Source organism: Ovis canadensis, chromosome 21 (assembly GCF_042477335.2).
Source record: "Ovis canadensis isolate MfBH-ARS-UI-01 breed Bighorn chromosome 21, ARS-UI_OviCan_v2, whole genome shotgun sequence".
Classification (NCBI taxonomy): domain Eukaryota; kingdom Metazoa; phylum Chordata; class Mammalia; order Artiodactyla; family Bovidae; genus Ovis; species Ovis canadensis.
The window spans coordinates 20977647-21049735 of NC_091265.1; the positions used below are offsets into that span (position 1 = coordinate 20977647).

At 39.6% G+C, this 72089-nt stretch overlaps 1 protein-coding gene across 2 annotated transcripts; it reads right to left on the reverse strand.

The window, feature by feature from the left end:
- Nucleotides 1-7541: 7541 nt before the first annotated feature.
- On the reverse strand, nt 7542-58014 carry NAALAD2 (N-acetylated alpha-linked acidic dipeptidase 2). 2 transcript variants are annotated; one of them, XM_069566426.1, is made up of 20 exons: nt 57726-58014; nt 56580-56691; nt 48369-48555; nt 46758-46859; nt 45734-45859; nt 41674-41860; nt 36924-37017; nt 35670-35768; nt 30622-30707; nt 30072-30191; nt 29885-29967; nt 25065-25128; nt 23575-23642; nt 22878-22969; nt 21156-21246; nt 18801-19065; nt 16335-16416; nt 15056-15148; nt 8300-8500; nt 7542-8193 (listed from the first exon to the last, which is right to left on the reverse strand). In XM_069566426.1, exons 1-19 carry the CDS (start codon nt 57805-57807, stop codon nt 8311-8313), a joined length of 2223 nt encoding a protein of 740 aa, XP_069422527.1. In that variant the 5' UTR covers nt 57808-58014; the 3' UTR covers nt 7542-8193; nt 8300-8310. The 2 variants fall into 2 exon arrangements, with proteins under 2 accessions (XP_069422527.1, XP_069422526.1); XM_069566425.1 differs by having other exon boundaries at nt 7542-8500.
- Between the last annotated feature and the right edge of the window lie 14075 nt (nt 58015-72089).

Sequence of the window (72089 nt, forward strand, 5' to 3'; positions counted from 1 at the left end):
GAATAGTCAGGACTGATTTCCTTTAGGATGGACTGGTTGCATCTCCTTTCAGCCCAACGGACTCTCAAGTCTCTTCTCCAACACCACAGTTCAAAAGCATCAATTCTTCAATGCTCAGCTTTCCTTATAGTCCAACTCTCACATCCATACATAACTACTGGAAAAACCATAGCCTTGACTAGATAGAGCTTTGTTGGCAAAGTAATGCCTCTGCTTTTCAATATGCTATCTAGGTTGGTCATAACTTTCCTTTGAAGGATTAAGTGTCTTTTAATTTCATGGCTCCAATCACCATCTGCAGTGATTTTGGAGACCCCAAAAATAAAGTCTGACACTGTTTCCCCATCTATTTGCCATGAAGTGATGGTACCAGATACCATGATCTTAGTTTTCTGAATGTTGAGCTTTTAGCCAACTTTTTCACTCTCTTTTACTTTCATCAAGAGGCTCTTTAATTCTTCACTTTCTGCCACAAAAGTGGTGTCATCTACATATCTGAGGTTATTGATATTTCTCCCAGCAATCTTGATTCCAGCTTGTTCTTCACCCAGCCCAGCATTTCTCATTATGTACTTTGCATATAATTAAATAAGCAGGGTGACAATATACAGCCTTGACGTCCTCCTTTTCCTATTTGGAACCAGTCTGTTGTTCCATGTCCAGTTCTAACTGCTGCTTCCTGACCTGCATACAGATTTCTCAAGAGGCAGGTCAGGCGGTCTGGCATTCCCATCTCTTTCAGCATTTTCCACAGTTTATTGTAATCATCACAATTTTGATGATCGTATTGTAGTATACTGTAGCATGCATTATATCTCGAGATTTTTTTTTGTTACTATTTATTGTAAATTTGTACCCTAAGCAACAGTTTTGTCCACTGCTTAACTTGTTGAGTTAATCACTTTATTGTTTCTGCAAGTTTGACTTTTAAACTTTGAAACATAAGTGATAACATATAGTACTCATCTTTTTCTGTCTGACATCTCAGCATAATGTGCCTAGGCCATCCATGTTCTCACAAATGGCAGTATGCCCTCCTTTGTGGCTGAATAATATTCCATTATATATGTATTAAATAGCATGTTTTCTTTATTCATTCACTGATGGACACTAAGTTTTTCCCTTATCTTGGCTATTATAATCTGGCCGTAACTTCTGGAGTACACATATCTTTTCAAGTTATTGGTTGCAGTTTCTTCCCAGAAGTGGAACTGCTGTGTCATGTTAGTGCTTCCTTTCATTTTGGGGGGAACCTTCATACTGTATAGGGGCTTCCCTGGAGGCTCAGAGGTTAAAGCATCTGCCTGCAATGCAGGAGACCGGGGTTCAATCCCTGGGTTGGGAAGATCCCCTGGAGAAGGAAATGGCAACCCACTCCAATATTCTTGCCTGGAGAATCCCATGGACAGAGGAGCGTGCTAGGCTACAGTCCATGGGGTTGCAAAGAGTCAGACACGACTGAGCAACTTCACTTTCAGTTTTCCATACTGTATACCAAGGATTCCCTTTTCTCCACATTCTCACCAGCACTTGTTATTTCTTGTTTTTGTTTTTGTTTTTTTTTTAATAGCCATTTTAACAGATATGAGATAGTTTAATTTGCATTTGATGATTATTTGTATTGAGCATCGTTTCATGTACCTGTTGGCCATCTGTATGTCTTTGGGAAAATGTCTATGTAGGTCTTCAGCCCACTTTTATTTTTTTTTTAAGTTTATTAATTTTTTAATTGGTGGATAGTTGCTTTACAAATTTGTGTTGGTTTCTACTCTACAATAACACAAATCAGTCATAATTATATACATATTAATATACATATATACAGAAATACACACATATATCTCTTCCCTCCTGAACCTCCCCTCCCTCCCCCATCCCACCCCTCTAGGTCATCACAGAATACTAGGCTGGGCTCCCATGTTATTTAGCAACTTCCCACTATCTGTTTTATACATGATAGTGTATATATGTGCTTTCTTATGGGATCCTGCCCATTTTTAAGTCAGATTATTTGCATTTTTGTTCCTTAGTTATGTGAATTCTCTCTATATTTTGGATACTAACCCCTTATCATAAACTGATTTACAAAAAGTTTCTCTCATTCTGTAGGGTGCCTTTTCATTTGGTTTTTATTATTCTTTTCTGTGTAAAATCTTTTAAATTTGATGGAGTCCTATTTGTAGATTGTTGCTTTTGTTGTCACATCCAAAAAACTCATTGCTAACACCGCTGTTAAGGAATTTCCTCCCTATGTTTTCTTCTAAGAATTTTAAACTATCAGAACTTATGTTTAGATCTTTGACATATTTCAAGTTACAAGTGGTGTAAGATAATGGTTCATTCTCATCATCTTTTCATTTATGGTTTCCTTTGCTGTGCAGTAGCTTTTAAGTTTAATCCATTTCTTTATTTTAGTTTTTATTTTCATTACTCTAGGTTGTGGACTGATAAGGATCTTGCTGTGATTTATGTCAGTGTAATGCCTATATTTTCCTAAGAATCTTATGATATCCAGCCTTACATTTGGGTCTTTAATGCAGAGTTTTGAGTTTATTTTTGAGTAAATTTGAGTTTATTTTTGTGTATGACATTAGAGTGTTCTAATTGCATTCTTTTACATGTAGCTGTCCAGTTTTCCCAGCACCATTTATTTATTGAAGAGACTGTCTTTTCTCCATTGTATATGCTTGCCTCCCTTGTCATAGATTAATTGACCATAAGTACGGAGGTTTATTTCTGGGGTTTCTATGCTGTTCCACTGACACAGGTTTTGTCTGTTTTTCTGATACCACCATACTATTTGGGTTACTGTAGCTTTGTAATATAGCCTGAAGTCAGGGGATGGAGTTCTTCCTGCTCTGTTCTTCTTTCTCAGATTGTTTTGACTATTCAGGTTCTTATGTGTCCATACAAACTTTCAAATGATCTGTTCTAGCCAGAGCAGGAAACCCTGGTTATAAAGGATGGTGAAAGTGGGCCTCCTTGCCTTGTTTCCCTGATCTTAGAGGAATGCCTTTCAGCTTTTCTTCACTGAGTATCTGTTAACTTTATTATCTATCTTTATTGAGTATCTGAGTATCTATTGCCTTTATTATGTTGAGGTATATACCTTTATACCCAGTCTGCCTAGGGAGTTTTAATCATTAAAGGATGTTATATTTTATCAAATGCTTTTCTGCATCTATGTAGTTTTTATCTTTTATTAATGTTATGTATTAACATTTATTGATTTGCATGTTGAACCATCTTTGCATACAAGGAATAAATCCCATCTGATCATGATGTATAACCCCTTTGTGTCTTCTTGAATTGTTTGCTAAGATTTCGTTGAATGTTTTGTAGCTAAACTCCTTAGGGATATTGCTCTATTGTTTTCTTTAAGTGTTCTTATCTAGCTTTAGAATCAGGGTAATTAGAGGCCTCAAAAAATGAATTTGGAAGTATTTCCTCCTCTTCACTTTTTGAAAGACTTTGAGAAAGACTGATATTTTCTTTTGAATGTTTTGTAGAATTTGCTAATGAAGCCATCCAGTCCTGGGGTTGTGTTGGGAGGTTTTTGATTACTGATTTAACCTCTTTGCTTGTTACTGGTCTGTTCACATTTTCTACTTTGTCCTGATGCAGTCTTGGTAGTTTGCATTTATAGTGTATCCATTTCTTCTAGGCTATCTTGTGGGCATATAATTGTTCATAATAGTCTCATATGGTCTTTAATATTTCTGTAGTGTCTTCCTTTTCATTTCTGAGTTTTTTTTTTTCTAGTCTGGTTAAAGGTTTTGTTGGTTTTGTTTATCTATCAAAAAGTCAGCTCTAATTTTGTTAATTCTATTTTTCCCCCCTCTGATATCTATTTCATGTATTTCCACTTTGATCTTGATTATTTCCTTCCTTCCTCCTGATAACTTTTTCTAGACCCTTGAGGTATAAAGTTAGGGTTTGTTTTTTTTTTGAGATTTAATTATTATATGAACTTATTTGCTATAGTCTGTCCTCTTAGAACTACTTTTCTTGCATCCCATAAGACTTGATAGGTTATATTTCCATTTTCATTTGTTGTGAGATAATTTTTTCCCCCCAACTCACTGGTTGTTTAGTAGAAATGTCTTATTTTCCATGTATGTGTAGATTTTCCAGCTTTCCTCTTGTTGATTTCTAGTTTCACACCATTGCTATCCAAAGAGACAGTTGTCATGATTTCACTGTTTGTTGAGATGTGTTTTTGCTTTCATTTATTTTCATATCATTTATGATCTATCCTAGATAATGTTCTGTGTGCACTTGAGAGGTATATTCTGCTGCTCATTTCAAATGATATATATGTCTATTAAGGTCCTTTGTTACAGGTATGGTTAAATTTCAGTATTTGTTATTGAATTTATGTGGATTATCAGTGGTCACTTATCAGTGGGCTATCAAAAGCCTCTAGTACTATTGCGCTATCTATCTCTCCTTTTTGATCTGTTAGAACTTGCTTAACAAATTTCAGTGTGCCAATGTGGGGTTTATATTTATGACTGCTGTATCTTCCGGATGTTTTGACCTTTTTATCATTATACAGTGACCTTTTGTCTTTTATCATTTTTGGCATCAAGTCTGTTTTGTCTGGCTGTACCGGCTTTCTTTTGCTTTCCAATTGCATGGAAATCTCTTACACTCAAATCTTTACCCTGAGCCTCTGTGTATCTTTAGAGCTGAAAAAAGTTAAGTCTTTGTAATCCATCTAGCCACTCTGTGCCTTTGACTAAAATTCTGAATTTATTATATGTAGAGTGATTATTGCTATGTAAGTACTCCTTACTGCCATCTTTTTTCACTCTCTCTGTCTACCTTTGTAAGATAGTGATTTTTCCATGGTGATTTGATCAGTCTGCCCCCGTTTTTATGTTTGGTGACTACTCTAAAGTTTTTCCATATATTTTTGCAAGTATGAACATCTCATAGATAAAATCATCCTACAGAAAAAAGACTTAAAAAGTAGTTCAAATGAACATTTTGTGTGTTGAACATGTGGTTGGACACATTCACTATCTAATGTCCTTAGTTTATTACATTGTATGCAAATAATTGTTGTTCTGTTGGAATAATCAATTGTTGATTAAAAATCATAGAAACAAAATAACTTACCACTTTAGTAAACACTAAGTTGCAAAGGTTATTATTTTTCTCTAAGCTCAGAGTTCTAACCACATGTGATGCTTCAGCAATATGTCTTCCTTCTAGAAAGCTACCAGTAGGCAAAACATAAAAGACTTATAAACTTTTCTATTTTGTCCCCTTTAGAAATGATGTAATAGAAGTTGGATGGAACCTTAACAATCCTCACTCTTGAAGAAACTGATGCCGCCTAATACATAGAGATTTACTCACTTGGGACAGTAGAAAAGAGTGACTTCTGGGTCATAAGCAAATATTGTCCCTACAATCCAGTGCTTTAAGTCAAAAATGAAAATACAATTACTCCTGTGTCCTAAAATAAGTTTTACGCTAAGGAACTAAAAAGCCTCTTAATGAAAGTGAAAGTGGAGAGTGAAAAAGTTGGATTAAAGCTCAACATTCAGAAAATGAAGATCGTGGCATCTGGTCCCATCACTTCATGGGAAATAGATGGGGAAACAGTGGAAACAGTGTCCGACTTTATTTTGGGGGGCTCCAAAATCACTGCAGATGGTGACTGCTGCCATGAAAGTAAAAGACACTTACTTCTTGGGAAAAAAGTTATGACCAACCTAGATAGCATATTCAAAAGCAGAGACATTACTCTGCCAACAAAAGTCTGTCTAGTCAAGGCTATGGTTTTTCCTGTGGTCATGTATGGATGTGAGAGTTGGACTGTGAAGAAAGCTGAACACCAAAGAATTGATGCTTTTGAACTGTGGTGTTGGAGAAGACTCTTGAGAGTCCCTTGGACTGCAAGGAGATCCAACCAGTCCATTCTAAAGGAGATCAGTCCTAGGTGTTCTTTGGAAGGAATGATGCTGAAGCTGAAACTCCAGTACTTTGGCCACCTCATGCGAAGAGTTGACTCATTGGAAAAGACTCTGATGCTGGGAGGGATTGAGGGCAAGAGAAGGGGACGACAGAGGATAAGTTGGCTGGATGGTATCACTGACTCAATGGATGTGAGTCTGAGTGAACTCCTGGAGATGGTGATGGACAGGGAGGCCTGGCGTGCTGCGATTCATGGGGTTGCACAGTTGGACATGACTAAGCCACTGAACTGAACTGAACATAACAGTAGACAATTATATCCCTATGTTTGCTAAAACAATCTTTACAAAGGTCTAATATGATTTATAAATTTTTTATTTCATAAGTACTATCTTTTATTGCCCTTTAAAGCTTCTGATTGTAGTCAGTGTGCCTGCCTCCCTATGAGGGTTCATCTGATTTTGTTTCTCTTTTTGGCAAAATAATTGAACAGCCAAGCTTTAGGAAGCTTTCATCTTAGATTACCCACAATTCCAAATCATTAGGCCCTTCATGAAAGTTTGTACAAGCTGGTATGATTCTGTTCAACAGGACTGAGTATGAAGATTTGTGGCAACTACAGCAGACCTGTGGACAACACAGGTTTCAACTGCACAGACCTGTTTACCTGATTTTTTTCACTAAATACATACAACAGTACTTCACGAATGCATGAAGTTGGTTGAATGCATGCATGCAGAAGCAAGGATATGGAGTGACCAACTGGCAAGTTATACATGGATTTCCAATTGCACAGAGTCAGCACCCCTAACCCTCATGTTCTTCAAGGGTCAACTATTTTCACCTGTCAGACATATTATCCAGTAGGGTTGAAGCTATCAAAAGCATAGCTATTACACTTTTCTTTACCATTTGTACTCCATAATGATTTCACAGGTGAGGCAGCAGGAGGAAGGCAGGGAGTGTGTAAATTTAGCCACAAACTCTCCATTCACAGAAGGATTTTTAAAGCTTAAAAATGTATATATTTATATATGTGTATATACATATATATCAGTATTACATGCATATTTGTATAATTTTATTTTTAAATGTCAAAATAAAGAGAAAGCAAGCTAGGAGACAATTCAATCACTTTGCTTTTAGGAAAAAAATTGATGTATTCTGCTAAATTTTAAGGTATTTATTAGAGAAAGGTAGAATTTCAATATTTTTTTCAATAACTGACTTACTAAAAATTATGAGAAAACATGGAAAACTAAGCTATTCCAATTTGCTTGTCAGATTTTGTTTCTTGGTAATAACATTTATTAAGGTATCACTGTTATACATTTTAAGTGGACAATTTGATGAGGTTTGACAAATGTGTATACCTGTGTAAACATCATCCAGATCATGATAGAGAAAATTCCCATAATGCCAGAAACTTCCCTCTGTGCCACAAACTTCCCTGACCCTTACTTGACCCATGCAATCATTGATCTAATTTCTAATACCATTTTGAAACTAATACCACTTTGCTTCTTCGTGTATTAAGAAGAATCTTATACTAAGCATTCTTTTGCATCTGGCTTCTTGCCCTCAACAAAGTCTGCCAATAATGTTACATGGACTGGCAATTCTTTCATTTTATTGCTGAGTCCATACAACAGTTTATTCATTCATCTATTGATGGACATTTACATTCAGTTCAGTTCAGTCGCTCTGTCATGCCCGACTCTGCGACCCCGTGAACTGCAGCACGTCTCATCCTCTGTCGTCCCCTTCTCCTTCTGCATTCAATCTTTCCTTAGTTATTTGCACATTAAGCTGCAATGAACATGTCAAGAGTCTTGGTGATCACGTTTTTACTTTTCCTTAGTAAATACCTGGAAGTAGAATTTGAGCTATAAGTATATATTTAACTTTATAAAAAAGTGCCAGATTGTTTTCTGAAGTGGTTGAACTGTTTTACATTCTAGCCAACAATGTATGAAGAGTTTAAGTTCCTTGCCATATTGTATTTTGGAGAATTTTCATTTACTTCATCTCTTTCTCCATATGCATGCATGTCCGTGCTCAGTCATGTCCTTGGACTGTAGCCAGCCAGGCTTCCCTGTCCACGGTACTTTCCAGGCAGGAATACTGGAGTGGGTTGCCATTTCTTACTCCATTCTACTACAAATGATGAAGTTCTTTGGTTTGTTTTATTGGATTAGCACTTTGACGATGAAGTTTTAAATTTTTAGAGCCAAAAATCTCTTGACCGATGAACAAGCTGGAAGTCTAAAGTCAAAACATGACATGAAAAGCAAAATTCTAGCATACTCTGGCTTCATGTGTTATCAGAAAGATAGATTTTATCCTCAGACTTTTAATGGCAGCCAGTTACCTGAGACTTTACTATAAGAATTCTTTTAGAGTCCCTGCCGCTGCTTGGATTGTAAAGGCTGCAATAGAAATGTGTTTCTTCACTTCTTTCCAGGCTGAACGAGGATCTGCTTTATTTTCAATATCAAACATAGCATCAAAGATGCCAGGAAATGATTCACCAGCATATTTGTTGTGGCTGCTTGGAGCAAAGATGATGTGCCTAGAAGAAAAAAACACAGAGAACAGGCTGAGCTAAAGAGTACTCATGCATTACATTTCACATGCTTTTCCTTTCTCTTTTGTGGTGTCTTTGTTAGATCACATTCATAATGAAATATTGTGTCTCCTCCTGATATCTACTTTTGTTACTCCAAAGTAAAACCTTATGTTGTCGGTTTGAGACACTTAGGCAATGGTATAATTTTAAGCAAAGAAAGGAGTTGATAAGATGTGTCTAGCAAATCATATCATGTTATCAACCCAAGCAGCTGGAAATAAGCAGATATTTTCCTGTAAGTTACAGGCATTAGTTGTCTAACTGCCTAGACATCCACAGACATCCATAAAGCATGGATAATTTATGGATATTTTAAAATGAGATTAAAAATTAATTACATTTGTGTTGCCTTTTTTAAAGATTCCACAAGAATGACAGTTATTCCCAATACTCTGCAGAATTAAAAAGCAACAAGCAAAGTAGCTTATATTTCAAAAATATCATAATTAGTAAGGATAACGAAGCCCATTCCACAAAGGTAAAGCAGCTATATATGGGCTTCCCACAGACACACTTATTTCCAATCTAGAAGGAAAGTCTGCACCTGATTTCCTGCTTCATGTCATAAGTAGCTCAGGAGATTAAGAAACTTCTCTCTCCACTGTGTGGAATTCTACCTTGCAGAAAGGGACATATTGGATTAATCACTCTTATCAGGAATTAGGCCTGGACTTCCCTGGTGGTCCAGTAATTAAGGAAATCCACCTGTCAACGCAGGGGACATGGGTTCAAGCCCTGGTCCAGGAAGACGCCACACGCTGCGGGACAACCAAGCCCGTGTGCCACAACTGCTGAGCCCACACTCACTCTTGAGCTTGCACAGCCCAGAGGCCATGCTCTACAATGAGAGAGGCCACCGCAATAAGCCCAGGCACCACGACCAGAGTGGCCCCCCTTGCCACAACCAGAGAAAGACTGCTCTCAGCAATGATGACCCAGCACAGACAAAGTAAATTAAAGGCAGCTGCGGGCGGCCGGGGGCAGTGCTTCAGATCCCTTCTTAAAAAAAAAAAAAAAAAAGGAATTAGGCCTAACAGTCAAACCCTAGAGCTGCTTCCGAATGTAAAGCTACTATATGACAAAATATAGAACTCTCTGTAAGATTTAATGATCAAAGATATTTATAATGACATCATTTAGATTTCCCAGAGTATAACAGGATTTATTGCTTTGGCTCTTGAAATTTAGTATGGCCTTAAGTGGATCGTCCTTAATGAAACAGGTATACATGCTGAACTGTTTATAAACATTAATAGTCTGACCTATATATAAGCTGAGATACTAGAGATACAGGTCACAGGTATTCCTTAGTACATATGCCATCTTCTGGAGAACCGTAGAGGGGGAGTATTGTACAATATTATTGATTCAAGAATTAAGAAAACCTGGTAAAATTGTAGATGAGGTGTTTCCTTAATTTTTCTTCTTATCATCAGTGTTTAGAAACACCATAGGTTCCTGTACATGGATTTTGTGTCCTATAACTTTACAGACGTCATTTATTCTAATATTGGGTTGGCCAAAAGGTACATTTAAGTTTCTCCATAGACCTTTCAGAAAAACCTGAATTAACTTTTTGGCCAACCCAACAGTTTATTTGTGGAATCATTAGGATTTTCTTCTGCAATAGTGACAGTTCCTTCTTCCTGATTTGGATGTCTTTGTTTATTTTTCCAAACTGCTATGGCCAGGACTTCCAATACCGCGTTGAATAAAAATGGTGAGAGTGGGCATACTTGCCTTGTTCCTGATCTTCAAGGAAATGCCTTGGGCTTCTCACCATTGATCATAAAGGCAGCTGTGGTTTTGTCATATATGGGCTATGTTATATTGACACATATTGCCTCTGTATCCAGTTTGTTGAGACTTTTTTTTTTTTTTTTAAGCAGCCTTGCCATGGCACGTGGAATCTAAGCTCCCTGATGAGAGACTGAACACATGCCCCCTCTAGAGGGAGCGTCAAGTTTTAACCACTGGACCACCAGGGGAGTTCCACTGTTCCTGTTAACACCTTTCTTGACATGTTAATTACAGCTTGTCTTAGGGTGGGGATCTTTTGAGTTCATCTTATTCGCACTCTGGGTTTCCAGATCTGGATGTCTGTTTCCTTCCCCAGGTTAGGGACATTTTCAGTTCCTTCTGGAACCTCTATAAGACACACACTGCTCCACCTGATGTTGTCCCAGAGTTGTCCCTTCAACTGTCATCACTTTTTAAAAACCCTTCTTACTTTTTGTTGCTCTGTGAGTTCCACTGCCTGTGTTCCAAGTCACTGATGCTTCTGCTTCGTCTAGTCTGCTAGTGGATCCGTCCAGTGCATTTCTCAATTGCATTAACGTATTCTTTCTTTTAACTCCATGCCTTCTATTTGGTGCATGTGTGCCAAGTCACTTCAGTCATGTCCAGCTCTTCATGACACTATGGACTGTAGACTGCCAGGCCCCTCTGTCCATGGAATTCTCCAGGCAAGAATCCTGGACTGGGTTACCGTGCCCTCCTCCAAGGGATCTTCCTGACCCAGAGACTGAACCCACATCTCTTGCATCTCCTGCACTGGCAGGCAGGTTCTTGACCACTGGCACCACCTGGGAAGCCTAAAAACCTGTGCCTTGGGATGAAGCTCTAAGACAAGCCAACAGGCCTCTTTTACAGAAAGATGGGCTGTGTTTCTGTCTGCCACCTGTGCAGTGACTGCAGGCGGTAGCCTCCCATGCACTGACTCTGAGATCATCATAACCCTGTGGGACCAAGGAAAGCAATCCTGTCTGGCCACCAGAGCCAAGGGATCAGGGCACCCCTCGGGCAGCAGCCACAGAAGCTGAGGCACCAGACATCTCTACGAGCTCCCCCGAGAGATGCTGGCTTCCTGGACCATGGCCGAGAGACAGCGTGAAGACAGCACCAGCCTCCTGGGTCTCTGCTTTACAGCCAGCACTTACATGGATAGAATCAGAGTCCTGCCCCTCAGCCTGGATCTGTGCTTACAGGATTATGGGCCTCCTTCCCCAGAATACAGCCCCTGGGTCTGTTGCCTCTCTTTCCCTATCTACCCCCTTGAGAGCTGCAAGCATACTTCCCTCTGGTCACCAGAGTCAGAAAACGTAGAGGCGTCCCCAGTAGCAGCTTCAAAAATCGGAGGGCCAGAAAACGGTATAAGCTCCCTTCTGAGAGAGGGTCAAGCTGGAGTGAGGCAGAGGAGGAGCAGAGAGCGCTTCCACCAGCCTTCACTACCTGAGGGTAGCCCTGCAGACTTCTAGAAGCATGTCGGAGTGAAACCCTGCTGTTCAGGCCGAAGCTCTAGGCCAGGCAAAGGAGCCTCTTCCTCAGCAAGATCTGAGGTGTGTTTCAGTCTGCTCTCTGACAACTGTCTCTCCAATTGTTACAGCCCCACAGGATTCAGGAGTGCAAGCCCCCCTCAGCCTCCCAGCCTTGAGCCAGGCAATCAAGGAGTGTCTGCCGGCGACAGCTGGAAAAACCAGGACACCAGATGCGGAAGCCAGAATACCACCACACGCAGATAAAAGCTTCCCTCTGGAGATACTGGCGCTCTAGAGGCCAGCAGAGGGATTGCATGAAGACCATCGCCTTCGGGGAAGAAGAGGGGAGAGATGGTGCCCACAGCCTCAGCAAGGCAGAGGAAGAGCAGAGTACCCACCAGCCTCCACCCCAGAGAGGGTCCCCGCCCCTCGAGCCAGTGCTTTAAGATCAACAAATGAACCTCTGTCACTTAGAATCCGGGGGATACTCAAGAGCTGCGTCTGTGCTGGGGCCGGTGGCAGGTGATCTAGCGTTCTTTTGGCCCGAGCCATTTCTAGCCTCTGTGCACCCTTTGGTCTCATGGATGCAGCCTCGTTGGTTCTCAAGGCCAGATATCGGGGAGGCTCACCCTCAGGCGCAGGTCAGGTGGCTCATTTGGGGACAAACCCTTTGCTCCCCAGAGGGAAGCTCCAGGTCTGTGAGCTCCCTCCTGACGGTCAGTTGCCGCAACCACACAATGGAGTGGGATTTGCGGTGAGACTGGGCAGTAGCCTCCGCTACCCCTTTCACACCCACACGGCCCTCTTCTCCTTCGCCTGACGTGGAGGACGTGCTCACTTAGTTTTCAGGGTTTTTGTTTTTTTCCCAGAGGAAACCATTCCATCTGTGGCTGTTGATTCTGTGTCTCAGGGCGGTGAGGTCTGCCTCTCCCTCACTTTAGGATACAGCCTTTGTGGTCAATGAACAGTTCCCAATATATTTTAAACGGGAGGACAGTTTGTCAGCTACTTAATCAAATTTAAAATGTTTAACCTTTTGTCCCTGAAATCCCAGGTACTGATTCTAGAGATATTAAATGTTCAAGTAGGTCTTGGGGACATTTTATAGCAGTACTTTTCTAATAGTAAGTAATTGCGGGAAAAAACAAATTAATTAAAAACTCAATAAGGACTAAAATTTACACATGCAAGCCATATAATGGAAAACAATGAAACAGATGAGAATAGCTCAAACTATATATACTGACACAGAAAAACCTCTAAGAGAAATTGTTACCCAGAAAAGGCAGTTGCAAGGTGATATATGGTCCCATTTATGTAAATACAAATGAATAAATAAAAAACCAAACGTGTACTTAACTGCATTCAAAATTTAACACCAAACTCTCATCTCTGATTTTCTCTGAAGGAAATAACAGAAACATCTAGGTGTTAGCACTGCCCCTTTTTATTCTATGGAACTCCACAAAGCCTGAATTTGAAAATGAGATATTCTGCTTATAAATCATATAAATTGAAAATATATATATAAAGATGGACTCACAGGCAAAAAAAGATTAATATATAAATTGGCTTTCAATCTTTGGTTTATGGAAATACTTAACTGATGGCTGCTATTTTATTTGTATCAATAAACATTTATCTTCACAATATGTAAGATTTTATAAAAACAGCAACTATTGTGCTCGCTTCAGCAACACACATACTAAAAACAGCAACTATGTACCCAGGGCATCCCTCCCTGAGCTAAATCTTCTGCAAGCCTTAAATTTATAAACCTATGGGGTATAAGCACAGTAATCTCCATCTACCACTTAGGAATCTGAGTCTTGGAGAAGTAATTTGCCCAGCTGACACTTGGTATTTGGCAAAGATGGGTTTTAAAGGCCTAGGATTATAATCAGTTAAATGTTAACACTGATTACTAATATTTATAAGAAATGCAATATGTAGAGCTACCTTTTGTTTGTGTCACTTGACTTAAACAGCCTTGTAAAATAGCTTGTTATCACCCTCCTAATTCAGATGAGCAAGCCCTAGATATGACTTGCTATAAAGTCACACATGTGCCAAGTGAACTAGAACATAGATTTCTGACTCTAGGGCCTTTCTAATTTTTACCAAGGAACCACAGCTTAAAAGACACTTTGAAAACCTGAAGACTATCCCAAAGCAGCCAAGACACTGAGAAAAAAGTACAATTCTTTACAGGAAGCTATGGCACCCATCTTCTGAAACCCTAAATGCTATATGGAAATAGATCGAGACTATTCTACTTGACTTGGAGAGCAGTACAAGGTCAGAGGGAGAAAATTATGGGGAAATATATTTTTATGATGAAAACTTTCTATTAAGTAGATCTTTCTTATAATTGAATGAACTTTCTCATGTGGTAGCAAGTCTCCCATCATTGGAAGATTCAAACAGCAGCTGGATAACCACTTTCCTGAAATCCTACAGTAAAGATTCATGTAGAAAATTGAAGCACATGAGCTATGAGATCTCCTTTAAGATTCTGTCTTTTAGATTTTGTCGCAAAGAGTCTTTTTCAACTATCATTTGCCATTTATATCTGTAGCAAAGCAATACAGGGTATGAAATTAATTTTTCTGATATTACAGATTACACTATTATGGGACTTCCCTGATGGCCCAGTGGTTAAGAATTAGCCTTGCCATGAAGGGGACAGGAGTTCAATCCACAGCGGGGGAACTAAGAATCCATGTGTTGTGGTGCGAGGAAGCCTACGCACCCCAACTACAGTGCCCACGTGCTCCTGAGCCGATGCGGCACAACTGGAGAGCCCGTGTGCACAGACAAAGGGCCTGCATGACGGAACTGAGACCTGGCCCAGCCGAATAAACGGAAAAAGTATACTGTCTCGCATGCACACTAAGTCTCTTCCGATGTGTCCAACTCTTTGTGATGCTATAGACTGTAGCCCACCAGTCTCCTCTGTCCATGGGATTCTCCAGGCAAGAACACTGGAGTGGGCTGCCATGCCCTCCTCCAGGGGATCTTCCCGACCCGGGATTGAACCCCCGTCTCCTACGTCCACCTGCACCAGCAGGCGGGTTCCTCACCACCAGCACCACCTGCATAATCTCACCCGTGTTTCCTTCAGTATACATATCCACTTTCCACTCATCTCACAGTAGTTTAAAGCAGACCTCGGGTATGCTGGTTTAGGTCAGAGTGACATGGTTGGTGTTCTTTAGTGCAATACCTGTTGCCTCCTTACCTATAGAACGGCCTCCCTGGTAAACCAAGAGGATCAATGAATGCTCTTTCAAGAAACATCAGCTGGTCATTCATGATTCTCACTGCTATAGGGCTTTGAGAATAAAAAAAATAGATAATTAAAACCTTTACCATGAAGCCACATTTTAAACTATTAAATAAGGATAAGGCATGGGGAAAACAAACTTCTAAATCATAGACTTTTAAGAAAATGAATATTAAATACCCAGGCTCATAAGGTAAGCTGCATATAACAGCAGGCGCATCTTTCTATTATTTATAATAGGCAGAGAGACTGATTAGGAAATTAGGTTTGATTAGGTTTGATTTCTTTTTCAAGACCACAGACTTTCCTGAGAGAAGTAAAAGACAGTTTTAATTCTTTGTAGGAGAGCCAGGACCCGTGCAAAGACAGACAGCGTGGACTGCCAAGCTGTTCTTGATGTCATTCAGTTCCACCATGGAGCAAAGCAGCAGAGTAAAGGCTGAACACCACAGAATGAAGGGAGTTTGCAGGAGTCTCCAAGCAGGGAGAGAGACAGCTGTACCTCGTGGGCAGGGAGCCCCTTCCACACTTGGAATCTGCCAACTTAATCTTTTGGGGTGCTGCGCAAGTTCCCTAGGTTGTCCTACAACCACAGGGAGAGAGAAAGGGCCCTCCCAATGACTGACACAGCTTTCTGCCTGGATGGGAGGTGGGAAAACTTGTTTGAATGAATTTTAAAAATATTAAGAAAAGTGATATGAACTGTGAGGTGGTGCAGTTTATGCTTGTTAAATAATGCTTTGAGTATAACTCAAATTATTTTTCAGCTTTCAAGTGGTAAGATGCAAAAAAAAAAGTATGAGAAAGAATTTCTACATTGTTCACAGGACTATTTGGTACTGTAGTAAAATGGGTTATGAATGCACTTAAACCCGCAGAATTATGAATTACCAGCAGCAGTCAGAATTCTTACCATGCAAACTTCAAAAGACATGTCTCCTTAGCCCCCGCCATGGGATGACTGTTTTATGTTTCAACAGCAACGTGCCTCAAACTTTAATGTGAATACAAACTACCTGGAGAGTCTACTGCAGAATTCTAACTCAGCGGGTCTGGCACGAGCTCTGATATTGTCTTCCTAACAAGCTCCCGGGTGAGGCTGATGCTGCTGGTTGGAAGACCATAATCTGAGTAGCAGTGACTCTGAACTGAATGCTCCTATGAGGGCACACAGTTCATTCCACTAACCACATGGCTTTTAAAAACAATAGATAGCTTTACATTTGAAACTTACTTATTCAGATCAACTTGTGAAAGTCTTCTGTGGAAATCTGAAGCGGCTTCTGAGAAGTTTTTCACAGCAGAAAATAAGGACTCTTAAAAAATAGAAGAATAGAGGCGAAATTATTAAGCACCAATGCTTCATATTTCAGCTTCACTTTCCCACCATCCCCATGCTAGCTTGCTCAATAGGTATTGAAACTATTTTTCTACTGAGTCTTCTTGCAGATCCTTGGAATGTATTAGGATATCTTGTAACAAAGAAATAATGTATAAAATTGAAAATGGCAAAATTGGTTCTGAAGGAAATAACAAATTTCAAGAATCTAGGACATAAAAACTCCTCAATTTATCAGAAACTCAGCATTCATTTATTTCTTTCAATACTTATTTATTGGGACAACTATATGCCAGACACTATAAATGAGCTTCATTCCTATAATTATTATAGAATAAAATAATGTCACTTTTAGTTTTTAAGTAGTACATTTAAGATCTTAACCTGTGACAGACAAGCTGATACATTCAAACTCTGATAACTGGGGTCCAGTTTGGTCTGATCAATCTTTAGTTCACAAAATTTCTAAGAAAAGGGATTAGGAAAGTGTATCATATTTTTAATAACAACCTGTTTATCATTTTCCATCTTTTCTAAACTGGACACTACCATACATTGCTGATTTGCTTCTTGCATTAATCTTATAATGCAGGGAGTCAATATTCATTTTATAGATAAAGTATTACAGCTCCAAACATGGGATCTCTGTGAGACTACAAAGCTAGTAAGTAATGCATTCAGTAGTACATTCAATAGAAGAAATAAGGTCTTTTTTGGCCTTCAATTATTGTTGCTGCTTTTCATATTATGTGCAAATCAAACAATCTAATAGTAGATATTATGAAAGCTAAGGGGAAAGAGGGTTGAAGAAACTTTAAATTTCAAATGAAACGCAAATGTCAAAATATTAATAGAGAAAAATCAAAACGTGTCCCTAGGATTTAGTGGCACAAGTAAATGAAACCTTTGGAAAGAGCAGTTTTAGTAGAGGCTTAGGAACGTAAGACAATGCAGTGAGCTGATAAACAGGATGTAGAGAACTGTATATCCATCTATCCATCAACTTTGTACACAGTCCTGCTGCTGCAACTGTTTAATCTCTCAGGTGGACCCTGCATAATAAAAATTAGTAAAGGCTAATTCACCAGAAAGAAATGGGGGCATTTACGAAGAGAAATAGATGCTGGACAGCCACAGGACTCCGAACTCCCAGCCTGCTTCAGGCTCTGCTTATTTCTTCATTTCATCTCTCTCCATTTGCCCCACCACTGCCGTGACTGTACAGTCATAATGATGTAAGCACCATTTTCTACATTTGTCTTTGCTTCAATTTCTAGATCTTAGTATTCCTGCTAAATCTCTTTCTGAAGATTACTAGTTGCTACGTAATTATATTCAGAAGCCATTACTGACCATCCAGTACTCATTTTCAGGGCCCTTATAGTACTCTCCGTGTATCCCTCTAATAGCTTATCTCCTGTGTTTGGTCTTCTCCTTCTTCCTGAGAATATAAGCTCTGTGAGGACAATGACTATTTCTTAAACTTCTTTCTATCTTGGTACACACTTGGAGCACTTGGTACACAGCAGACACTCAGTAAGTGTTTGTTAACTTTGATATATACAAAGAATATGTACTCACAGAACATATAAAAGAGTAAAAGAATGGCTACAATAAAATAGTAATAATAGCTGACATTATGAACACTGTCTGTCACCATTATTTCTATGTACCAACCAACTGAATCTCCACAACAATCTTGGAAACATATTTTCCTATTTTATTCACAATAAAACGGACAGTAGAGGTGTTAAATAACTTTCCCAAGGTCTGACAGTGACTAAATATTAGAGCCCGGATCTGAGCCAGGAAACTACTTCAAGACACAGTGCTTAATGCTCCTACACTACTCTGTGCTATAATAAATTTCATCACTGCTTCGCAAGAGAGACTTGGTGTGAAACAGCAACCACAAAAAGGCAAGACAGAAAAGGAAGGAATGCTGAAAACTATGTAAAAAAATCCTCCATGTAGGAAAACACTAATAGGTAAATGCTGTAATAATAATGGTAGTAATTATAATACATATTTGTAGCGGAATTTGTGGCTTTCTCTACTTCCCCATCTTTCTATAATATAGTATTGTACTTATAACAATAAAAGCATTTTTAAAAGCAGCAATATAGGGAAAATATTTATCAGCCCGATGTTTGCAGCACAAACTTAGCACAATGGATTCATCTGACACATATCAAACCAAATGGCACTGTTTAACAGGTGTTTAAAGTTCTTTGTCTAGAAGTCAGGATGGGGAAATGAAGCGGGGATAAATTCTAGGATGAAACGGTATGCACGGATGACAGGAGATATTTTGAAGCTCTAACGTGATGACTGTAAAATACCTGCCCAACCATTTCTTACCAAATGATACTCCATGGCTTCTACATGCTTGCTCATGTGTCCTGGATGAATTATAGATACTCCTTGCATAGTTTTCCAAAGTTTTTGCATAGTCTTGAATATTGAAAGGAATGATTTTAGCGTCTGCAAGCTCATAAACCAATGCTCCTCGTAGCTGAGCCACAGCAAGCTGCTTTTTAAACGTGGGGTCATAAAACTTCTCTACCAACTCAAATGTCTCATAAATTGTATGGTATATTGGATAGCTGCTGTAAGTATCTGTTTTCTGGGGGAAAAAAAAAAGGTGGGGAGGGATCAAGTACAGAAAAGTATTAAATATTCAAATTATAATATTTTATGAAATTATAAAATGCTTCCATTAAAAAACATAACCATATGGTACCCTGAGTTTCATCACAATGAAGGAAAAACTTAAGGCTAATTCACTAAGACTTCACCATGAAATGTTCACCAACTGAAAATTTTTTACCATTATTCACTTAGTAATTCATATAACCTTCATTCAAAATACTGCTTCTTGAAAATTTTTCCTCATTGCTTTGCTGACAATTAAGGAGTACATACTCAAATTGAATATCAGCACAGTTAGAAATTATCTATCAACTGATTGAGAATGAAAGGTTCTGTGCAGCTCAGTTATTGATAATAACTGGAGGGTTATTCAGTTGACGCTTTAACAACATGGGTTTGAACTGCAGGGGTTCACTTAGACACAGATTTTTTTTTCAATAAATACGTACTACAGCACCACAGGATCCCAAATGTAAAGTTACACATGATTTTCAACTTCTCCAGGGGTTAACACCCCTGTCTCCTGAGTTGTTTAAAGGTCAGCTGTACATTTAAGCCCTTCGCCTGCATTCCCAAGCAATGTATATCCACATGCCACCTAATCTTTGTTACAAAATTAAGGATTATCATATATAAACAAATTGTTACAGGGTGGTACTCTATGTAAATATTTTTGACTACTTAGATCTGCTTTTCTTAATGTTAGTTTACCTATCTGCTTCTTTGATATAAACCTATCATTCTTATTGCTTTTAATATCATTGAAAGGAATCCCTGTATCTATCTCCTTCCATTTACCTAACATTCTTTTTTTTTTTAATTTTATTTTATTTTTTTTGTTAGTTTTTTATTTTTTAAATTTTAAAATCTTTAATTCTTACATGCGTTCCCAAACATGAACCTAACATTCTGCTTTTAATCTGCATTGTTTAAGAAACCAGATCACTTTGTTCAGAATGATGACAGAGTATAAAAGTGAACAGGCTTTGAAAGAGGGTAAAGTGCCTCTCTTTTCTTTTTTTAAAGGGAGCTTTACTGAGGTGTAATTTAATAACATTCATCAGTGTTAAGTGTATACTGTGGTGAGTTTTTGTTTTTGTCTTTTGATTTTTAAAAGAAAATTTTTGGCTGTGCCACATGGCATGTGGAATCTTTATTCCCTGACCAAGGATCTAACCTGTGCACCCTGCAGGGGAAGCATGGAGGCTGATTGATGGGAATTCCCAAAAGTACATCTCTTATGAATGAAGTGTAATGAGTAGCAGTATACCAATTTACGCACTTATTCTGGGTTATTCTGCAGCTGTCTTCTCTTATTTCCCTGTTCTTAGTTGTATTCTGGATAGTCAAATTTACAAGGGATATGTATTCTAGACAAGCATGATGTTGGTGTATTGCACTTATCAGAAAATTAGTAAAATCTTTGACAAACCTAAGTGTACTGATGTAATCTTCAGTATGACTTATGACATAACTTATAACATAGACAAAAATGGTATAGGTTTGCATAACTCATATACCTGCATACCATCAATGTGCTTGAGATGCAATGGGGCACATCAGAAAAGAATTAAATTTTCCAACAACACCTACATCAGAAGAAGGATGCAAACCTCTTGGCAATAATAACCAGCTAGGCACCTGGCATTACTCTGTCCATTATCACTTCACTGAATAACCCTGGCAGTGAACATTCACAAAATAACACAAATTATTTCTCAGTCTATCTAGAGAGGGACCTGCAGCCTAGCTCTATCCCTGGCATTCTTCCTAGGGCACAGTGCCCGGTGCCCAACAACTAACTGACAGAATTCCTAACAAAAAGAATGTGGATTAAGTGCTATGTATCCAAAATAAGGAGAAGGCAATGGCAACCCACTCCAGTACTCTTGCCTGGAAAATCCCATGGACGGAGGAGCCTGGTGGGCTGCAGTCCATGGGGTCGCTAAGAGTCGGAGACGACTAAGCGACTTCACTTTCACTTTTCACTTTCATGCACTGGAGAAGGAAATGGCAACCCACTCCACTGTTATTGCCTGGAAAATCCCAAAGAAAATTGCTTACCTTATTCTTAGTGTAACGGACTCTTCCTGAAGCAATCCCAAGTCTCTGAAAATAAGCTTCAAAATCACTTCCAGATCCCAGCTTGCTGATTCTAAATGTAAAATATAACACACACACATGAAGAAATAAATGCAAAAATAGATAATATAAATAGATGGGATAATGAATTCTGTCCCAACAAGTTCAAGGAACTGTATGGTACCTTTATAAAGATTAAAAAAGGTATACTACCCTCAAGAAAACTTTCCTATAAAGATCCCCTGCAGTAGGAAATGGCAACCCACAACCAGTACTCTTGCCTGGAAAATCTCATGGACAGAGGCGCCTGGTGGGCTACAGTCCATGGGGTTGCAAAGAGTTGGACCAGACTTAGCAGCTAAACAACACCACCACCCTGACGATATGGTGATTTCAAACAATGAAAAATTTTTTTTATTTTATTCTTTAAAATAATAACAAATAAACTTTAATTTATTTTAAAATTTAGAAAATAAAGTTGATTAAAATGTGGAAAAAAAAGGAACTTTCCTATTACATCTGTTTATACCTATAATAAAACTATAAATCTGCACTGACTACAACCAGAGTTGGGCAGTGACACCAAATTGGGCAACCTGGTAACTATGGCCTCAGCATTCATGGTATTTTTTGAGGGAAAAACAAATAATAAGATATGATCTCTGCCCTCAGAGAACTGTGGTCTAGTATGAAAACTTCCATGAGAAAGTCTACATTTAAGATCATGAAGACTCTAAATGTATCCTAGTATATTTCAGAAATTAATCTAATTATATTTCTTTGCATATAATTAAGCCACTATATACATACCTATATATTTATATATAATGTAATGACATAGAAGATTTTCACTCAAAATGATGTCAGTAAAACAGAATATAAAATTATGTAGACATTAAGAACCTAACTATATACTTCCAAACTGTTAGATGTGTTTTTGAGATTGAGACCTTGGGATGTTTTTTAATCTTTTACTTTAGTGTTTTTTTTATTTCTGAATAAGCAAATTAAAACATAATGAAGATACATTTAAACTCTCACAAGCCTTATTTGCTATAAATTGTTACCAACAGCTGGTTTTAGAAATAGCATAGCAGTTGAAAACAAATATAAATACAAAATAAGTGCAAGACTGCTGTTGTATAAATGAGAAGTAAAAATTAATTCTTACATAAATTCTAAACTAACTACAGGTAAAGATATAACTTGGTGGCTGCTTATTTTTCTTAATAAATTTAGAAAGAAATAATCCATCATTTTTTTTACTTCATCATAACCATTTGAAGTTATATTTATTAATATATTTAATACATATAATTCATGTGCTCAGCCATACCTGACTCTTTGTGACCCTATGGACTGTAGCTCACCAGACTCCTCTGTCCATGGAATTTTCCAAGCAAGAATACTGGAGTGGGCTGCTGTTTCCTCCTCTAGGGGATCTTCCCAACTCAGAGATCAAACTTGTATCTCTTGTGTCTCCTGCTTTGGCAGGGTGTCTACCTGGGGAAGCCCTTATTTAATATATATCTGAATGTAATTTTACACAAGAATGAAAAGTAATATCTAATAATCTTTTACTAAATATTTGCAAAAATATTCTCAAATCGTTGAGACATCTGAGAATTGCATGTCTGGAGAAACAAGGAGCAAAGGGGAACTCAACTGATCCTGTGGTAGAAAACGTGCATAAAAATGATTTACCTAGGCAAAGTTTTACTTTCTGACGAAGGGTCCTTTTCTAACCAGCTTTCATAAAGAGATTTACTCTCAAAACCATCATCAGGGCTGGAGATCTGAAAAGATAAGTCAAATATTAAGAAAAGAGACAGAACAATTACATTTTTGCCAATATTTAACCACGTGTTATTTCACATCAACTTCTACCTCTATCTACATGAACATTTGTGTATTATATTCTTTATAGAAAAATATGCTTTTGCAAATGGCAGGGGAAAAAAATCCCAGCCCAAACTCCTATTCATTTATAATTTGTACTTGTTAGTAACCTGGCCATGTACTTAGGAGATTGTCCAAGACGATCTACAATGAGGCCTTAGAAGAGCAGACAGGCATTAAAGAGCTGAGCTTGAAACTGTCAATGAGTCCTGGTTTTGCAGGGCAGGTGGGGTGAAAAGGAGCAGTTAATTTCAGAAAGTCTGTGTTTAAACAATGTTGGAATTTAATGGGTTTTAATAAGCTACATGACCTCAGGTTTCTAGTTGGGAACTGTAAGAACTTATGTAGGGATACACACACAAACATTTTTTATTACCCTCATTAAACATATACTTACAAAGGTATACTCTCTGTTCCTTTCTCCACTCTAAGTATCACCAATTTAGAAAACAAGAGTTATTTACTGTCCATCAGAAAAAATTAAGACACATTTACCACATACCTCTTTTGTCAGTTTATATACCAATTGATGAAGAAGGGGTGTACAGTCAACTCTGAGAGTGTAATTACCTGAAAAATACACAAGACACATTAAGTATTTTAATACTTCCAAACGAAACTCCAATCTATATTTGATTCTAACTTTATTTTCCAAGTACAAACAAGATACTATAAACTTCAAATTGAATGCATCATTCCCAGAGAATTAAAAATAGGGTGGAAACATGGAGAAGGAAATGGCAACCCACTCCAGTGTTCTTGCCTGGGGAATTCCATGGAGAGGAGACTGGTGGGCTGCAGTCCATGGGGTTGCAAAGAGTCGGACACAACTGAGCGACTAACACTTTCACACTCAGGATGGAATTTCTAGCTCCAAGTCACCCTTGAGGAACTGCATCATTTTGCAGCGCTTTGTGTAAAAATAAAGACTATTATTTAAGACCACCTCCACAACAAAAATAGGATGGAAATAATTCTTCAGTGGCGAGAGAGGCTGCAGGACACACTTAGGACACTGGAGTTTGCTAAGGCGGCAGCTCCCACAGTAGCAGTGAGAGTCATTCTTCACTGAGGTAGTATCACTTAGGGGGACCTTGGCAAAGGAAGGGGTAAGGCCACAGTATTCATTCTCTTCATTCATAGTTCCCCAACCAGGGATCAAACCCAGGCCCACAGCAGTGAAAGCACGGTGTCCTAACCACTGGACCACCCCAGGGAATTCCCTCATTCATTTAATACAATAGTATACAGCAGACATTAGACCAGAGCATGTCAGTAGCTAGTAAGTGTGCTCTGACATTTATCTAGAAATAATAACACAAAGCCTAGAGATACAAATGTCACATACTAGAGTCAAAAGGAAGTGTGTAGATTTTGCTCCCTTCAAATCTGTTTCATTACATTCAGGAAGTATTTCTGTATAAAATATTCTGTAAAATATTTCTTCTGAAATATTTTAATCCAATCCTTTTACTATCTTCATATGAAGAATGTAATGACATAATAGAGATTTTCTTTTCCTTTTTTTGGCACCTCAAGTAATTCAATGTTATTCAATACAAAGTTTAACCACCCTCTAAAATATCTCATATCTTCAAAACACATAGTGTTTTTAATTAAAAATATTCCTTTAAAAAAACAAACAAACGTATTTTAAAGCCAAGTAACAATGTTGTGATAGTTCAGGTGAACAGCAAACATGGTCAACCATACATATATATTTATCCATTCTCCTCCAAACTCCCCTCCCATCAATGCTGCTAAATACTAGTAATTCAAAATAGGCAAATTGTAAATATAAAGAAATTAGGATCAGTCATTTAGTTACGAATCACATTGATTCATTTGAATTATAATGATTTTCTCTCTAGTAAAATGGAAAATTAAGGTATTGAGGTATCTCATAGGAAGAGGATAACCTTGGTTTACAAACTGAATGTACAGACTTAAATGATGGTATACTATTTAATAACAATCAAAAATAAAATTTACCTTCTATAGATGAATCTGAGTTGATATAAGCAACACTTCGCTCCTGGAGTGTTTTTACATTCTCCTATAGTTGAAGCAAAGTTGTTACTTAACTCACACCATTTTGTGGGAATATAAACAAAATAGATTAACTGAGTATAAGAGTGGTCTACAAATACATTTATAAAACCCATGCTTTTGACAATAATTTCTGAGACAATGCTGTTAACTGATTGGTTGACGACACTGATACATTTAAAACAAGAAAAACATTATGATGCTTAGTTCCTGTGTATAGCAATAGCAGGGAGCCCTGAAGCAAAAGTATTTTGAGAGTACAGTTCCCTGATGTCCTGTGAGTGAATAAAAGAAAGGCAATGCCAAAGAATGTTCAGTCTACCACACAACTGCACTCATCTCACACACTAGTAAAGTAATGCTTAAAATTCTACAAGCCAGGCTTCAACAAGACATGAACCATGAACTTCCAGATGTTCAAGCTAGTTTTATAAAAGGCAGAGGAACCAGAGATCAAATTGCCAATATCCGATGGATCATCAAAAAAGCAAGAGAGTTCCAGAAAAACATCTATTTCTGCTTTATTGGCTATGCCAAAGCCTTTGACTGTGTGGGTCATAATAAACTGTGGAAAATTCTGAAAGAGATGGGAATACCAGAGTACCTGACCTGCCTCTTGAGAAATCTGTATGCAGGTCAGGAAGCAACAGTTAGAACTGGACATGGAACAACAGAGTGGTTCCAAATAGGAAAAGGAGTATATTGGACAAGTAATAGGACAAGGTTGTATATTGTCACCTGCTTGTTTAACTTATACGCAGAGTACATCATAAGAAATGCTGGGCTGGAAGAAGCATAAGCTGGAATCAAGACTGCTGGGAGAAATATCAATAATGTCAGATATACAGATGATACCACCCTTATGGCAGAAAGTTAAGAGGACCTAAAGAGCCTCTGGATGAAAGTGAAAGAGGAGAGTCAAAAAGTTGGCTTAAAGCTCAACATTCAGAAAACTAAGATCATAGTATCTGGTCCCATCACTTCATGGGAAATAGATGGGGAAACAGTGGAAAGAGTGGCTGACTTTATTTTTCTGGGCTCCAAAATCACTGCAGATGGTGATTGCAGCCATGAAACTAAAAGACGCTTACTCCTTGGAAGGAAAGTTATGACCAACCTACACAACATATTAAAGCAGAGACATGATTTTGCCAACAAAGGTCCATCTAGTCAAGGCTATGGTTTTTCCAGTGGTCATGTATGGATGTGAGAGTTGGACTACAAAAAAAGCTGAGCTCTGAAGAATTGATGCTTTTGAACTGTGGTGTTGGAGAAGACTCTTGAGAGTCCTTTGGACAGCAAGGAGATCCAACCAGTCCATCCTAAAAGTGATCAGTCCTGGGTGTTCATTGGAAGGACTGATGTTGAAGCTGAAACTCCAATACTTTGGCCACCTGATGCAAAGAGCTGACTCATTGGAAAAGACCCTGATGCTGGGAAAGATTGAGGGCAGGAGGAGAAGGGGACGACAGAGGGTGAGATGGTTGGGTGGCATCATCGACTCAATGGATATGGGTTTGGGTGGACTCTGGGCGTTGGTGATGGACAGGGAGGCCTGGCGTGCTGCGGTTCACAGGGTTGCAAAGAGTCGGATACGACTGAGCGACTGAACTGAACAGAACTGTGAGTAAAAATTGCTCAATCATGTCCAACTCTTTGCAATCCCAGGGACTATACAGTTTTGGGAAATCTCCAGGCCAGAATACTGGAGTGGGTGGCCTTTCCTTCTCCAGAGGATCTTCCCAAACCAGGAATCAAACCAGGGACTCCTGCATTGTAGGCAAATTCTTTACTAACTGATCTATGAGGGAAGCCCCATTAGTGGAATATAAAAAGGTAATCCTCAACAGAGTTTCAGGTCCAGCCCAGATATACTGAATAACAATTGCTCAAAGTAAGGCCTGGAAATCTATAATTTTAAAAAGGTATCTTGATAATTTAATTCAGATGACCATTACATCTCCTACTGTGGGCAAGAATCCCTTAGAAGAAATGGAGTAGCCCTCATAGTCAACAAGAGTCTGAAATGCAGTTCTTGGGTGCAATCTGAAAAATGACAGAATGATCTCTATTCATTTCCAAGGCAAACCATTCAAAATCACAGTAATCCAAGCCTGAGAAATCTGTATGCAGGAGAAATATCATTAACCTCAGGTATGCAGATGACACCACCCTTATGGCAGAAAGTGAAGAAGAACTAAAGAGCCTGTTGATGAAAGTGAAAGAGGAGACTGAAAAAGCTGGCTTAAAACTCAGCATTCAAAAAATTAAGATCATGGCATCTGGTCCCATCACTTCATGGCAAATAGATGGGGAAACAATGGAAACAGTGACAGACTTTATTTTTCTGAACTTGAAAACCACTGCAGATGGTGACTGCAGCCATGAAATTAAGAGACACTTACTCCTTGGAAGTAAAGCTATCATCAACCTAGGCAGCATATGAAAAAGCAGAGACATTACTTTGCCAACAAAGGTCCGTCTAGTCAAGGCTATGGTTTTTCCAATGGTCATGTATGGATGTGAGAGTTGGACTATAAAGAAAGCTGAGTGCCACAGAATGATGCTTTTGAACTGTGGTGTTGGAGAAGACTCTTGAGAGTCCCTTGGAGATCCAACCAGTCCATCCTAAAGGAAATCAGTCTTGAATATTAATTGGAAGGACTGATGCTGAAGTTGAAGCTCCAATACTTCAGGCAAATGATGTGAAGAACTGACTCATTGGAAAAGACACTGATGCTGGGAAAGATTGAAGGTAGGAGGAGAAAGGGACGACAGAGGATGAGATGGTTGGATGGCATCACCTACTCGATGGACATGGCTTTGGGTGGACCCTGGGAGTTGGTGATGGACAGGGAGGCCTGGGGTGCTGCAGTCCATGGGGTCACAAAGAGTCGGACATGACTGAGCGACTGAACTGAATTGAATCTCTAGCAATCATTACATACATAGGAGTGTGAGATCCACTGAAACTGGATATACCCATGTAAATTTATCATTTGAAGTGAGTAGTTGAAAATTTCCATTTGTCTAAAACTTTTTTTAAGGTATGATGAAAAAAAAGAACAAAAAAAAGCAGAGAATAGAGAAAAAAACTGGAGGGAGAGAGGATGGATAACAGGACTAACCAGACATTCTTTCTCTCTCTCTCTCTGACACACTTACCCTATAAGATAAAGCAGAGGAAGGCTGGTGTCACACACATATGAGAATATGCTGAGACTTCTCTACTCTCTCTAGCTCGCTACCATAGAAGAATACATCACAATAAAAACATGTAAAGCTGTGAGTGGTTATTACACAAATGAGGATTCTTGTCTCTGTAGCTGCCCGCATAGGTCAGGTGACAGCTGACTCTGCTACAGATAAATGAGTCACAGACCCCATTATAACAGACTTACAGTAGAAATAAAGAAGACCCCTAAACTATATTTAAGAAGGTAAGGATGCTGTTGAATGTGATCAAGAATCTGGCAGAAAACTAGAAACAGTATTGAAACTGTCTTTTAACCCACATGTATTTAAAATAATGCAAGGCATATTAGATCTTGGATTTATTTTATCTTCATTTTAAGCTGCTGAAATTATAGGAACAGAAATATATGTTTATACATGCATGTATTCCTAAGAAACTATGCATCTAAAGTTAAGTCTATTCCAAAATGCTTATTCACAATATCAGCGTAATAATAAAACTTCCCAATATAAATGGAACAAAGCAGAAGTGATACAAGTAACTGTATGTGTGTGATTTTACTTCTGTATTTATTTAATTCGTATTATTTTAAAGTAAAGTAAGAGTAAATGAGTCAGAAGGAAACAACAGATGGCAAGAAATACATGACATGCTTTAAAGCAATTCTATAAAATCTGGACTTATAAAGTAGAGGATGATGAGGGAAACTGTTTTCGGCACACTTGCCTTCTGAGCTTACCTTGCACATTTAAGAACTTAGAGATACTGGACAGAGAGGCTAAAGGAAGAGGATGACAGAGAGGAGCCTAGGAGAGACACTTAAATCATCAAGAGTCAGTGACAGAATTAATCATAGCTGAAGCAAAAAACAAGTCAATTTACAAAATTATCATCTTATACTCCACAATCAGGCACTTTCATGAATGGTAAAATAAACCCATGTTAACAATTATGTATCAAATCTATAAATGTGAAATTATAATATAGTCACCATAATAGAACATCTTATATTTTCTTAGATAGAAGAAATACAAAGAAACATCAAAAACTTGAAAAAGGTAACTCTAAGGATCTGTATCAGTTTTTAGATGCGTTAAGTCATTTGTCAGAAACAGCCTGCCAGTTTTAACTACTTTCTGAACATATAGACTTTTTACAAATTAAATACAAACTAAAATATTTTGACAATAATAAATTTGTTCACAGTCCAGTAATTAAGAGGATATTCTGTTTTGCCAATCTGCTATGAAAGTAAAAACAAACTCTAATTCCTAAATTCTCTTGAGTATCTATCAAAATTAAAACCATATTAGGTAATGGAATCTATTTGTGACTATCCTGCTGCTGCTGCTAAGTCGCTTCAGTCGTGTCCGACTCTGTGCGACCTCATAGCCGGCAGCCCACCAGGCTCCCCCGTCCCTGGGATTCATTCTCCAGGCAAGAACGCTGGAGTGGGTTGCCATTTCCTTCTCTGATGCATGCATGCATGCTAAGTCACTTCAGTTGTGAGATATAAATATCTGTTGCCTGTTGACCAAGAAAACAAGAACTCTTCTGTCTTATTTACCTCAGCCCATTCTGTAGAACCCAGAAGTCCAAATTCTTCTGCATCCCAGCTGGCAAAAATGATAGTTCTTCTTGGTCTCCAGCCTGTAATCATTGTTAACACACATAACTAGGTATATCTGTCTAAAAGCAAAGGAAATTTCAGTTGGTCACTTTTTGTCACCACCTACCACAGAAACACTACTTACCACTACTGAGCAGTTTCCCAAAACTCTGGGCAACTTCTTGCAAAGTAGCAGCCCCACTGGTTGGGTCAATGCCTCCAAATACCCAGGAGTCCCGATGACCTCCCAGAATAACATATCTGTCTGGGAAAAAAATGCGTTCAAAAGAATTTCAACTTTGAATACATTTATAAAGAGTACAACTTATGATTTCAAATTAAACTTCCTCTAATAAATGTACCACCACAGTACATAAGTTACACGTGGGGTTTGAGGGGAGCAGGGGTTACATGTGAGCTCTCTGTACCTAGTACTCAATTTTATTCTGAACCTAAAATTGCACTAAAAATAAAGCATATTAAGAATGTTATGTTCTAATCAGAAAAAAACCCACAAAACTTCCTCTTGAGTTTCCCCATAGAAATGAACACCATAATGTAGAGTCTTCTTTTAGAATTATACTTTTTTCTTCCAAAGTTAGTCATTTCACATCAGCCAGAAAAAAATTAGCTGTGGACTAAAATCTTCTTGCAATCTGGTAAAGCCAAACGTCTACAATAATCCATCAACTTACCAGGTTCCACAGATCCTCGGATAGTTCCAATTACATTGTAAATCCTGGTGATTTTATTGATATTATAAACATGCATTCTAACCTTCCTAGAATTTCAAAGGGGACAAATTACTTCACATGGAGCATTATGTCTAGCAGCTTTCTTCCACTGTTTTATTATAAGAAATCTCAAAAGTGCAGAAAATTGTATAACAGGGCAGTAACTTCTCAAATACCCACCACACAAACTCAAATAATTGTAATATTGTTGAGCCATTTGCAAGTAAGTTGCAGATATCATGACATCATATTCCTGTGTACTGAAGCATGCACATTAAATTCAAATTTTAAAAACCAAACATCAATATTTTATATTTTTCCTCCCTTATAACTCTATTGTTGATATTTAAAGTTCAAAATATTCTATTATTAAACACAGTTTGTGTATTCATTCTAAACTTTTTAAATGCTATGCAATTACAAAAATAAGGGAGAGCCTATTATCTATCTACTAAAGGTCAAAGAAGCCTAATTTTTAAAGTATATATTTATTCATTTCGCTGCACCAGATCTTAGTGATGGCATGTGAGATCTGATCAGGGGCTGGACCTGGGGCCCCTGCATTGTGAGCCCAGAGTCTTAGCCACTGACCACCAGGGAAGTCTCCAGAGAAGCTTATTTTTAATTTGTTTTATAGTAATATTAATTCCTGATATTCAGTTAACATTTTCCAAGATTATCAAAATGGTCCATCAGTATACTGTTAAAGAGCTGATTGAGCGCTGCCTACAAGAAACATGATAAACTCTATTGTTAAATGGCAGTTTGAGAAACACCTGCTAAAATGTATAAGACAGCTATATGATGAAACTGTTCCAAGCCATCACTGTTGATTCTGATCTGGGCCTGCCTTTTAAATATTCATTCATCAATTGTAATTAACCAAACCAGAATTCACAGGAAAGTATAATCAAGATCAGAAAATGATAAAAAAAATGCCATTCACATTTTATAAAGCCGAATTGACATGGGAAAATGCTGAGCCTCTTTATCAGAGGGGAACAAAAATTTTTAATCTATGGCAGGCTCATAGGAAGTGCACAGGGAACCCCAGAACTTTCTACTTTTTAGTTCATTTTTGAATGCAAGAACTAACACATCAAATCCTGTATATTGTTAAGTGTAGATTCTGGTGTTTCCCCCGCCCCCGCCCAAAAGTACATTGTGATTCTGAATGTGTATATAATTCATGAATAGTATTCAACTAAAAAGTGCCTTTAGGGGAAAACTAATCAATGGGTGTTGTTCTGCATTTTAAGACATTTGGTAAAAGATTTTATTTTTGCTTCTGAATGATAAAAATTAATAGCAAAAAGCAAAATTATTCTTTAGCATGTTTCTAAATAAATAAGCCTAAGATCTACTAGTAAGAAACCCAACTTCACTGACATATGTAATTAAATGCAGAAAATAAAAGAATGCTGTAACAATGAGGAATGAGAGAAGACAATCTATTTTAATCTAAATGGAAAATAAAGTAGCTATCTGCTCAGATTCTCAAAGAAGGTCATCTGTATCTTTAATCTTTATATTTTTCTAGTTTTTAGTATCACTGACTCCAAAAGTACCTGAAAGAATTAAATAGAGAAGTACTGTTATGGTTTCCAGTGGGTCAGCAAGAACACTGTGGGCTCTGCAAATGAAGTTCCTGAAATTCTGGACAACTTGGGCAATTGACTTTGGGGCATCTCCTGCTTTACCATCGACAGAAATGATTTCCAGAGGACTTTGATCTTCAATTTGAGATTCTATGCTGAGGGAATTTGACGTGCCAGGAATCTGAATGACAATGACATCAGCCAGGGGTGTAGCCACACAGACACAAGGAACCCCTGTGCGCAGTATCTGAACCTTCCAAGCCTGAGCCTCCAATCTGGCACCATCACAAGACCTGTCCTGGGGGCAATTTGACTCAAATGGGCCTTTTCCTTCCCCGCCTTGTAACAGGGAAGAACATGTTGTATTTTATTACAAGTTAATCACTAAAGAGATGTTGCCTATAAGATTAAATTACACATAATGGCCCATAATGGCCTACTATCACTTCAAATTCATTATGTTCCAAATAAACTGAATTTAAGAATATAGACTCCAGACGGCAGGGGTTTTTGCCTGTTTTGTACAATGCTGAATCCCCACTGCCCAGAATAGTGCCAGGGTACAGGAAATGCTCAATAAATATTTGTAAAAGGAATGACTATCCTCTTATATAGGGAAATACAGGAGAAATCTGAGAACAAACTCAGCTCACATATCAGTTACTTCTGCCTATCAAAGTCTTTGTTTAATAAGACTATTTAAAAACTCTACAGAGACAGAATTTAACTTGTGGAAATCTGGTAATACAAATAATTCATGTCCACTGAAATGCACATTTCTCTCATAAACTTTCCTTTCCTAGTGTGAAAGAAATCAGTTTTTCAGCTATTAAGCATACTTATTGCAGCATTCCTATGGAGCTTATTTTTTGTATCATCTTTGAATTTTCCTTTGAACCAGCTTTTAACTCCTTTCGGGTTCCCTTGATTGCATTAAATAAAATTTTTACACAAACTCATTTTGTATTCATATGAGAATTATGGTTTTACTTAAGAAAAAAAAATCATCCTTTACATTTCTGGAAGTCCCACTGAGATGTACAATGGGTTCTTCTTGGAGAGCCAGGAAGGGGCAGCTTACACCCAGACTTCCTTGACTCTCAGATGTACATTCCAAGCAGCAATAAAATTTTAACGTGGCTGAATCTCTGTATCTCCAACTTATTTTTTTCTACTGATTCTGTGTTTTGTTTAGGTTTCTGGTTTGCTTACAGCAGATAAGTTAAACCCATTTGTGGTGGCAATGGTAAAGAATTTGGTTTCAGGTCTTATCATCTGGTAATCTCTATAAGTTGATCAATACATTATTATTAAGATCTCTTAGATGAGAAATGACACTGAGTCTTGTTTTTAGCAATTATTATTTTTTTTAATTGTGTATCTGCCCATTTTGAGTTCAAATCAAATAGGGATTTTTGCCCATGGTGAAGAGGGACAGCTTTTTGATATCTTCACCAGGGAGATGTTCTGTTTCTGAGCTTACTCTTGAACTATGACTGTAGCTATGTGTTTATTGATTTCTCTGTGTTTGTATGTTTCTGTTCACAAATCAGAAAGGCATATATTTTTCATTGTGTACCTGGAGAGAGTATTAATAATTAGATAATAAAGTCTCATATTAAAAGAAGTCCATTCTAATTGAGAGACAGAGATAAATAAGCACTTACATAACAATATTTCTAAAATTCCTATAAAATAAAACTGAACTCCTAATACTTTAAAGGGCTTCCCAGGTGGTGCTGCTGCTGCTGCTAAGTCACTTCAGTCATGTCCGACTCTGTGCGACCCTATAGACGGCAGCCCACCAGGCTCCCCCGTCCCTGGGATTCTCCAGGCAAGAACACTGGAGTAGGTTGCCATTTCCTTCTCCAATGCATGAAAGTGAAAAGTGAAAGGGAAGTCGCTCAGTCGTGTCCAACTCTTAGCGACCCCATGGACTGCAGCCCACCAGGATCCCCCGTCCATAGGATTTTCCAGGCAAGAGTACTGGAGTGGGGTGCCACTGCCTTCTCCCCAGGTGGTGCTAATGGTGAAGAATCTGTCTGCCAGTGTAGCAGATGCAAGAGACCCAGGTTTGATCCCTGTGTTGGGAAGATCCCCTGGAGAAGGAAATGGCAACTCATTTCAGTAGTCTTGCCTGGAAAAATCCCATGGACAGAGGAGCCTGGCGGGGTACAGTCCACGGGGTTGCAAAAAGTCGGACATGGCTGAACACTTGTCAGCAGCAATAATTTAAAATTTCTGAAATAAAACTTTTAATAGAAATTAAAAGACATTCTCAGAATACAATTTCATATTGTTCAGTAAATTTCTAGTGAACAAGACTGACTTAATAATTTTGTCTTAATAAAAACAGCTATATTTTCTGTGATTCATCAGTTTTTAAGTTTCCCTTCCTCTCTACCTTTCAAGCAAATCAAAGTACTTAAAGTTCTGATCATGCCATGATGTTCTACAACTCTGGACAAGCTGTTCTCTGCCACTGACATTTCCTGCCTAACTTGATCCACTGGAAAACTTACTCTTTCTGTAAACTTAAGCTCAGTGAAACATATGCTATGATCATGCCTCCTCAAAGGTGCTATCATGGGTTGATAACAATAATAACTAAAATAAGTGTATTGAGCCTTATAACAGTTATGTGCATACCCATTTTAACTTCTTTAACCCACACACATAGGAAGTGATCAGTAAAAAGGCTGGAACCTGTCTCTCTTCTCTTTTACTCCAAGTTAAGCTAGTGCTTCACATGCATAGCACTTTGACAGCTATCTGAAGAGCTATTTAAAAACGTTAGGTAAAGAGGGAAGTTAAGGGACTCCCCTGGTGGTCCAGTGGCTGAGACTCCACGCTCCCGGTGCAGGGAACCCTAGCTCAGTCCCTGGTCAGCGACAATACCACATGCCGCAACCAAGACCTTCCACAGCCAAATAAATACTTCAGAAAAAAAGAGGGGAGAGTTAAAATGTTAAACCTGTAACTTAAATGTAGCAATTTTTGAGATGTAAAAAACAAATGTTGTGATATCCTTGTTGGAAGAAGAATTTAATACATCATTTCATAAGTAATTCTTTTGCTTAGTCACCCAGTCATGTCCAACTCTTTGCAGACCTCTTGGACTGGAGGCTGCCAGCCTCCTGTGTCCATGGGGTTTTCCAGACAAGAATACTGGAGTGGGTTGCCATTTCCTTCTCCAGGGGATCTTCCCAACCCAGGGATTGAAACCAGGTCTCCTGCATTGCCATCTGAGCCACGAGGGAAGCTCTAAGTACTTCTAAATGATAATTATTCACTATGAAAAATGAGAAAAAAAAAAAGATAAGCAAAACAAAACTGGCAGAACACTTATCTTGACATTTTTCCATTAAATACGTAAACTTTTACTAGGATACGAAAGTAACATAAAACTACCTGAAAGAATCATGTCCTATAAAGCCAGGCCCAATGTTGTAACTCACGTTAAGACCTCCCTTCCAGCTGTCATCTGGTGAAGCAATTCCTCCCAAATAGCTGTCAAGAGAAAATGAAAATGACAGAAAAAAAGCTGAGCATCACAATTTCTAAAAGAAATCACAAAGTTAGCTGATGAGGTTTTATTCAGACATTTAACAAATATATATTGAGGATTTACTAAGTGCTAGGAACTATAAAATTTCCTTCCCTTGCAGAAGTTACATCCTAGTGAGAGAACTATCACTGAGATACATAAGTAAAATGTTGATATGCTAGTGGTAAGAGCTAAGGAGAGGAATTCCACGGCAGTCCAGAGGTTATGAGTTGGCCTCTCACTGCCTGGGCCTGGGCTCAAGCCCTGGTTGAGGAACTAAGATCCCATGTGCTTCACAGCACAGCCTCCCACCAAAAAAAGAGCTAAAAAACAACCTGTCCATCATCAAGAAAAAACAACCAAAATAGTGAGGGGAAATGGGAAACATCAGTGCATCAGCCTCTCTGCTTCTGACTTTAATGATTTACGTAGAGAAGCATTAGGTTCAAGAAATCCTAAACATATGAAATTAAGGAGAAGAAGAAATTAATTTCTAGAAAAGCTGCTGGTTACACAGTAGCCACTCAAAAATCAATTACTGAATTGCATTTGCACATACATTAAACAAAAAACAGACATTAGGAAATCTGAAAAGGAACCAACAGTTATACAATACAGTAATAGCAAACACTGACTGAATGTTTTTCCTATGATATTTATATAATGATTTCATCTATTCATAATAACTCTATCAGGCAGAAACTAGTTCTGTCTTCATTTCAGAGAAGGAACCTGAATCAGAGAAAGACTGGGTAACTGGTGTAAGTTTACACATCCAGTGAGTTGTGGGCATCACCACATTTTTGAAATGCAGGTCTAATACAAATACCTAAGATAACCTAACTACTTGAAAAAATCTCAAGTCAATATTTTTATCTTTAGACATAGTTTTTCCTTTTGATACTTTCATCTGTAGCAAATACAGGAATGTTTTCTTATTATTTCTTATTTAATAAACTGCTCTTTCCTTACAGAGAAAAAGATGTGTTCTATATTTCCTACTTCAGGAGTCAATTCTCATACAAGACTTCACTTTTAACATAGGTAGGTTTTAGAAGAGAAAATAGATGTTTACTGTAATATATATCTTATTCTCAAATACAACTAGAAAACTATACCGTAATAATATTTCTGCATCATTATATCCAATGGGATGTACAGGGATTTGGGGAATTCCCACTCCATCTTCAACATCAAGTCTGAAGGTATATTCTGCAGAAATCAATTGCATAAGAGGAAAACAATTGAAGAATAGAGCAAAGGGTATAAAAGAATTCCTGTTATTACTAATGTAGATTTGCTATATGTTTGATATTATATCCGAAATTTTAAATTTCCCCCAACATGACTGACTGTTTTATCCAATATGGTCTATTTAAATTTGGCAGTAAAAAATTAAATCATTTACATTTTAATATAAATTCAATTACAGGGATTACAGATTCCTATATTTGCTTTGACATTTCATGTAATTCTCTTGAATTTTCCAAGAATATTTTATTTCCTTAAGGATATCTTGAATCCTTTTTAGAGAAGCTTCAGTTAACTAAATACCTGGAAAATGTGTCCCAGATTCTGAAACTAGAAAGAACTGTTAAAAAAGAACTGAAGGGAATGCAAAATGCTGGGCTGGATGAAGCATAAGCTGGAATCAAGATTGCGGGGAGAAATATCAATAACCTCAGATATGCAGATGACACCACCCTTATGGCAGAAATGAAGAGGAACTAAAGAGACTCTTGATGAAAGTGAAAGAGGAGAGTCAAAAAGTTGGCTTAAAGCTCAACATTCAGAAAACTAAGATCATGGCATCCGGTCCCATCACTTCATGGCAAACAGAAGGGGAAACAGTGGAAACAGTGGCGACTTTATTTTGGGGGGCTCCAAAATCACTGTGATGGTGATTGCAGCCATGAAATTAAAAGACGCTTACTCCTTGGAAGGAAAGTGATGACCAACCTAGACAGCATATGGAAAAGCATAGACATTACTTTGCCAACAAAGGTCCATCTAGTCAAAGCTATGGTTTTTCCGGTAGTCAAATATGGATATGAGAGTTGGATTATAAAGAAAGCTGAGCACTGAAGAATTGATGCTCTTGAATTGTGGTTTTGGAGAAGACTCTTGAGAGTCCCTTGATCTGCAAGGAGATCCAACCAGTCCATTCTAAAGGAAATCAGTCCTGAATATTCATTGGAAGGACTGATGCTGAAGCTGGAGCTCCAATACTTTGGCCACCTGATGCGAAGAACTGACTCACTGAGAAAGACCCTGATGCTGGGAAAGACTGAAGGCAGAGGGAGAAGGGGATGACAGAGGATGAGATGGTTGGATGGCATCACGGACTTGACGGACATGAATTTGAGTAAACTCCGAGATTGATGATGGACAGGGAAACCTGGTGTACTACAGTCCATGGGGTTGCAAAGAGTCAGACACAAGTGAGTGACTGAACTAAGTGGTATTGGGAATAAGTGAAAATTTCTTACTCAAATAATAACAATATTCTCCTTAAAGAAAGATAAAAAGTATTGTCAGGCTTAAATTCTAATTGGGACTTGTGGTTTCAGCCAAAATAGAGTTTTCTCGAGCATTAAAACAGCTATCTTAGAAAAAAAAGAGGTTTCAAACAAGTTACATCAGATTCCACTTTAAGAAACTGAAAAAATAAGAGCAAATGAAGGAAAAATGAGCAGGAGAAAGGATATATCTTACTAAAGAGCAGAAATGTTAGAAATATAAAACAGACAAATGATAGAAATTATCAATGAAATCCAAAGCTGGTTCTCTGAGTGGATTAAAAAAATTGATAAATCCCTCACAAGATATATCAAGAACAGAAAAGAGATATAAACCATCAATATCAGAGAGAATGGCACTCCAGTACCTTCAGAAAAGAGAGAGAGAGAAGAAAGGAAGAATATTACAAACAACTATATGCCTATAAATTTAACAAGTTAGATGAAATGGACAAAATCTTAAACTAGCAAATCTCACTCAAGATTAAATACATAACGTAAACAGCCATATACCTAGTGAAGAAATTTAATTTGCAGTTAAAAACATTCCTACCAACAAAATACCAGGCCCATATCGATTCACTGAAAGATTCTACATCATGCCATGTCACACTCAGTTGCTCAGTCACATCTGACTCTTTGCAACCCCACGGACTGTAGCCCACCAGGCTTCTCTCTCCATTGGATTCCCCAGGCAAGAATACTGGAGTGGCTTGCCATCTCCTCCTCCAGAGGATCTTCCCGACCCAGGAATCAAACCTGCATCTCTGGAGTCTCTTGCATTGGTAGGTGGATTCTTTACCACTGAGCCACATTTACAGACAAAATCAAACCCATTCTACATAAACACTTGCAGAAAAATGAAGAAGATGAAGTAATTTTTAATTCATTCCATGAAGTCAATGTTACTGCTACCAAAATGAGACAGAGAAACTACAAGAAAGTAAACTGATGGGACAATATCCGTTATTATTAAAGACATTCTTAGCAAAATTTTTAGCACAAATCCAGTAATATACCAATATTACGTAAAAGAATGATACAATGAGGACTTCCCTGGTGGTCCAGTGGTTAAAAATCCACCTGCCAGTGCAGCAGCAAGAGTTCAGTGCCTGGCCCAGGAAGATCACACATGCTGCAGCCGTTACAACTGCTGAGCCTGAGTGCCACGACTGCTAAAGCTCATGTGCCTAGAGTCTGTGCTCCGCAACGAGAAGGCACTGCAATGTGAAGCTTCTGCACTGCAGCTTGAGAGTAGCCCCCGTCATTGCAACTAGAGAAAGCCTGCACACAGCCATGAAGACTCAGAGTAGTCATAAATAATTTTTTTTTTTTAAAGAATGTTCCATTAGAGTTTATCCCAGGTTGTTTTGGTTTAACACTCAAAAATCAATCTGGGGAATTTCCTGGTAGCCTAGTGGTTAGGATTCTGTCTTTACAAGCATGGCCTGCCTTTAATACCTTATTCGAAAACATCCAACAAGCTGCATGGGGTGCACCCCCCCAAATCAATATGTATAATTAAAGAAAAACATAGATAAGAACAATTTAAGATCATTTCATTAGGTACAGTAAAAGAATCTGACAAAATTCAGTACACATTGCTAGTCAAATGAGATAAACGTGCTAAGATAAAAATTTATAGCACTTTAAGATAGAAGTGAACTTCCTCAATCTGATAAAAAAAAGAATCTATAAAATCTTAAAGAAAAAAAAAACCACCCTATAGCTAAGATCCTACTTAACAGAGAAAGACAGGGACAGTCTTTGGGGCAGAAACATGGCAAGGATATCTGCTCTAACAACTTTTTACAGCAATGTTCTAGAAGTACCAGATACTACAATAAGGAAATAAAAAGAAAAGGCATCCAAAATAGAAACAAAGAAATAAAACTCTCTTTATGTGCCTATGACATGATCACCTATACAAAAGCTGATGGAATCCACAAAAACCTAGCAGAACTAATTACTGATAAGTTTACAGAATACAAAATCAATACACAAGATCAGTATGTTTCCTCTAGAAACAACATTTCCATTTACTAACAATGGCCAACTGGAAATCGAAATTTAAAATGTAATTTAAAAAAGAATAACACTATGAAATTACTATGGATAAATGTGAAAAAAGATACACATGGCCTGTACAGTGAAACAACAAACGCGCTGAAAGTTATGTATACCTAAGTAAATCAAGAGCTGTACCACGTTTATGGGTCAGAAGATCCCAAATTTTAAAATATCAATTTTCCCAAAACTGACTTATAGATTTAATTCAACCTCAATCAACTTCCCAGGAGACTTTTTGGTAGAAATTGATAAGCCAGTTCTAAAATTAATATGGGAAGGAACCAGAATAGCTATCAAAACTTTGAAAAAGAATTGTAACTTGGAGACTTTCATATCGATTAGAATGTAAAGTTAAAAAGATCAACCATACTAAGTGCTGGCAAGGATGCAGCAAATGGAACATTCACACACTGCTGCTAGAATGCAAAATGGTACAACCACTGTGGAAAACAATTTGAAAATCATCTATCATGTTATCCATCCATGCCATTTCAATTCATTTACTCAAAAAAGACAAAAGTATATATATATACATATAAAGACGTGCATACAACTGTTCATAGCAATTTTATGTGTAATATCTCCAAAACTTAAAGCAATCTAAATTCCCAAGAAAAAGTAAACAAATGAACAAACTGTAGAGTATCCATTCAATGGAATACCATTCAACAACCATGACAGAAAGAACTGAAATATTGACACAGACATCAGCATAGCTGAAGCTCAAAATAATTATACTAGACAGAAGGCAAATCAATGGTTCCTAGGGATTGGCAGGGAGGGAGTGGGGTTGAGAGGAAGGCATCACAAAAAGATGAGATGAAACTTTTCAGGGTAATGGACACGTTCATTATCTTGATTGTGGATACAGTTACACAAATGTGAAAACCTTTCACATTTTACATTAAATCACACAATATCATTGATATTTTCAAAAATAAAAATATGTGATCTATAGAAAAATAAAATCATTACACAATTCAGAAACCCTAAGTTCTAGTTTGGTAAGAATAGTATTACTCTGGACATGTGTTCTTCAACCTCTACTGAAGGCAGAAGAGAACTGAACTGTCTGTTCCCTCCTCCACGTCCACACCTCATGGAAACTTAAAGCTGAAATAGTAAAAGGGAAATTTTTTTAAATTCCTAGCAGTAGCAATCCGAAATACAATTGTGCACAATTTTAATGGTATTCTATAGATGCTTACTTCTATGCCTTCTTTAAGGACAAGTAATATTTTTGCAAAAATGAGTGGGCCATAACAGGCTCATCTATTACCTTTAGCTGGATAACCTGGAGTGAGGGGGTCACCAGCACCATCCAGATTTAACACATTTCCTCTCTGGGCTGCAGTTCCAGGAAGGTTCCACCCTTTGGGATATGGCTGTACCCCAGGAGCAGAGTAGTCAGCGGGATCTGAGTACAAGATGATTCCCTTGGCTCCTGCCAACACGGCATTTTTAACCTGCGGGGGCAATAAGCAATCCATAATGTAGAAATGGCAAAAGACTGACTTACCCATGTAAGATAAAACCAATTTAATAACATAAGGAAACTTGCACACTTTTATTATCAAACTGGTAACAATCAGTTCTTTTTGGCTTGAATACGATTTCTGACTAGGTAGACTTAACAACTCGCATTTATTTAACATAACTCCAAACAAGTTATTACCTTTTCTGTGAAGCATTCCTATTATACCTAAAACTGAAAAATTAATGCCTCTCTTTTCTAAACATCTTCTATATTGTGTATATGATTATATTACAAGATGGATCAAAGCATTATAAAATAACTTTTAAACATCTTTCTTCTCTACTACTATTTTTGAGAACAAGGACCTTGTCTAACTCACTTTAACTATCTACCCCTCAGTGTTTGGGCTTCCCAGGTGGCTCAATGATAAAGAATCTGCCTGCAATGGAGGCAACGCACATGTGGGTTCTATTCCTGGGCCGGGAAGATCCCCTGGAGGAGAGCATGGCAACCCACTCCAGTATTCTTGCCTGGAAACTCCCATGGACAGAGAAGATTGCTGGGCTACAGTCCACTGGATCACAAAGAGGTGGACATGACCAAGGCAACTGAGCATGCACACTCTCCAACGGTTAGAATATCATAGACTTCAGTTCAGTTCAGTCGCTCAATCATGTCTGACTCTTTGCAACCCCATGAACCGCAGCATGCCAGGCCTCCCTGTCCATCACCAACTCCCGGAGTTCACTCAGACTCACGTCCATCAAGTCAGTGATGCCATCCAACCATCTCATGCTCTGTCATCCCCTTCTCCTCCTGCCCTCAATCTTTCCCAGCATCAGGGTCTTTTCAAATGACTCAGCTCTTCACATCAGGTGGCCAAAATATTGGAGTTTCAGCTTCAGCATCAGTACCAATGAACACCCAGGACTGATCTCCTTTAAGATGGACTGTTCAGATCTCCTTGCAGTCCAAGGGACTCTCAAGAGTCTTCTCCAACAACACAGTTCAAAAGCATCAGTTCTTCAGTGCTCAGCTTTCTTTATAGTCCAACTCTCACATCCATACATGACCACTGGAAAAACCATAGCCTTGACTAGACGGACCTTTGTTGGCAAAGTAATGTCTCTGCTTTTCAATATGCTGTCTAGCTTGGTCATAACTTTCCTTCCAAGGAGTAAGCACCTTTTCATTTCATGGATGCAATCACCATCTGCAGTGATTTTGGAGCCCAGAAAAATAAAGTCTGCCACTGTTTCCACTGTTTCCCCATCTATTTGCCATGAAGTGATGGGACTGGATGCCATGATCTGAGTTTTCTGAATGTTGGGTTTTAAGCCAACTTTATGACTCTCCTCTTTCACTTTCATCGAGAGGCTCTTTAGTTCTTCTTCACTTTCTTCCATAAAGGTGGTGTCATCTGCATATCTGAGGTTATTTATATTTCTCTCAGCAATCTTGACTCCAGCTTCTGCTTCCTCCAGACCACAGACTTAAGATGGTGTAAATGTCTGTGGAGCTAAGAAAGCTAATTTAAAATTCTACACAGGTGAAGTCCCTGGTGGTCCAATGGTTAACATTCCATCATCTCACTGCAGAGAGCTGGGGCAGAAGAGAAGAAGAGAAAGAAAAGAAGAAAATCTACCCCGAACTTAGTGTCTGAAACATAGCCCAGTGTTTTTTTAAAATATTTTTCTAACAATTCAAACTGACCACAAATAGGAAAATGTATCCTGTAAGATACTGAATTATTGATTACCAGAAGTAGTATAATGAAAGATAGATAACTATTAATCAGCTAAAACACTTCCCAGTATTCAGACAAAGATGAGATAAAGTAATATCTGATAAAACTTTTCTGAAATACAAATCTATGATGCCCATCAAACTTTTGAAATAATGTACAACTGATCCTTGAATAATGCAGGGTTAATCCAAGAATAATTTAGGCTTGGCCCTCTGTATTCTCCATTTGTCTGCATCTGTGGTTTTAACCAGCCTTTGACCTTGTAGAAACTGTGCGAATGGGTGCAGAGTTTCCCATTCCTGTTCAACTCTTTGCGACCCTGTGGACTGTAGCCTGCCAAGCTCCTTTGTTGATGGGACTTTTTAGGTAAGAATACTGGAGTTGGTTGCCCTTTTCTACTCCAGGAGATCTTGACCCAGAGACTGAACCCATACCTCCTATGTGTCTGCTGCATTAGCAGGCCACTGAGCCACCTGGGAAGCCCATGTAGTACCTGTATAATACTATTATTAACTATTGAAAATATTCAGGTACAAGCGGACTCACATAGTTCAAATCTATGTTGTCACAGATTTGAGTCAACTGTACACTATGATTTAGCCATTCAGCTTCTAGGAGTGAATCTATATTACAAAAATCCTCAAACAAATGTTCAAGTACATATGGACAAAGATGCTCACAACATAAATATTTGTAATAGTAACAAATTTAAGACAAGACAAGTGGAATGGTTAAATAAACTGCCTAATAATTCTGTGAAATATTACATAGCCATCTAAAATGATGAGGGAGGAACTTCCCTGACGGTCCAGTGGCCAAGACTCAGAGCTCCCAATGCAGGGAGTCCAGGCGTGATCCCTGGTCAGGGAACTAGATCCCACATGCTGGTTATGAGAGCTCAAGCACCACGACTAGAGATCCCGTGTGCTGCAACTAAAACTCGGTGAAGTGAGTGAAGTCGCTCAGTCGTGTCCGACTCTTTGCGACCCCATGGACTGTAGCCTACCAGGCTTCTCCGTCCATGGGATTTTCCAGGCAAGAGTACTGGAGTGGGTTGCCATTTCCTTCTCCAGGGGATCGTCCCAACCCAGGGATCAAACCTAGGTCTCCTGCATTGCAAGCAGACGCTTTACCCTCTGAGCCACCAGGGAAGCTCAAACTTGGTACAGCCAAACAAATAAAGATATTTACAAAATGAGGTATTCACTTAATAAGCAGTTACAAGAAATTACTCAGTACCAGTAACTATCCTAAGTGCTTTCAAATGTAAGGTTGATAAATCCTACTGTGGATTTTAGGAGATTACTGTTATTATTAGCATTCCTATTTCACGTAAGAAGAAACACTGGCGCAGAGAGGTTAAATAACTTGCTCACAGGAAAAGATCTAGAGCACAGGGAATCCGCACCAGACGGGAAGCCAGGTTACACAGATCTAGCACCCTATACTCTTAACCATCTTATTATATAACTCTCAATGTGCTGACCTCTGAGTTATTATTGAGTGAAAAAGTAAATTTATACAATATATAGTATCTAATGCCCTCTTTGTGAAAAAAAAAAAAAAGAAATTACGTAAAATGAGTACATGAAGACATATATTCATATTTCACAAAATCAGGACTGAAAAGACCTATTAAGAATTAATTACATCGGGCAATGAATGAATTGAGGAATATATGGATTTTCATTTTTTAGTTTATCTAAAATTTCATCATTTTAATAAAAAAACAACATAGCTTTCGTAATAAAACTAAGAAGAATAATTTCCCTTTCCAGGTAGGCGAGATAGCAAAAACAATGACAAAAGACAAGCAAACATATAAAACCCCAGGATTTTTCTGTGCAACCATGAAAATAACAAATTTATAAATATATATACATGGCAATTTTGGAGAAGGAAATCGCAACCCACTCAAGTATTCCTGCTTGGAGAATCCCATGGACAGAGGAGCCTGGTGGGTTGCAGTCCATAGGGTTGCACAGAGTCGGACACTACTCAGTGACTAAACCAACCAACAGCAATTTTTGGAAACCATAACGCAAATGATGTAAATCATTTATATTTACTGGTTATATATTATTTTTCCCTTTAGAAAAGCAAATAACAAAGTACTTTGTTTCCTCTGAAGATTCTCCCATATCTGGCAATAACAATCTTTCCAGTGCAGTTGATGTTCATCTCTCTTTCTAGTTTGAAAAAGTCTTCAGTACGAGCGTAGTTCACATATACAAGCTCCCCCTGTTGGAAATAAAAATAAAAACAAACAACAGCAAATATACAAAACACTGCTAAAGAGAAAACCAAAGTAGCTGTTTGCTCCATAATACTGCATCATAATAAAAAGTTATCTTTCTTGTCTTGGGCTTAATAAACAGACCCATGCTAATTCTGGAGAAGTCTTTTAAAATATTTCAGTATCCTGAAAGTTAAAAAAAAAAAAAGAGGCAATATGTAAAATGTTTAAACAGTGTTTAAATGTTTGAAGAAATTACTAGTGTACACTGAGCTATAGGAAATACTATAAATAAAAGTAGCTATGTTATTTCCAACCATGGTATTTATTTCCAACCATGGTATTAAGAACTTCTGTGGTATGATTTATCAATTCAGATCTATAAATCTATAACAAAGTCAGACAATGGACAAAGGAAAAAAGTTTGAAAACTATCTACTGCCCTTACTGAATTAAGACATGGGCAGCAGTTTCTGAGTTATTTCAAAGAATGGCATGCGTTTATCAGGGTCTGATTCTCAAGTATTTCTTTTCTAAAAATTGCTTTTAGGGAGGTTATGTAGAGGAGGGCTTCCCTGGTGGCTCAGAGGTTAAAGTGTCTGCCTCCAACGCGGGAGACCTGGGTTCGATCCCTGGGTCGGGAAGATCCCCTGGAGAAGGAAATGGCAATCCACTCCAGTATTCTTGCCTGGGGAATCCCATGGACGGAGAAGCCTAGTAGGTTACAGTCCACGGGGTTGCAAAGAGTCGGACATGACTGAGCGACTTCACCTTACCTCATGTAAAGGATGGAGTCTCAAAGTATGAATTAACATGCATGATCCACCTAATTTTCTTGGTTTTAGTCCTTTACATAGGTATTTTTATATAAAAGTTGAAAGAACTGAGTGTCTTTTATTTTACCTCTGGCACGCCCGGGGGTGAAAAGGCATTATAGGGTGGTACAATATTCTTAACATTCTCATATCCATCTGGTGGTGGCTCAACGTATGATGTATTGAAAATCTAGCAAGAATTGAAACACATAAAGTTAGAAACATTTCTGATTGCTATTAAAGAATAATGCATTTTGTGAGCAAAAGGCCTCAATAGATATTTCTTTAAAGATGACATACAGATGGTGAACAGGCACATGAGAAGATGCTCCACACTGCTAAGCAACAGAGAAATGTAAAACAAATGCTAGAAAAGGTGGAGAGAAAAAGGAACCCTCCTGCACTGTTAGTGGGAATGTAAATTGGTACAGCCACTACACAGAACAGTATGGAGGCTCCTTAAAAAACTAAAAATAGAGCTACTGTATGATCTAGCAAGTCTACTTGTGGGCATATATACAGAAACTACAAAAACTCTGATTTGAAAAGGTACATGCACCAAAATATTTGATACAGCACAATTTACAATAGCTAAGACATGCAAACAAGCCATGTGCCCATTAACAGACAGCTGGTTTAATAAGATTCACGTGCCCATTAACAGACAACTGGTTCAATAAGATTTGATTTACATATACAATGGAATATTACTCAGCCATAAAAGAGTATTAATATTAAATACTGCCATTTCCAAGCAAGAGGGATAGATCCAGAGAATATCATACTAAGTGAAGTAAGTCAGAGACACAAATACATCACTTTTATTTGGAATTTAAAAAATAACATGGATCCATCTATATACAAAAGAGAAAGGTTTACAGACATAGAAAATAACTTATGATTACCAAAGAAGAAAGGGATGTGCTTTCTCAGTCGTGTCCAACTCTGCGACCCCATGGACTGTAGCCTGCCAAGCTCCTCTCTCCATGGGATTCTCCAGATAAGAACACTGGAGTGGGTTGCCATGCCCTCCTCCAGGGAATCTTCCCAACCCAGGGATCAAACCCAGGTCTCCCGCGTTGCAAGCAGATTCTTTACCATCTGAGCCACCAGGGAAGTAATGGGGGATGGAATAAAATAGGAGTATAGGATTAACAATTCCAAGGTGGCTCAAGTGGTAAAGAATCTACCTGACAACACAAGAGACTCAGGCAGGAGACACATGTTTGATCCTTGGGTTGGGAAGATCCCCTTAAGAATGAAATGGCGACCTACTCCAATATTCTGGGGCTTCCCAGGTGGTGCTAGTGGTGAAGAACCTGCCTGCCAAGGCAGGAGACAAGAGACTTGGGTTCGATCCCTGGGTTGGGGAGATCCCCTGAAGGAGGAAATGGCAACCCACTCCAGTGTTCTTGCCTGGAGAATCCCATGGCCAGAGCATCCTGCCAGAGTATGATCCATCGGGTCAGAAAGAGTCAGACACAGCTGAACCAACTTAGCATGCATTACAGGATTAACAGATACACTAACAGATACATTAACAAGTAGGGAAGTAATGAAGATTTACTGTGTAACACAGGGAACAATATTCAATTACTTATAATAATCTATAATGGGAAATAATCTGAAAAAAAATTTACATAAAACGGAATTGCTTTGCTGTACACCTGAAACTAATACAATATTGTAAATCAGTCACCTCAATTCCTTGTTCATCTATGACTGATATGTAGTTGGCATTTGTCTCATTAGGGTAAGACAAGAGAACATCATAGTGGACCAACTCGGCTGAATCCAGTCCAAATTTCTTCCACTGGTTTTGGATTTTCTTGGCAAGCAATAAATTTTGTTCTGTTCCTGCCAGATGAGGTAGCTTTGTAAATGAACTGAAATGAAAATAAAATTAAAGTGGGATTCAAAGACTACATTCAGAAAATGTCCTAAGAACTCTTTTAGATGTGTAACTCATATTTTAGACATTAAGCATCATATCTACAACCAAGATATAAAAAACACAGCTAGGGATTTCTAGATATGCCAGTTTTTAAACATTTGTATGTAACTGCAGTTTTCACATTGTGCTTGTAGGGAATATGCTATGCACAGGCCTATACTATAACTAACAGGTCTTCTTTGAAAAATTAAGAATGACTTTCTCATCACCCCCAGGTGAAGGGCTGGGAGCAGTAAAAAGTACAACATGGAAAGACATCTTGAAAACAAGATGCTGAAGTACTGATGTGACTGATGGAAAACCAGTAACCAAAGCCTTGAGGGGGTTGCTGAGAAAGGGCGTCACTAGCTGAAGGGCTAAACAGAAGCATAAAAGGCCTGAAGCTTTGACATCTGAGACTAAAGTACAGATATCTCGAGAGCACAAACAAGGAAGGAGAAGTTAACAATAAAAGGCCTGCAAGGATTAGGATCTGGGCTTTTGCCTGAGAATGGCATCAGCCCCCTGATCCCTACTTCATTTCTGAGTCTTCTTTTTCCTTATTCTTCTGCGGCTCCGCTCCCTCAGGTCTGTTCATTGTTGAGCTGGTCCCAACAGTGCTTCCTCAGAAAAGAACACATCCCGTGCTGAACACAGTCAGCAGGGATTCGGGGACAAGCAAACACTATGGAAGGATGGCACATCCCTATGCCACCGGTGCTAACTTCTTGATGCTTATCAGGAAGTGAAGATATTCTCAAACTAAGATCATCATGTTTGCCAGACACCAGTCGGGCAGGTGTGCTAGCATGCACTTTTGGTGCTGTTTTCACCCTACTGTACACAGGAGTTTATTTATCCCATTGAAGTTCAAGTTCATGCACCTTTATGTTTATATTTCCAAATGCTCAGTACTTGCCTGTTATCCAGGAATTACATAATTCAGATTTGCTGAACTAACTTTAGGCAATGATCTCTTGGTTCTGAGTCTAAATGATTCGCAACAGTTAAGTAACCTCACAAGCATAGTTTCAAATGAAACTCGCTTTGCTTGAGGTAAATATTTTAAAAGTTTCCCAAACCCCCTCCCTCCGTAAGTAGAGCAATTATACTTCTATACACTGGTGTTTTAGTCAATCACAGAACAACCAAAAAAGGCAGACAGTAAAGCAAAATCAGTACTTACTGAAAACTTACTATATGCTAGTAACCTGATGAGGTATTCCACATGGGCTTTCTGATTTAATCCTAACCACCCTTTTTCCACTGTCTGCATTTTGCAAATACGGAAACAGAGAGCAGTTAAATAAGTTGCTTATAATTTAATAGGGCTTTCCTCATAGCTGAGTCGGTAAAGAATCTGCCTACAATGCAGGAGACCTGGGTTTGATTCCTGGGTCCGGAAGATCCGTTGCGGAATTAAATCATTCATCTGATCATACTGATCAACTGCTTAAAATCCTTCTATGGCTTCTTATATTGTGAATTATAAAGTTCACATTGGACCCTTTTTTTCATCTGATCCACTTTCCAGTGGATCACTTTCCACTTTCTCACCACTCACCTTATAAACTTCTTCACTCTCATCATTTAATATGCTAATTGGTCTCCTAAAACCACCACACATTTTAGCCTTTGCACAAGATCTTCTCTTAGACAAAAGTATCATCCTACTTACGTAAATATCCCTGCACACCACTCCTGGTCATTTACCTTCCCCGCCTGTAAGCTATTAACTATTCTTTATGATACTTCAATCATTTTCTTTTCTGTGAAGCTTTCCACATCTATTATCATTAAATCAAAGCTGCAAGTTACTGATATTTATACATACAATATTTGTGGGGGAGGGGGGAAGTATCGGGACTTCCCTTGTGGGCCGGTGATTAATGATCCACCTTCCCACACATGCATTTTGACTTAAAGCATTCCTGATAGGAAGCCTCAAAGGGCCAAACCAGTTGCTGACAACCCAAAACAAAGGTCTTGAATAGAGAGACCCATGAAGGGAAAGTGAAGAAAAATAAAAAGAATCCGCTTTGCAATGCAATAATGCCAGTTTGATCCCTGGTCAGGAAACTAAGATCCCACGTGCCATGGGGCAACTAAGCCCACACACCACAACTAAAGAAGCTCCCATGATGCGGAAAGAGCCTGTGGGCTGCGAGTGAGACCCGATGCAATCAAACAAAATAAACTAACTTTTTTAAAGAAGTATTAATGTGTTTTTAGACAGAAGTTTTTGCATGCACAAGAAAACCACCGGGGCTGGGGGATATTTAAAATTCTACTTCATATAATTCACTATTGTTTTATTTCCTTTAGTGAATAAATATTCTTACAATTGAGGAGGGGTAAGGTAAGTATATTCCCTTCATTTAAGGTGAAGTATTAATCATTAAGGTTTGCCTCCCCCCTTTTCATCAACCCACTGAAATGAAAGAAGTGCAAAAAAAAAAAAGCATCAGGGAACAACTTTACTGAATTTCTCCTTTTGGTCCCAAAACGAGCATTGCAGCTCCACACACATCATATATACATGTTACAGTGTTCAGGAGGTTATTTCCTCTTTTGTGTTTCTTTTAACAGAGGAAAACTTTGTAGTGGATCTCAACTAAATTTTTCTCCTGTTTTATCAGTCATAATATGGTCCTATGCACACATATGTGTGCTTGCTCAGTCGCGTCCAACTCTTTGCAAGCCGGTGGACTGCAGCCCACCAGGTTCCTCTGACCATGGAATTTTCCAAGCAAGAATACTGGAGTGGGTTGCTATTTCCTCCTCCAGAGGATCTTCCTGACCCAGAGATTGAACCCGCTTCCCTTGTGTCTCCTGCATTGGCAGGTGGATCTACTGAGTGCATCCCTAGGGCTTTCCTGTTTGCTCAGATAGTAAAGAATCCACCTGCAATGCAGGAGACCGGGGTTCGATCTCTGGATTGGGAAGCTCCCCAGGGGAAGGAAATGGCAACCCACTCCAGTATTCTTGCTTGGAGAATTTCATGAACAAAGGAGCCTAGCAGGGACTGGACCACAGTCCATGAGGTCACAAAGAATTGGACACGACTGAGCAACTAACACACACAGTACATCCCTACAATGAATGAAGAGATTAAAAGACTTTCTAATTGGCTCACAAATTCAATGCAGTTTTAATCAAAGTTCCAGCACGCATTTTTTTCTTTGGTAAGAATTGAGAAGTTGATTTTAAAACTTATTTGAAAATGAAAATAAAATAGTCAAAGCAGTTTTTAAAAAGCAAAATATGTAGGATTAACTCTATCTCATTTAACTCAACTTACTATTAAGCTATACCAAGCAAGACAACATGGTACTGAGATTAATAGATCAACAGAAGAAAATATTTTGCTGACAAAGGCCCATATAGTCCAAGCTGTGGTTTTTGCAGTCATGTACCAATGTGAGAGCTGGACCATAAAGAAGGCTAAACAATGAAGAATTGATGCTTTCAGACTGTGGTGCTGGAGAAGGCTCTCGAGAGGCCCTTGGACAGCAAGACCAAAGGAAATCTTAAAGGAAATCAACCCTGAATATCCACTGGAAGGACTGATGCTGAAGCTGAAGCTCCAATATTCTGGCCACCTAATGCAAAGAGCTGACTTATTGGAAAAGACCTGGTGCTGGAAAATATTGAAGGCGGGAGAAGCTGGTGACAGAGGATAAAATGGTTGGATGGCATCATCGACTCAATAGACACAAGTCTGAGCAAACTCCAGGAGACAGTGAAGGGCAGGGAAGCGTGGTGTGCTGTAGTACATGGGGCTGAAAAGAGTCAGACATAGCTGAGTGGCACAACAACAGAAGACACTATAACATCCAGAAACAAGCCATTATGGGCAAGTGACTTTAGTCAAAGATATCAAAGCTATTCAAAAGGGAAAGGAAAGTTTTTTAAACAAATCTTGTAGGAATAATTACATATTTGTATTTAGAAAATTATCAACTAATATCATACTACACATAAAAATTACCTTGAAGTGGACCACTGACCTAAATATGCAGGCTACAATCATAAAACTTCAAAAATAATCTTCACAACTTCTCATAGGCTAGATTACATAGAACACAAAAGTATGAAACATAAGACAAAAATTGTTCAACTGGACTTTATCAAAATCTAAAATCACTGCCCTATATAAACTCCACTACATCGAAAAAGCAACAGAGTTCCAGAAAAACATCTATTTCTGCTTTTTTGACTATGCCAAAGCCTTTGACTGTGTGGATCACAATAAATTGTGGAAAATTCTGAAAGAGATGGGAATACCAGACCACCTGACCTGCCTCTTGAGAAACCTGTAAGCAGGTCACGAAGCAACAGTTAGAACTGGACATGGAACAACAGACTGTTTCCAAACAGGAAAAAGAGTACGTCAAGGCTGTATATTGTCACCCTGCTTATTTAACTTATATGCAGAGTACATCATGAGAAATGCTGGGCTGGAGGAAGCACAAGCTGGAATCAAGATTGCCAGGAGAAATATCAGTAACCTCAGATATGCGGATGACACCACCCTTATGGCAGAAAGTGAAGAAGAACTGAAGAGCCTCTGGATGAAAGTGAAAGAAGAGAGTGAAAAAGTTGGCTTAAAGCTCAACATTCGGAAAACTAATATCATGGCACCCAGTCCCATCACTTCATGGCAGATAGATAGGGAAACAGAGGAAACAGTGGCTGACTTTATTTTTGGGGGCTCCAAAATCACTGCAGATGGTGATTGCAGCCATGAAATTAAAAGATGCTTACTCCTTGGAAGGAAAGTTATGAACAACCTAGATAGCCTATTCAAAAGCAGAGACATTACCTTGCCAACAAAGGTCCGTCTAGTCAAGGCTATGGTTTTTCCAGTAGTCATGTATGGATGTGAGAGTTGGACTGTGAAGGAAGCTGAGCGCTGAATAATTGATGCTTTTGAACTGTGGTGTTGGAGAAGACTCTTGAGAGTCCCTTGGACTGCAAGGAGATCCAACCAGTCCATTCTAAAGGAGATAAGTCCTGCGTGTTCATTGGAAGGACTGATGCTGAAGCTGAAACTCCAGTACTTTGGCCACCTGATGCAAAGAGTTGACTCATTGGAAAAGACCCTGATGCTGGGAGGGAGTGGGGGCAGGAGGAGAAGGGGACGACAGAGGATGAGATGGCTGGATGGTATCACTGACTCAATGGACATGAGTTTGAGTAGACTCTGGGAGTTTTTGATGGACAGGGAGGCCTGGCATGCAGCAGTCCATAGAGTTGCAAAGTGTCGGACACGACTGAGCAACTGAACTGGACTGATCCATACAACAGAATAATACTCAGCAATAAAAAGCAATGTACTCCACAGACACAATCAACAACCTGGCTGAATTCCAAAATCATTGATTATGCTGAGTGAAAGACACAACAGAGCACATACTGTATGATTCTATCTATATAAAATATTAGAAAATAAAAAGGAATCCATAGAGAGTGAAGGAGGAATAAACCCCAAAGCCTTGATATAATTTTTCTGTCTCTTGATTGAGGAGGAGGTTGGCTGAGTGTATTATACATATGTCAATACTCTCAAATTGTAAGCTTTATATGGATGCAGTATATTTTATGGAAATTCAGCTCAGTTTAGTTTAGTCGCTCAGTCGTGTCCAACTCTTTGCAACCCCATGGATCACAGCATGCCAGGCCTCCCTGTCCATCATCAATTCCTGGTGTTTGCCCAAACTCATGTCCATTGAGTCGGTGATGCCATCCAACCATCTCATCCTCTGTCGTCCCCTTCTTCTCCTGCCCTCAGTCTTTTGCAGCATAAGAGTCTATTCAAATGAGTCAGCTCTTCCCATCAGGTGGCCAAAGTATTGGAGTTTCAGCTTCAGCATCAGTCCTTCCAATGAATATTCAGGACTGATTTCCTTTAGGATGGACTGGTTGGATCTCCTTGCAGTTCAAGGGACTCTCAAGAGTCTTCTCCAACACCACAATTCAAAAGCATCAATTCTTCAGCGCTCAGCTTTCTTTACAGTCCAACTCTCACATCCATACATGACTACTGGAAAAACCATAGCCTTGACTAGATGGACCTTTGTTGGCAAAGTAATGTCTCTGCTTTTTAATATGCTGTCTAGCTTGGTCATAACTTTCCTTCCAAGGAGTAAGCGTCTTTTAATTTCATGGCTGCAGTCACCATCTGCAGTGATTTTGGAGGCCCCCCAAATAAAGTCAGCCACTGTTTCAACTATTTGCCAACTGTTTCCCATCTATTTGCCAAGAAGTGATGGGACCAGATGCCATGATCTTAGTTTTTTGAATGTTGAGCTTTAAGTCAACTTTTTCACTCTTTTGTCTCAGTTTCATTAAGAGGCTTTTTAGTTCCTCTTCACTTTCTGCCATAAGGGTGGTGTCATCTGCATATCTGAGGTTATTGGTATTTCTCCTGGCAGTCTTGATTCCAGCTTGTGTTTCATCCAGCCCAGCATTTCTCCTGTTGTACTCTACACATAAGTTAAATAAGCAGGGTGATAATATACAGCCTTTACATACTTCTTTTCCTACTAGGAATCAGTCTGTTGTGCCATTTCCAGTTCTAACTGTTACTTCCTGGCCTGCATACAGATTTCTCAAGAGGCAGGTCAGGTGGTCTGGTATTCCCATCTCTTTCGGAATTCTCCACAGTTTACTGTGATCCACACAGTCAAAGGCCTTGGCGTAGTCAATAAAACAGAAATGGATGTTTTTCTGGAACTCTCTTGCTTTTTTGATGATCCATCGGATGTTAGCAATTTGATCTCTGGTTCCTCTGCCTTTTCTAAAGTTAGCTTGAACATCTGGAAGTTCACAGTTCACGTATTACTGAAGCCTGGCTTGGAGAATTTTGAGCATTACTTTACTAGCATGTGAGATGAGTGTATTTGTGCAGTAGTTTGAACATTCTTTGGCATTGCCTTTTTTAGGATTGGAATGAAAATGGACGTTTTCCAGTCCTGTGGTTACTGTTGAGTTTTCTAAATTTGCTGGCATATTGAGTGCAGCACTTTCACAGCGTCATCTTTTAGGATTTGAAACAGCTCAACTGAAATTCCATCACCTCCACGAGCTTTGTAGTGATGCTTCCTAAGGCCCACTTGACTTCACATCCCGGGATGTCTGGCTCCAGGTGAGTGATTGCACTATCGTGATTATCTGGGTCGTGAAGATGTTTTTTGTACAGTTCTTCTGTGTATTCTTGCCATCTCTTCTTAATATCTTCTGCTTCTGTTAGGTCCATACCATTTCTGTCCTTTATCGGGCCCATCTTTGCATGAAATGTTCCCTTGGTTTCTAATTTTCTTACACCTCAATAAAACTGTTTTTTTTTTTTCTTTAATGAAATAAATGTCACAATAGCTGTCTTCAAGAACTTCATGATCACTCCCCTGAATGTCATTCTTTTTCTTGCTAAGACACTGGGGGTTTGCACTGATCCTTTTGCTTTCATTCTGTCCTCTTCATGTTCCTTAATTTTGTAGATGGGACAAAGGTTTAATTTGTGGTGAGCGGAATCTGAAACTTTAATCTCTTTCTCTCTAAATCAAAGTTTACCACCATCTGAGTCTTCCTGATAGAATGCGACATTTAAATAAATTCCTTGATTAAATCCAGGCCTGGGGAACAGAGAGTAACATTCAGCTGCCCTCCAAAGTACATGAAGTTGGAACATCTCTTAATAAAGAAACCAAAGACTTTTTTTACACATGAAGTCAGGGAAGAAAGATTTCTGCAACATTCAAATAGATTTTACTCTAAGAGTGGTATGCTGCTGCTGCTGCTAAGTCACTTCAGTCGTGTGCGACTCTGTGCGACACCATAGACGGCAGCCCACCAGGTTCCCCACTCCCTGGGATTCCCCAGGCAAGAACCACTAAAGTGGTATAAAGGGACATTTAAACTACCAGGAATTAATATGATATTATTTTTAAGATCAATTATTCAAAACCAACTTACCGAAGAAATGACTTTATATTATCAGCTTTCATCTCAGATATCAGTTTCCACCTTAAATTCTGGTGACTGTCTGCTGAAGTGGCGGTATCTTTGAGGGGCTTACTAAGCCAACCTGTGTGGGGTGGGGGTGGGGGACAGATACAGAGACATATGCATATTACATACACAATAACTGCTTTTGACTTTTATAAAAACTAAAAGTCCCCCCACCCCAAAATTCAAAAAACAACAGCAACAACAATTCAAACTAAAAGCAGAAAACCTTCAAATTCCGCTGTGTAATTCTGAGTTGGTTAAAGGAGTTTTAGATGAGAGACAATCTTGTCATTTTCCCCGTGTTATGTATTAGAGCCGGGGCCTCTCTCTTTCTTGTTCTCCCACGGAGGTCTGCTTCACAACTCAGCGGCCAACACACGGGGAGGAATCCCCAGAGATTTTTACAATAAATGATCACAGAAGGGCAGTTACAAGTTTCAACTCTTGGAAACGAAACAATCTCTTTGACCCCTGCGAATAATGGCAACTTTAAATTTTCTTTACAACGGCTCTTAACAGTACCCTGAGTGAGTGAAAGGCGCTCAGTCGTGTCTGACTCTTTGAGACCGCATAGACTGTCCAGCCAATGGAGTTCTCCAGGCCAGAATCCTGGAGTGGGTAGCCGTTCCCTTCTGCAGGGGATCTTCCCAACCCAGGGATCGAACCCAGGTCTCCCACATTGCAGGTGGATTCCTTACCGTCTGAGCCAACAGAGAAGCCCAAGAATCCTGGTGTGGGTAGCCTACCCCTTCTCCAGTAAATCTTCCCAACCCAGGGATGGAACCGGGGTCTCCTGCATTGCAGGCGGATTCTTGACCAGCTGAGCCACCAGGGAAGCCAAAGAATACTGGAGTGGGTAGCTTATCCCTTCTCCAGCGGATCTTCCCGACCCAGGAATCGAATGGGGTCTCCTGAATTGTAGGCGGATTCTTGACCAGCTGAGCCACCAGGGAAGCCCCGAACTCTGCATGCCAGAATGCATCGTGTTCGGCTTCCAGTCGGGCTGGGACGCGGCGCCGCGGCCGTCCCCGCAGGCTGTGGGGCTTCTCTCCACGCAGGCCGCAGGGTGGAGGGGCGCCTGGCGCCCGGGGCAGGGGTCGGCACACTTACCCACTGTAAATCCAGCCAGGAAGGACGCCAGCGCCGCGGCCAGGAATATCCACAGGTACTGTCGGCGCCCGGACGGAGCCATGACTTCCTCGGGCCGCAGCGGGAGGCGCTGGCCGCGGGGGCGCGCCGCGGGAGCGCGGGCGAGCCGGGGGCGCGCGGCCAGGCGCGCGCGGGCCCCCCAGGCGGCCGCCCAGCGCGGGCCCCGCCCGCCTCCGCGCGGCTCCGAAGGCCGAGGGACGCCGGCCCCGAGCTGCGGGTCCCTGCGGTCACCCGGGGGCCTCGACGGGGCAGAGGTGACCCTGCGGGGGGAGGAGACATGCTTCTTGGTGGCAGGCTCCGTCCACTCTCTCCACCCCGGGCAAAGTCTGCGTTCGCGGGGAGGCCGCTGAAAAATGCCCCTAAGAAACTCTGCTTACCAACTTCTTTCCAGAAACTGCCGAATTTCCGAATTTCGGTAGTCAAATATATTTAACCACAGCTCTGTCTTCCCTGTTGATTACCCCCTGACGAAATCTAATTTCTAACTGCTCACGCTTGGGAAGCATCTCTGGTTCTGCCTGCTCCGTGATAAAGCATCAATTTCTTTCTTTTTTAATGCTTATATTTTATGTTTATTCATTCAAATATTGTATATAGGCACCACTGTACTAACATGTAGATGGTAACACATTCAGAAAAATAAACATTTTTAAATTTTAATTTGGGCTTCCCTAGTGGCTCAGAGGTTAAAGTGTCTGCTGCCAATTCAGGAGACCTGGGTTCGATCCCTGGGTCCGGAAGATCCCCTGGAGAAGGAACTGGTAACTCACTCCAGTATTCTTGCCGGAGAATCGCATGGGTGGAGAAGCCTGGTAGGCTGCAGTCCAAGGATGAGATAAATTTAAACAAAAATAAAGTCCTACTATTTTTTTCCTTATAGGCTAATTGACTGTGATGTGCTTTGTTTGGGATTTCTATTTTCCATTTTGATAACATCTGTCATCTTCCCGATGGCTCAGTGGGTAAAAATCTGCATGCAGTGTTGGAGACACAGGATATACAGGTTCAGTCTGTGGGTCAGGAAGCTCCCCTGGAGAACGGAATTGCAACCCACTCCAGTATACTTGCCTGAAAAACCCCATGGACAGAGGAACCTGGCAGGATACAGTCCAAAGAGTCACAAAGAGTTGGACACAACTAGGCACACTCACTCCTATAAGCTTTCATGCAGAACGCCTTTTTGGGCTTCCTTTGTGGTTCAGCTGGTAAAGATCCACCTGTAATGTGGGAGGCCTGGGTTCGATCCCTGGGTTGGAAAGATCCCCTGGAGCAGGCCAGTATTCTGGCCTGGAGAATTCCATGGACTACAGTCCTTGGGGGCTCAAAGAGTTGGACGTGACTGAGCGACTTCACTTTTACTTTCATCTATTTTGAGGCCTTGGTTGATATTTACATTCTACACAAACTAGCGATTTTCAAGTAATTTTAACACATCAGTTTCTTAACCACATACAACATGGAAACTGTTGGGATTTTCTTTTCTTTTCCTTTACCAGAACAAGTCTCCAAATATTTGTAACTGTCAGTTTCTTCTTCTGCAACTGGGGATGTCCCCCATCTCACTAGAATGTTGCTGTTTAGTTGCTAAATCCTGTCTGGCTCTTTTGGGACCCCATGGGCTATAGTCTGCCAGGCTCCTCCGTCCAAGGGATTTCCCAGGCAAGAATACCAGAGTGGGTTGCCATGAATGTTACAGGTTCCAATTAATAAGATTAACCACTGAAAGTGCCTTACATCCTAACTGATGCTAGTTTCTTGTCATCCTCCCTGATCTCTCCCTCCAGTCCTGTTTACCCTAGCATATCTCTTTAAAAGTGAAATCAAGGTTTGCAAAGCAGCCTTCCTTGTAATCAGGATGCCTGAATCCACCCTTTTTTTATTCTGGAGGCAATCTTTAGATATTCATGACTGGATTCCTCCTATCCAAAGCAGTTTTGCTGCCAGAGCAACGGTGCCCACTGAGTAGAACATTAAAAGGATAGTATATCTCCTGTTATGAAACAGAGCAGGATACTGTTGGGCTTCGGGGTACAAATCTTTTCTGTGGCCTCCATTTCTTATTTGTAGAAAGTCGGCTTCATTCAGCCTCTGTGACCTTCCCTGAGTTCCAAAGGGTAGGTTCAAACTGTTGGCTCCAATACTTTGGCCATCTGATGCGAAGAGCAGACTTATTGGAAAAGACCCTCATGCTGGGAAAGATTGAGGGCAGAAGGAGAAGGGGACAACAGAGGATGAGATAGCTGGATGATAGTGGAGGACAGGGAAGCCTGGTGTGCTGCAGTCCAGGGGGTCGCAAAGAGTCTGAAACTCAAGGACTGAACATCAGCAATATAAGGAAGGGAGGAAATACAGAAACGAGGCAGGACAGTCTAGAAACAACAGTGCCGCCTTGGGGCAGATTCCTGGTTCCTCTGGAACCCATGTTAGATACATAAGAATACCTTTACATTCTTCTGAGACCCCTACCCAGGTGAAGTGAAAAGTGAAAGTGAAGTCGCTCAGTCGTGTCTGACTCTTTGTGACCCCGTGGACTGTAGCCCACCAGGCTCCTCTGTCCATGGGATTCTCCAGGCAAGAATCCTGGAGTGGGTTGCCATTTCCTTCTCCAGGGGATCTTCCCAACCCAGGGATCGAACCCCGGTCTCCTGCATTGCAGGCAGACGCTTTAACCTCTGAGCTACCAGGGAAGCCATAGTGGCAACTCCTGGAACTTATGTTATATACATAACAATACCTTTACAGTCTTCTGAGACCCCCACTCAGGTGGAGGATGGCAACTTCTGCCCGAGGGCTGGATTTCTGCAGCCCACCCTGCTACCTCACCACCAATCGATCAGCACAAAGCCACACACCTGTAGCCCTCACCCCAAATGTTACCCATACAAACTTCTTCCCCAGATAAATGGGGAATTTGGTGGTTTTTGAGAATGAGCTGCCTATTCTCCTTGCTTTTGCTGTTCTTCAGTCACTCAGTCATGTCCAGCTTTTTGCGACTGTATGGACTTTAGAATGCCAGGCTTCCCTGTCCAAATCTTCTCAAGTAGAAACTCTCAGGACTCAGATATTGAGTTTATAATTTGCTCCAATCATTCCCTCACAGTGCAGTCGGTAAAGAATTTGCCTGCAATGCAGGAGACCCGGGTTCCATTCCTGGGTCGGGAAGATACTCTGGAGAAGAAAATGGCAACCCACTCCAGTATTTTTGCCTGGAGAATCCCGTGGGCAGAGGAACCTGGTGGGCTACAGTCCATGGGGTTGTGAGAGTCGAACATGACTAAGTGACTAAACCACCTCCCATCAATCACTAAACCTTGTTTTACTTTTGTCTCCATAGAAACGCATCTTATTAAATACTTGATTGCCTGTATCCTATAGGCCTAACTTTAAGAGCCTGCTTGCATAAATGCTTCCCGAAATGAGTAACTGGCATGACTTTATTGTCAAAACTGAAAAACTGACCCAGTGAGATAAAGCAATCTACTGACTTCTGGAGTATGAAATGTCTTTAAAAATATTTCGAAGGTAGGACTGTAGGAGAGCAAAATTTGCCACCTTTGGCTCCTACACTATTTCTAGCTGAAAATCAAGGCCCCCAAAGGATCAGGAATAAGCTTTGATCTTCCCCCTAACTGCCTAAAAGAATGTAAACAGAGGAGCTAACCCAGGAATGCAGCCATCACCATAGATAACCGTAGGATACACTCCTTGGTGTGGCAGACAGAGAGGGAGAGGCTGTTAAAATTCCTCTCTGTATCCCATTGTCTCTGCCCTACGATTTCTTTTTTACTAATCTTTTGCTTTCTATCTCCATGTGAGTGGCCTTCCCCCCTCCCCAACTCTGAGGTCCCCAAACCACTGCCCCCAGTGGCTTTACATGCTGCCGCTGCTAAGTTGCTTCAGTCGTGTCGGACTTTGTGCAATCCCATAGACGGCAGCCCACCAGGCTCCCCCATCCCTGGGATTCTCCAGGCAAGAATACTGGAGTGAGTTGCCATTTCCTTCTCCAATGCATGAAAGTGAAAAGTGAAAGTGAAGTCGCTCAGTCATGTCCAACTCTTAGCGACCCCATGGACTGCAGCCTACCAGGCTCCTCCGTCCATGGGATTTTCCAGGCAAGGGTACTGGATGGCTTTAGCTAAGGATGGTATTTAAGGTGAGGGTTTTGACCATTTTGGGGAGTTACTCAATTCCTCTGGGTTTCTCTTATCTATGCATGTGAGCTAGGTCGCTTAGGTGTGTCTGACTCTTTGCAACCCCATGGACTAGACCAGCAGGCTCCTCTGTCCATGGGATTCTCCAGGCAAGAATACCAGAGTGAGTTGCCATTTCCTCTTTCAGGGGATCTTTGCAACCCAGGGATTGAACATGCCATGCGTCTCCTGCATCTCCTGCATTAGCAGGCAGAATCTTTACCACTGAGCCCCGTGGGAAGCCCTCTCCCATATATACATGTTATTAAATTTTGTTTGAAAAAAAAATAATAAATAAATTTTGTTTGATTTTCTCATTTTTAAGAAAAAAATTTACTAGGTTATTTGTGAAAATTGTTTTTTCCTACTCATATCTCAATTTTTATAGCTAATTAAGTGTTGACTAATAGAAGAAATCAGTGTGTTAATTAACAGAGTTTCCCAATTTAATTAATCTTCCCAAATTAAAATTAGATTATCCACTCATTCGATGAGGCTACAGCATTTCAGATATTGTGAAAATTCTAAATATGGTCCTTGCCTTTAGAAAGCCTACAACAATGAGAAGGCAAATATTGAATACGTAATTAAACATAAAAAGTTCTAAGAAGGAGCAGTGTTACCTTAAATATGAAGGTCGTCGATGCCTTAATTGGTGGCATCTGCATTCTTTATCTTGGCAATTCATTGTATAAAGTCCAGTTCGCTAGTTCAGCAGGGCTTTGGCCTTTTCTAAAATATAGATAGAGATTCATTATTCCATCTTCTTAATTAAGCATATAAAAGAACGTTGCTATCACCGTTTCTAATTATTAGTACTTAGATGATATTTGCTTCCTACAAAGCACACTTAACAAAGCAACACTGTTGATGTATGCTAACCCCTTTTGGTCTTTCCTGCAGCTAAAAAATGGAGAAAAAAAAATGTGTAGAAAACTTCTAAATATTGAAAAATCAGTCTCAGTAAAACCATTATCACATTTGTTCTGCTCAGTATTCAAGGGCTCTAACAAGGCAGAACTCAGTATCTTTTTCACCCATAAAATTTAATTACTCCTGTGTGCTCAGTCATGTCCAGGTCTTTGCAACCCCATGGACTATGGCCTGCCAGGCTCCTCTGTCCATGGGATTTCCCAGGCAAGAATACTGGAGTGGGTCGCCATTTCCTTTTTAAGAGTATCTTCTCAACCCAGGGATTGAACCTGTGTTTCCTGCCTGTCTCTCTTACTTTGGCACGTCGATTCTTTACCACTTGAGCCACCTGGAAATTGTTTCTATATAATATTTTTCCTCCTCTTCTACCATCCTAGAAGAGGTAATCTTGTAACTTCAAAGTCCAAATCCCATCAAATGGGTCACAGCAAGGTTTGAAAAAGTGTGACTTGTGTATTAATAAAGCACTATATGTATAATTCTTAAGAAACATGCCAATAATTAGGATTCTATACAAAATAAATAATTTTTAGCATCAAATTATATGTTTTGTCTGAAGATGTTGCTTTATCTTTCATAAAAGAGGGATCACCTAGATGCTCACTGTACAAATATCAGTTCAGTTCAATGAGTTGTGTCTGACTCTTTGCAACTCCGTGGACTGCAGCACGCCAGGTCTCGCTGTCCATCACCAACTTCCGAAGTTTACTCAAACTCATGTCCATTGAGTCAGTGATGCCATCCAACCATCTCACCCTGTGTTGTCCCCTTCTCCTCCCACCTTCAATCTTTCTCAGCATCAGGGTCTTTTCCAATGAGTCAGTTCTTCTCGTCAGGTGGCCAAAGTATTGGAGCTTCAGCTTTAGCATCAGTCCTTCCAATGAATATTCAGGACTGATTTTCTTTAGGATGGACCGGTTGGATCTCCCTGCATTCCAGGGGACTCTCAAGAGTCAAATCCAACACCACAGTTCAAAAGCATCAAATCTTCAGTGCCCAGCTTTGTTTATATTCATATACATATATATTTTATACATTCATACATGACTACTGGAAAGACCATAGCCTTAACTAGACAGACCTTTGTTGGCAAAGTAATGTCTCTGCTTTTGAATGTGCTGTATAGATTGATCATAACTTTCCTTCCAAGGAGTAAGCATCTTTAATTTCATGGCTGCAGTCACCATTTGCAGTGATTTTGGAGCCCCCAAAAATAAAGTCTGTCATTGTTTCCACTGTTTCTACATCTGTTGGCCATGAAATGATGGGACCAGATGCCATGATCTTAGTTTTCTGAATGTTGAGCTTTAAGCCAATTTTTTCACTCTCCTCTTTCACTTTCATCAAGAGGTTCTTTAGTTCTTCTTCACTTTCTGCCATAAGGGTGGTGTCATCATATTTCTCCTGGCAATCTTAATTCCAGCTTGTGTTTCTTCCAGCCCAGCGTTTCTCATGATGTACTCTGCATATAAGTTAAATAAGCAGGGTGACAATATACAGCCTTGACGTACTCCTTTTCTTATTTGGAACCAGTCTGTTCCTTGTCCAGTTCTAACTATTGCTTCCTGATCTGCATACAGATTTCTCAAGATGCAGGTTAGGTGGTCTGATATTCCCATCTCTTTCAGAATTTTCCACAGTTTATTGTGATCCACACAGTCAAAGCCTTTGGCATAGTCAATAAAGTAGAAATAGATGTTTTTCTGGAACTCTCTTGATTTTTTGATGATCCAGAAGATGTTGACAATTTGATCTTTGGTTCCTTTGCCTTTTCTAAATCCAACTTCAACATCTGGAAGTTCACGTTTCATGTATTATTGAAGCCTGGCTTGGAGAATTTTAAGTATTACTTTGCTAGGATATGAGCTGAGTACAATTGTGTGGTAGTTTGAACATTCTTTGGCATTGCCTTTCTTTGAGGCTGGAATGAAAACTGAACTTTTCCAGTCCTGTGGCCACTGCTGAGTTTTCCACATTTGCTGGCATATTGAGTGCAGCACTTTCACAGCATCATCTTTTAGGATTTGAAATAGCTCAACTGGAATTCCATCACCTCCACTAGCTTTGTTCGTAGTGATGCGCTAAGGCCCACTTGACTTCACATTCCAGGTTGTCTGGCTCTAGTTGAGTGATCACACCATTGTGATTATCTGGGCAGTGACGATCTTTTTTTTGTAGAGTTTTTCTGTGTGTTCTTGCCACCTCCTCTTAATATCTTCTGCTTCTGTTAGGTCCATACTATTTCTGTCCTTTATTGAGCCAATATGATGATGTCACAGGGTGATATGATAATCTGGTCATCAAGATAGCAACATTCCCTTTCCAAAAAAGTGAAAAGTTGAAGTCACAATGGCTGAGATTCTTGATAAGAGATGTATTCCTATTGATAATTCCTAAAATCCTGGGTCCAAAACTGCCCTAAAGTAGTTTTAAACTTAAATTTGAGAATGCTAATATTTTGTACAGTATACCATAACCTGTAGAATGGGTGAGAAGTGAGACAGGAATATAATAAGAAAAGTATAAACGATTCATATAAATAAATGAGAAGAAATTTAAAAAGAAAAGCAGAAAACCATGATTGGATGATTTCCTCCTGATGTCACAATTACTCTACTCAACAATAAATGCAGAAACTTAGAAAAGACCCAAGTTAAAGTGTAAAACAGAGAGGACCACCACCCACATCATCTTGTCAGTAGAGAGTGTGTGTACCACGATGCCAACATTCCAGGTGGAATCCTACACTGGTAAGTTATATTATTTGTCCTTTAAGCCATGCTTTCCTTTTCTCACTCCTTATCATTAACATGCACCTTAGACTATTTTCCATGACAGCGTTTGCATAATAGCACTAGGATCAGAGGACCCCTCATGCTTTTTCTTCCAACACTCTCATCCTCTGTCCTCACTTACATCCTCAGTCCCTGTGTGCCTTCAGTATCTTTAGATTATGAACAAATTTCTCTAGACGTTTGATCTTCCTTCTAAGAGCACTTTCTCTATTCCATTTTACCAGATATCTGTTTTTACTTGGTGACACCTCTTGTCCTAAGACCAGAAAAAAATTCACTTCATGGGGAAGTAGGAATGGCCTCGTAGGTACTCAATAGAGAGGAAGGATGGGCCTTTGCTCTGACATCATTATTCAGCACAAGCTCTCTTTTGACGTTGCTGCCCTATGATTGTATCGTTTGCTGCTTATTCACATTCTTGTCTCCAAGTGAGCACCACAGTGCTCTCCCAGCTTTCTGGAGTTGTTTTAATGGCTGTCTTGCAGATTTTTGGCATACCTCTGGCCCCAAAAATCATGGCATACCTCTGGCATACTCTTCTTTCACACCTTGTTTCCAATCCATCACTAGGTTCTATGGGCTCTGCAATCAAAATATATCTGAATCAGCTGCTTCACTAGTATTCGTCTAATCCCAGCCGTAGTCATCTCTCACGTGGACTTCTGCAGTAGCCCTCATATAGCTGTTGTTCCTGCACCAACACTCTTTGCTACTTTATGAAGAAGACTCTACAGAGTTAATCAGATCAGGTCATCAATAAAATCCTTCAAAGCTTTCTCATGAAATTTAAAAACAAAATTCAGACTCCTTAGAGTGGCAATTAAACCTACTTGATCTAGCTTTTGGATCTTGCCTCCCTTCAAGGGAAGACAACACTAAGGAAACATACGTGGACCGCATGCAGAGAGACCAGGAAGCAACCACATCAACAGAGCCTACAGCATCACAAAGATCCAGGCAATCCCAAAGGGAGGCCCGTGGTGCTGTGCTCCCCCAGTGTTAGTGCAGCGTGGCCTAGGCCCAGATGAAGGCGTTGGCCAATGGCCAGAGGCGAAAAGCATCCCTTGCCTTCTTCCATAGTACTGCCCAAGGCTTGCTAACAAGACAAAACAGCAGAAAAGGGGGGTAGTCAACAATGTTATAATTGGAAAAGCCAAAATTATTTCATATTTTTTCTCCAGTGAACTGGTACTTCTTGACCAGCTAGAGTGACCAAGGACAATTTATAATAATTGCAGTATAATTCATATTCTGCAAGCCCTATGCTTAATAAAGATCAGCTCGATATTTTTCTAAACGGCATTGACAGTATTGATGATATAGTGCTTATTCTCTGCTCTCTAAATCTCAGACCAGCCTGAGAAAGGCTGTCAGGCACTACTATTATTACTTTTAATAATACTACTATTAATACTTCCTCAATGGGTCAGTGGGTAAAGAATCTGCCTGCAATGCAGGAGACACAGGATATACAGGTTCAATCCCTGGGTTAGGAAGCTCCCCTGGAGAAAGGCATGGCAACCCACTCTAGTATTCTTGCCTGTAGAATCCCATGGACAGAGGAGCCTGGCAGGCTACAGTCCATGGGGTCACAAAGAGTCGGACCTGACTAAGCCTTGATCTCTTTCTATGTTTGAACCAGAGTCTGAAATAACTTCACCACTCAATCATCTGAAAACATCTTTCACTTATTCATGAATAGCCTTACTATGAGAAAAAAAAGGCATTCTGCATGAAAGCTCATAGTAGTGGGATCAAGGGAAGAGCCACAGGTCCAAGGGAACATGAAATAATGTTCGGTGAATACTTTCTGGCTTTCAGAAATACCAAAATTTTAACAGTCTATCTATCCCATTTCTTAAAACACGGGTTGTCCTTCCAGAGCAAAACTAAATATCCAACTAACACTGAAAATTTAAAAAATTCTTTTAAGCTGGATCAAAATATTTTAGTGTAGCTTCCATATTGAAAATAGGATAAAAGGCCCTAAAACTAAATAAAAAAGTTAAGATGGACTTTGTGTTAAAAAAAAAATTGAAGGATGATTATAGCCAACTACACATTGTTACAAGTTTTTCCTCAAAAGTATTAAAAAAACATCAACTTAGAAGATAGCGAGATCCCAGGGCCATAATTTTGGAAATTGCTGTTGTCTTTGTGTGGTAAGCAAGGATACTGTAAAACCAGTATCTTAACATTGAAACGTTGCGTTTTCAATATTGCTTACAGAAGAAAGATTCTGTCCTTGCAATTTATTGGCCTGAAGAGACCCCACTCCACCCCAGCAAAATACAATCAAGGAGAAAAACTCAACTTTCCTGGCCAATCAGCTTTCCTAAATTTTCTACCTTTCCTTATTTTATTAGTTTTGAGTTTTAATATTAGTTTTAATAAAATTTCAAATTTTATTAAATTTGAAATAAAATTTAAAACTGATATAAAAATACAGAGTTTAGAGTGAGGTGATTCCTGTTTATCTTCTACTTTAAAATTTGCTTTGAGTACTTCCCTGGTGGTACAGTGGATAAAAATCTGCCTGCCAATGCAGAGGACACAGGTTCAAACCCTGGTCCAGGAGGATCCCATGTGCCATGGGCAACTAAACCCGTGAGCCGTAGCGCCACAACTGGAGAGTCCCTGCCTCACAGCGAAAGATTCCTCTCTCAGCAGAGATCCCGCATGCTGCAACTAAGACCTGATACAGCCAAGCAAATAAATAAATATTAAAAAAAAAAAAAGAATGATAATGGCCGCACATCAAAAGGACAGGGAGGACATCTTGAAGGGATGCTATTAATCAAACCTGGGACAGACTAACAAGAAAAAATAATGTTTGTAGCTAATTATAACTTATTGAATAGAACTGGAAATCATGAGTCCAAACAGTTATAAATGAATGAATAAATTGAAATGATATTAATGGATAGATTTAATGTTTGATGAGGAATATGCTTTTTGCATACCTTCCAAGAACCTAGGCATAAATATATTTAAAAGGGAAAAAGTAACTTTTTTTTTGTTTGTTTTGCCGAAAGGCTTTTGGAATCTCCATTACCCTATCAGGGATTGAGCCCTGTCAGTGAAAGCCTGGAATCTAAACACTAGGCCACCAGGGAACTCCCTCGGTTGGAAAAAGCAACTTTCATGTGAGACAAGCCGGCAGACACCACCTTAAATAAGTGATATAACTGTTAGGGACTGGGCCATACAGCAAGAGGTGAGCAGCCAGAGAGGGAGTGAAGTTATATCTGCGGCTCCCCATCACTCCCATCGTCACCTGAACCATCTCCAGCCCCACTTCCCCCAGGATCCATGGAAAAATTGTCTTTTCTGAAACCAGTCCCTGGTGCCAAAATGGTTGGGGATCCCTGATCATCATCAACAGAGGGTCCACTGTCAAAATCACGCAACATTAGGTAGAACACAATAAAAACAGCAATCACTTTTGCGATTTTTCTGGTCATAGATGCATAACTTATTTCTAATCCTGAGGAAACAGACAAAATTACTTTAAGAGATATTCTACAGAATATCCAACCACGGTGTTTGCCTGGTGGTTCAGTGGTTAAAACTCTGAGCTCCCAACGCAGGGGGCATGGTTTCAATCTCTGGCCAAGGAACTAACTAAGATCCTTCATGCCCAATGGTGTGGCCAAAAAAGAAAAAAAAAGCCCAGTCGTTCATCATCAAAAGTATCAAGGGCATGAAAGCTAAGACTAAGGAGCCATTACAAAATAAAGAAACAAAAGACACATGGCAAATAAATGCAGCTTGAGATTCTGAATTGAATGCTTTTGTTATAAAGGACATTATTGGGATAATTGGCAACCCTTGATGGAGCTCAATTAAAATGACAGTAATGCATCACTGTTAAGTGTCTGATTTTGATGGTTGTAATGTATTGTTATGTAGGAGAACACCTTTATTTATAGGAAATATATGCTATAGTATTCAAAGGTAACGGGATCCACAGCTTACTCTTCAATAATTCTGGAAAAAAGAAATAATTGTTGCACTAGATTGCAACTTTTTGTATGTTTGTGAGCCTTTCAAATTCAATCAAATAGTTTCAAGTGAAGTTTCTGTTATAGTCATCTCTGCAGTTAGTATATCAGCTCTGATACTGTGTTATCACCAGTTTAGGATGCACATGTCATGGGACACAGAAGCAGATCAGAATCTGAGGTAAGCAAAGGAAGAGAAGGACTTCCCTGATGGGCCAGTGGCTAAGACTATGCACTCCCAGTGCAGGGGGCCAGGATTCAATCTTTGGTCAGACATGACATGCTGCAACTAAAGATCCTGCATGCAGCAACTAAATCCCGGTGCAGCCAAATAAATACAGCTTTTTAATAAAGTCTTTGTTGAAAAAGAAAGAAAGAGGGCCTAAACAAGACTCTCAGAAGACAAGACAGTACTAGAGACACTCTGAACTAAGGTGTTTTTTTCTACTAACACCCGAATAGATAGGGATTTGTGCTTACTAGCATTTGTCCTATGAGAATATAGTTTAGTAAAGTGTTCAAAATTCATGCAATGTAAGGGTTCATTCCTCTCAATTTATTCTTTTTGTTTATTTATTTTTGGCTGCCGTCATGGGGGCAGCCAAAAAAAATAAATAAACAAAAAGAATAAATTGAGAAGAATGAACCCTGGTAGCTCAGAGGTTAAAGCGTCTGCCTGGAATGCGGGAGACCCGGGTTCAGTCCCTGGGTTGGGAAGATCCCCTGGAGAAGGAAATGGCAACCCACTCCAGTACTCTTGCCTGGAGAATTCCATGGAGGGAGGAGCCTGGTAGGCTACAGTCCATGGGGTTGCAAAGAGTTGGACACGACTGAGCAGCTTCACCTCACATGACAGCATGAGGGGGATCTTAGTTCCCTTGGCCTGGGATGAACCTGTGTCCCCTGGAGTGGAAGCACACGGTCTTAACCACTGAACTGCCAGCGAAGTCTTTTGTTGAATTTTTGAAATCCTGTGTTTAGAAGAAGATATTAACTTACAGGAATTCAGTGGTTTTTGCCCTTCTAGTGACTTTTCACTTTCATGCATTGGAGAAGGAAATGGCAACCCACTCCAGTGTTCTTGCCTAGAGAATCCCAGGGACAGGGGAGCCTGGTTGGCTGCTGTCTATGGGGTCGCACAGAGTTGGACACGACTGAAGCAACTTAGCCGCAGCAGCAGCAGCAGCAGCAGCAGCATTGAGCAACAGATAGCACGCTTCCACGGCATGACCTCTGGATAAGGAAAATTATTGTCAAGGGCTCAAGCCTTGAATTTGATGGAATCCCAATCTGTCTTATTCACAAAGCCTGTGTGACAAACTCTAAACAGGAGTTTAAGAGAAGTGCAGTTTTATTCATATTGAAGAGATAAAGCAATTCACTTCCAATTCAGTCTACTTTTAATCGGAAGAAATAGCACAGAACACACCCTCATACATACCCAATAATATACAGAAGAAAAGTACAGGCGAGAGATTCCTGAGTTACTCAAATCTGTCCAATTTAAGTAAAAAAATGTTAACTGACAATTTTGCAAATTCCTCCATATCAAATTTGCGAATATTTACAAACTTAAAGTAATAATAATTTTATACACTTTTATTTCTAATGTGGAAAAGTTCAGATGTCTTAGAAGTTTATTTTTCTCTATTCTGCATTTTTGAACCATTAAAAGTCTTTTAAAAGTTGATTTTCCAAGACTTCCCGGTGATCCAGTGGTTAAGAATCCGCCTGCCAATGTGGGGGACACAGGTTCCATCCCCGGTCTCGGAAGATCCTGCGTGCTACGCGGCACCTAAGCCCGTGAGCCAGACTGCTGAGTCCGAGCCCGCCTGTTGCACTTACTGACACCTGAGATCTCTAGAGCCTGTGCTCGGCAAGGAGAAACGCCCGCGCAATGAGCCGCAGGCACTGCAAGCGGAGAGCAACCCCCGCCTGCCACAAGGAGAGAAAGCTTGTGCGCAGCAACCAAGACCCAGTGCAGCAATGAAAGGAAGGGAAGGGAAGGGAAAGAAAAGTCGGTCGGTTGAGTTCGACTCTTTGCAATTCCGTGGACTGTACAGTCCATGGAATTCTCTACGCCAGAATACTGGAGTGAGGGACCGAACCCAGGTCTCCCTTATTACAGGCAGATTCTTTACCAGTTGAGCCACAAGGGAAGCCCAAGAATTCTGGCGTGAGTAGCCTTTCCCTTCTCCAAAGGAATTTCCCAACCCAGGAATCGAACCGGGGTCTCCTGCATTGCAGGTGGATTCTTTAGTGCAACAATAACAAATATTTTTAAAAAGTTGATTTGCCTTTTTAGTTTTGTTTTTTCCATTTTCAAATTTCTTCTCTATAAAAGTAGGCTTCATCGCTGGACTTTCTCCAAGTGTGGCTTCTGTGTGCGGGCTTCTTGTTTCG

Coding starts and splice junctions, on each gene's coding strand:
- NAALAD2 (XM_069566426.1), bottom strand. CDS start 57,807: ATGGCTCCGTCCGGGCGCCGACAGTACCTGTGGATATTCCTGGCCGCG. Junction 30,192..30,621: donor CCGAGGATCTGTGGAACCTG/GTAAGTTGATGG, acceptor TTTTTTTCCCAG/ACAGATATGTTATTCTGGGA. Junction 23,643..25,064: donor CTCAGATTCATCTATAGAAG/GTAAATTTTATT, acceptor TGTATTTTTCAG/GTAATTACACTCTCAGAGTT.